We start from the raw sequence: 72,089 nt of genomic DNA, 5'->3' as shown, positions 1-72,089 counted from the left end.
AGTCTGATTATAATCGTGGGTTGTCATAGTCCATAACATGCTGGCTGCTATTATCGTTTTGTATTGGTGAGGCTTTATGTGGCTGTAATGAGCAAAGTTTAACAATGACAGTGCTTTAACAATTAAAACACTGTTTAATTTGTAGTGGCCTTTATGCATGCTCAAAAGCTGTTGTCAAAATACTGAATCTTAATATGAAATATAAAATGTATAGTATGTACTATATTACAAGAATTCAAAATAAGACACCTTGCTTTGACAGGAGATACTCAATGTGACAAATCATAGCGCATCACTCAGTGAGTATTTCTGCATCAAGACCAAAGCTCTCTATATAACCATCTTACTAATTTCCAGTGGCAATTAAGGAGTCTTACATTCCACATGATACCTGCTGAGTGAATATAAGGAGCTTAAACATCAGATGTGTTCATTGGAAAGTGAGAAATAAAGCCTTTGCCTCATCATATTAGTGCCAACCCTTAAAGTGACTGTTTATCATGAGGTAGTGCTCAAGGTTTTAATGAGCTCCCTGCCTGTTCTAGTATAATTCCAATTAGTCCCTTCGTCTCATATAATGGCATGATTACCTTGTGAAGCCTCCATTGTTTTCTGTACAAGCCTTGAAAGGAACCCTGACTATTTTAATCTGTTTCCCAGTGGCAGCACACCTGCCAAGCCAGTTACACCTCCTGCAGAATGATCACAGGTATTGGTTCATTAATACAGAGAATGGCAGTGTATGAATCCCCCTCGGTCACACCTAGTGGATAGATGAGAAAATTAATGTTAAAATCAAATGTTGACTGCGCTCCCCTTTCAAAATTATATTCACCCCATAGCATTTCACAATGCTGTCGAGAGGAAAGAGTAGGAGGAGTTTAGAAATTTAACATGACACAAACAAACATTGTACATGCTTATAATGCCTCTGTTTTAGACTCAAACTGCCTGTGTAACAGCTCCATAACTACGTACAGGAACTTAACATAAAGTCACTTAACATAAAGTGAGACTGATCTCATCCAGAGTGATAACAAACCCGGCTGCTGTGTCAGTCTGCAAAGTAAGGGCCATTACCACAATTTTGGTCACTGCCATTTCAGACGGAGGAAGTCGTGAGCTATTTTTGATCAAAAAACCCAGGCGAGAGAAGAATCAGTCATTAGCAGCAGCCATTTGCACTGTCATCTTGTTTGGACAGCCTGTGGCTTCCACTTGAAGACAGTTCTGGTTCTCATCCCTTCACATCCCCCCCCCCCCCCCCCCCCCCCCCCCCCCAGCAGTCTCATCTCTCTCTCTGTGAAGGCTGATTTACCAAGAAACTCACCGCGCAATCAAAATGACTATTACTGATATCTTTTGTCATTTGGGAATGTTGTGAAAATGTATAATGAGAATAAAAAATGTGCAACACCTTCATCTAAAGTAATAATGGCGCTAATGCTGTTGATTCAATAACTTTTGCAACCACAAGGGCAGCACACTCTAACCGCACCGCATTGTCCCAATCTCCGTAATTGAGTCAGAGCTCTGACGACACTGACTCTTACAATCTTGCACAAGAAATGTTTCATTCAAATCATAATTTAACAGAGTATCAGCGGCAATGAACACAATAGGAGAGGGATGGTAATAGCCAGAACCTAAAACTGAATTTAGATTTACTCTCAGATTTGACACTCGTGCAGCATAAGAGACAGGAGGGAAGAAATGGTAATCTGCAAGAAAGCCCTTAAAAGAATCAATTTGGCAAGGTGTCTGAGAATGTGACTTTATCCGGCACTGTGATTCCGACTGTCTCCTGTAAGAGTGGGATGACTGTCTTTCTTCCCCGCTGACAGGCAGACCCAGGCCAAATTGACAGTTCTTTAAAGCGCCTGACAGAAAGCCGCATTAATTAAGTCATTGCTGGACTTTAATTGTGTTAAGAAGTTGAAAAAAAAATCTAATATGAGAAAAGGTTACCAAGTCCTCTGTGGTGTCAGATTTTCTACTTTCTATGAATATTAATGTGCCTAATGAAGACAATCTTCGCTTCATCTCCCCATTGTTCTGTATTCAGGTGCCAAGCTTTCACAGCCATTGATTTGTTGTTAAAGAACAAATATGTCACGGGAGAAAATGACTGCCACGTCTTTTATCTTAAATTTATCAAGAAAAACGCCTCTCTTTTCAGATGAAGTGTGGATTTTTTTTTTTTGTTATTCTAAAAAGATTTTAGCTGAGTGAGTGTCACGCAAAAGTTGTCAAGGTGTGTTAGGGTGTTAATTAGATCTGGTACGCTAGTTTTGCTGTTCTACTATGAATGGAGAACAAAAGGAAATTTCATAAGCTGCATTGGACAACAAATAAATGGAAAGCCACCAAAGCAAACCAAAGCCATTTGGAAACTCACTCTGCCATTGCCTCTGGCCAGTAGCATGGGATTATTTTGCTTATTTTGCCTTTAGTGTTCCATAACTCTAATTGGATCATATTCACTCAAAAATATCTTTGTTTGTAAAGATAAACCGTGCAGGTCTCCCTTTGTCGACAAAGGCTATTGGGGGAGAAAAAGGTAAATATGTGTGGAGGATCACCAGCTCTCCAAGGTGGAGGGATGCTGAGGTGCGACTGTCTCCCATTGCTGGCAGATAAAGTCATGTGATAAGATGTTTGATGACAAGTTACGTGTTCTTTCCGCGCGGCACGCACCCTCGGGGAGAACAACACTAAGCGCTCCCCAAACTTCAATATTAACCGGGCATCATGATTGCCAGGCTTATTGAAGAGACAGAAATTCAAATGAACCTCTCCTCCCCGTGATAAGACGACCTGAGTCCTTGTGAAAGATGAGCTATGGCTATTTCTGGAGAACGAAGTGCTCGGTCTCGCCACAGGGCAAACCCTGAATAGCCAGGGTTGGAATTACTTGAAAAGAAGGACTGGCTGATGTACTTGGCACTTGTCATTGAAGGAGTGTCTTTTGTTCACATTGCCATAGATCTCCATCTGAGGAAACTGTACAAAAGGACTGGTGTATTTGTGAATCCTTTTGTGAAAAATTAAGGGATGCAAATTACTGAGAGGGAAAAAAAGATACTGTCACAAATATTAATTTTGCAGTATCTCATCTGAATTTACTGTTTCGAATTTTGGGGAACTTGGCCTGCAACACATGCATGGTGCTTTTTTTTTTTTTCAAAATTTCCTTGTCTTGGATGGTTAATAAAAAGAGAATAGTCACCTTGGCTAATTTATGTGGTGGGCTGGGTGTACACAAAGTGTGAAGGATGGGAAGCTGTGGACGTCCCTTTATTGCATCTGACAGAGACGACTTTTTGATGTCATCCCTCTGCACTGTGCATGTGGGAGTTTGTAGTTCACATTCTTTCCCACCAGAGGAGAGATAACACACAGGAGAAATCAGTCAAAGCTGCCATGAGAACAAGTCTCAGACATCATCAATTCAAGGCTTCCTTCAGTTGGATCTGTGGTTTTATGTGTTAAAAGAGTATATGGGGGATTCAGGCCAAGATCATCTTGGTGTGATAAATTTGTGAGTATTCAGATTAAAACTTCTCAACTCAAGGGTTCATAAAATGTGCTTTTTGTCGCTCAAAGCCCCTCCCCTTAACAATTTATGTTACATTCAAGCATATTTCTCAAAGGTAACTAGTTCTTGCACAGATTTGACTTTAGTTCCCATGTGCTGTGAATGATTTTCTCACTCTGGCTTTTAATTAGAGGGAAAGTTTAACTTCTGGCATTGTGCAGCAATGATTGTAGGTTTGACAATGAGGCACTGAACAATAATGCATTCTAGAGTTGGTGTCTCAAAATCTCAAATTATGTGTACCTGGATTGTTTCTGTTGGGTTTGTCTTTTGTTGTTTTTTGTTTTTTCTTTGCTTTTCTCTCATTCTTAAATGTGACCAGACTGACCCAAAAAGACAGAGGAGAACAAATGAAGAGTCGGATCACAGGAAAAGTAATGAAACGTCTTTCAACAACGCTTTGTCTCCCTTCCTTTGGCCAAGTCTGGGATACCTATTAACACTCCCCTTAAATTATTCATTCTGATGGATAAAACACCTCCACAATTAATTGCATGTGAGCCACCCATCCCCCTGAAATCTATTGAAGAGGCTGAAATTCGCAGCATGCACTCGTTAATTGTATAATTTTGTAAAATTGGATTTCTTGAAATTTAAATATGAAGCTCAAACCAGCCACTCGTTGGGCCTGAGCATAAAAATAATCACTTACAGGTAAATACAGTAAAAAAAAATGGATGCTTGTTAATGGGCGTATCGCGGAACATGCTTTCATCAAGCCCCCTTCCATAATAATAAGCCTGGAGGAGAAAGAAAGAAAGAAAGACAGCCTTATGATTTGAAACTTTCCTGTCGTTTGTATATTCTGTTTCATGGACATGACTTCAGAGCAAATGAGCACCACACGTCTGGCACACTCATGTAAATTACATCAGAATCCCAACCTTGCGCCATCCACTGTGCAAACGACATTCAATTTTATATATTAATCATAAACATTCAATGTATGCAGTATTAATTGCCCTACTTCTTTAGGAAACTGCCATTTAATATGATCTGTTAGAGATCTGGGGATCACACTTCACATGCTAGTGTGGTCTTCAAATCACTGCCATTGGGAGGTCTTCTTGCACTTGTATGTACTTTACTGTAATAATGTAATGTGTACATGGCTCATTTATGTGCTATGGGAAACTGATTAATTTGTATATAATGTCTGCAACATGACTTCATTTACTAACCACTCATATATTCACATATTATTTCACATATAGGTGTATAGCCATCATCATCATCATAGTCCTACTTTTCAGTGTTTACTCGCTGCACAATATTATACTGTTGTTCCAGTCTGGAGAGGATTGGGTAATACATTTGTACCATACATTCAAGGATCAAGAGGCTGCACAACATACTACAGTATTGATGCAGGATAAATACATAATGGCAGACTTCTGATGGATACCACTGAATTGATGTCAGTGTCAGCCTTGATGTTTTTGGACAACACCATTTTAAAAATGCAAACAGAAGTAAAAAAAAAAAAAAAAAGAATCATAAAAAAGTCATGCTCTAAGCAAAGATGGAAAATAAGCATTGTGTTTTTGTAAAAGTCTGTTGTGCAGAAGCTCATCCAAGAAGAAGAGTGTGCTGCCCAGCTATTTATTGCTGTGCTGCTGAATGCAACGCCAGCTCAAAAGGCTTCAAATCATTGGGGAGATTGTTAGGCTTCTGTGGAAATTACGGAAATGCAGGGGAAATGGATGAGCAACACTTCATAACAATTAATCAGAGGCCGCTGATTAATAAAGTTCATTTTTTATTCTCGATGATTCAGGGGATTATCAAAAGGACACTGTCCTTGTCATTTTGATTAACAAACCCATCCTCGCTCTGGAAGAGGACGCGCTGAAGGGAGACGCTTTCTCTCGCCCATAAAATAAATATTGAATGAGAATATTAACTCGTTAACCTTGACAAGTATTTGTAATTTTCATAAGGGGGTAAACTAGCAGATTCAGCACAAAAAATGCTGTGGGGGTTTGAGAAAAGGCATGGGAAGAGGGGCGGGGGGACGACAACACACAACAAATTAGAGAGAATGAAGAATGCTACTGCATGAATCCTGTCATTTTTATGGGCTGCAATGATTAATTTGTTTGTTCAAATTCTCAATTAAGCCAGGAGGAACTGGCAGAATTAGAAAACGAGAGCAGTGCAGTGTTGTCTTGGCTTTGCAAGCGCCCTAGGGAGATATAGCCTACCTGATCCAGGCCTCGGGTCATCAGGCTATTCTGCAGACAGCTCACATAGCCTGGAACAGGGGTGTGGTGTAAGATTCATTTGAAACACATTACAGCACAGAAAAATGTAAATCAAAATATTTCCTCGGCCCCCCTGATAAATCACTCTGCCTATTGTATTCATTTGTCCAGGTCGCCTTGTCAAGGGTAATGCCCTTAAAATGTCAATTGTCAGTGTGAGCATGTATTGCATTATATATAAAGTACAGTTCACCACACACAAAACAGCAGTCAGTCGCAGCGTCATACAGAAAAAAATAAAATATGGAGCTTGCACTTCCCTTTTCCCTGGAGGCCCTATGCACTTATTATTTGTCAGAGTGACAGATGTTTTTCAAATGACGGTGTCTCATGTGTGCTGAACTTCTACCAAAGCCCATACCGTGAGAGACTGCGGGATGTTATACACCATCTGATGGTAGAAACCTCCGCGGAACGAGGCGACAGAAGAAGTCCCAGGGCTAGAGGGGCTGTCTGGAGGGAAGTCCGAGAACAGAGGGAAGAGGTTGTCAGGGTGGTCCGCCGAGATGATGGTGAGCTATAGTGAAAAGCAGTCAAATACAGTCCCTGGACTTGACTCACCAGCAGTAGGAAGCATTAGTGCTATGCAGAACCGCCAAACTCGGATCCAAAGTTAGACTTGCTGATCAGAATCAGAATTGAATTTGCCAAGTACCGGGAATTTGTGTTGGTGGTTGCTGGAAATATTACTTGGAGACATAAATATTAATACAGACAGAAAACAAATTTGCAAGTGAGTCTGTGGCTGTTCAGTTCCACAGACTGTGCAGAGAGAAAGAGGTCCATTTTGCCAGCTACATTTTTAGAGCAGTTTCTCTCTCTCTTGCTGTGTGTGGATGGCTTCGTATGGAGCTGATGGTTTGGTGGCAGGGGCCACGGTGTGTGGGAAGAAACGTTCAGGTAGCATGATGGTTTGGTCTTGATAGAGCTAAGAAAGTTTTTTCAGAGGGAGGTTTTCTTAAAATATGCAGTTTACTCCGCGGAGAGGGGCAGTGATAGTTTTCCTCTGCATTCTTCCTCACCTTCAATTCAAGTCTTTGAGGGTCAACAGGATTCAGCTGATTACCCACAATGCAGTGTGGATCTTGTACAGTTTGCCCTTGTCTTAACCAGATAGGCTGAATTTGGACTCATAGATGAACACATAAGGCACTCTATTAGGACTGCTAAGGCATTTTACTACAGACATTTCTGAGATCTTTACTGATTATTCAATGCGACTATACAGTAGAAGTGCTAACATTTATTGCTCACTTTGGTTTGACAATATATTATCCTCAGGGATAGAAAGCACCTTTTACTCAAGCACTGATGTTTTAAGGTAGTTGCGGATATTACAAAGCAAATATACTATTTTTATTTTACTACAACTAGTAAACCAAACATAATTATGGAACGTGTTAAATTAAAAAGGCCTACACTTTTTGACTTTGACCCTGCCAACATAAAGAGGAAGGAACCGCAGCAAGCATAGCTGGATCTCTGACTCTCAGCTGACCTATTGAGGTGAATGCATAGAGAAAATATTGAGCATGTGCTTTTATTTATGATACATAAATACATTTACAATCAAATTCTTCACTGCTTGTATTTTACTTTATTTCTATTTCCACTTTTACTGAGTAAAGGATCTGTTTACTTCTTCCAGCACTATTCTGTAATATTGAAATCTAACAAAACGATATATATCTTATGCATTCAAGTATAACTTGTCAAAAAAAAAAATATCTTGAGAGAGTGTTATTCCTGTTCTACATACGTTGCAAATTCTCCAGGCAAAAGTGCAACTTTGTTATTGTGTTTACGACCATTATATGATTTTTGTAATGAAATCTCACAGTGTGTTTTCCGGACCAGTGGGTGCTTTTAATAGCGTTGGCCACCTTTCTTTTTTCCGAGTGAAGGTGTCCTCTATACAGTATGTATATCCAGAGCAGCAGCATTGACTAGAGCCAGCACTTGTGAAGTGAAAATGCTTATTAGTCAAACAGTCCCCATCGGAATAATGCCACGGTCAGCCAGTGGTGAGGGATAACTCTATGCGGATGACACTCTGGAGCCTATTCTGTAGGGGATCTGCTTTAGTGCAGCACTCACAAACATGATGTATGGACACACATGCAGACCAGCATCATGGGACCACACAATGGAAGAGCTGGGGATGAGTTACTGTAGCCGGAGCACGGCTTGCATCGAACATGCACCTCAAAACAATGACAGTATGTTCTATTTTCTGTTTAACGATCCATTTGCCCCCGCAACCTTGATTAAAACCTGTAGGCAAAAATAAAGCAGTTAAAGCTGAATACGTAATGATGATAGCCGCACCATATGTGACTGCATGTAAAAGCCTACAGCCTCCATTGAATCCTTTAGTTGGCAGTCTTGGTCAAAAAAAAACCATCCAAAGTCATTTTGGCTTAGTCATTATATGTCCAGCTAACTACAGCGTGACTTTCAACAGCAGGCCTATTCATGTTTAATATAAAGAGGTATGTCAAAGCAGCATATATTTATGGGGAACATTTGCTGCATATGGGAAAGGGGGGAATCAATTTCCCGCCTCTCTTGATAATTGATCGCTTTTCTGAGTGTACTCCTGGAGGGAAAGATGAAAAGTCCGGTCTATCATAGTTGGACTGGTAGTAAAGCAGCAAATGTCTAATTTCCTGGAGGCTTTTGACCCCACAGCAACTGTGTTTTTCTAATCTGCCAATAGACAACACATCTATCTATCTATCTACATATCTATATATCTATGTTATGTTAGAGTCAAGCATAAAAATAATAAATTAATGTCTCTGTCTATCTGTCTGTCTGCCTCTATGTCTGTGTCTATCAGTCAATTCGGCTGCCTTTCTGCATCCTGACATGAAAATATGGCAGAGCATAAAACAGTAAGCAGGGACTGAGTTGTATACTTCACTGATTTAATTCCTTAGCTCCACTAAACAGTCTCTAAAACACCTCATCACCAATAACTAAACCTTCTCAAAATAATTCCAATCCCATAAATCTACCTCTGAAGGAATCTGATACTTTTAAAAAGTGACAGCGACTGACCTTGAGATTTATTTTTGTCACACCAGAAACTGTCTCCCTCAGCAACGAGAGATGTGCCTGTCCAGATGGTTTTGTGTGGCATCGTCTTGCTAATTGTCAGTGATGCCATCAAAGGGATGTAGCAGACCTGACAACTTAGCTGATGAGCAATGAGATGAGTATGAGAAGGGAAATTAGAGCCAAAAACATGTGACAGTTATTTTGTGCGCCCTACCTATGCTTTTAAGCGCTTTAAACTGGTCTGCTTCCTTTGTTTCCTGCATTTGTTGCAGAATAGAATAGAGTAGAATAGAAAGCCATTATTGTTAACCTTAGGTTCAAAATAGTCATTACTGTGTAATTATAATGTCTAATTACATTATGCAGGCTATAAATAACTCTGAGCCTATAATATTGCAGTAGGAATAAGTCTTTAATAGCATGTTGTATTGAATAGGCGCTCTGAAATCTATGTCTACTGTAATAATACCGTTGCATGTTTAAAGCGATCACCTGTCTCAGTTCACTTTAAAGTCGAATACGGCACAGCACAAAACCACTGCTGGATGTCCCTGGTGATTGTACAACATGCAAGACAAAACATATGACACAGGGGATGATCCTGACCCAAGACTGACATGTGCTAAAGTACATTATAGTCATTGCCAGGATAAAGGTCACATTGACTCCTGTTATAAATTAGACAGGACAGCTCCGGCATACACGGAGTGTCAAGTGTGAGGAAGTCTGAAAGAAAATCCCTTGGATGTTTTAGGACACACACACAGACAGATAAAAGTGTCTATGTCTCTCTCGCTTTCCTTGTGATTAGCACACTTAATCATCAAATTAAAGGAGAAGTCTGTGCTAAGTTCATCATATAATGGAGATGCAGCGTCTCTGCGAGAAACATGCAGAGTGGCCACTCTTTTGCTTTTGCTGTCTGCACTTGAGGCTTTAATCCAGCCAATGGCCAGCAGAATAATGCAAAAAAGGTGAAAGAACAGCTACAGTTCAGGGTTTATTATTATATTCTAGTTACTGTTTATGCTGTTAATGTGAAAACTCAGAGAGTATCATTTATTCTGTTCAAAAAATATTTGCATGTTCATTCCAGGCATAATAGTCTCTTGACTAAGAATACCCTGCTTGCAGCGATAGTAAGTGCGAGAGCAGACTTTTGCTCTGAGATACAAAGGGAAACGACTTGAAAGGAAATAAGCAAATGAATGCAATGCCTCATTAGGCGGGTTTTATTTGACCGTAGCCAATTAGAGAGCATCTGTAATTTAAAACAGTCAACCTAAAAAAAGACTCAACGAAGAACACATTTCTCTCATGGGACAGAATCCTTTGCCTTGTTTTCATTCAAATGATGTTTTACCAGTGACATTTTCTATTTGAATGAATATAAATAATACGCTGAGGAGGCTGGGGTTCAGAAATATGTAGATAGCCTACAGTATAAGTTTGTAACTGGAGATGAAAGGCGAGGGTCTGAGGAATCTCATGGTGTATGAGGTCAAGGTTATGTGCTGATGTCTGGCCCGGCTCTCGGCTGGCTGTGCTGACTTGTTCTGCCATTGCTCTTTGTGATCAATATCGCTCCCTCTGTCTTAATCAACGGCCCGCTGAGGTATTTGTGGGCTGTTACCTTAACGACACAATGGTGCAGTTTGAAAACAGAGCTGCAGTCGGACAAAGACTGACAGCTAGTTTAGCAATGAATCACACCTCAGTGAAGATTAACGTGGCACACCTCACAGAGACAGTGCTGAAATATTGATAGGGAGAAGTAGAATCTGAGGCATGTGTGAGTGATCCACATCAAAAGATATGACCAAAACAAGATCCCGGACCGCTTACTTTGCAGGGGAGCCATGTGAAAAATAGTAACACCTGTATTGCTTATACTGGTTGTTAAGCATTGGAATAAAATTTTGTGCAATATGCATAACCAAATGCTGGAATAATGAGCCATCTGTATGTGTGGTCCCTTCCTTGGAGATGCCAAGAACGGCACCATCTGTGATGCAGCTACCAGCTGTTTTCCTTCTTATTACATGTTTATTAAAAGCTGAAGTTGTCCTCTTCAAGAAGGGGAAAAGAGAGCATGGGTGGCAATGTTGGTTATCTGATTGCCTCCATCTCCATTAGAACCAGACTTGAGCTCCCTTTCCCGGTCCTATAAAAATAAGCTAACTGTTTCAATAGAACAGAGGGAGTGCTAATTAAATACGCTTCCTTTTTCAACAGTTACTCAGAGGAAATTAAGAGAACAAACACAAGATTGACTGGCAGCAAAGAAACAAACATGAAACGGCGTATGAATGAATATAATCCAGGAGGACTGAAAATAAATAAATAACTGAACGATGTCACTTACCCCACCTTCACTTAGCCCTTTGGGTTTGTATTTCAAAATCTCTCAGCAGGGTTTGCGCATCTTTTCTATTTGCATTGTTTTCAATTTTCAAAACCTATTAGCAAGATATCGATCGACCACAATTGAGCATTTATGCACAGCAGGCAACCTACATCCCTCAAGTCAGAATCAGATCACATCTCCCATAATTGAGGGTGGCAGAACTGCAGACCACCCTCTGCAACTGTCAACAAATTTCAGGAGCTCAAACTAAGATGCGTCAGGGATGCATCCCGCGCCGAGTGATGGACACCGAGAAGGAGAACTGGAAATGTCCATCAGCATCCTCTGCCATGTGCTGAACAAGACAGGTCAGGTCTGAATAGACACTGACAAACCCAGGGTGGACACACTGTCGACACAGACTAAAGCAATACCAAGGGACAAGTGACAGGCTGCTCTTGATGCCTTACCTAACTGCAGTACATGCACGCGGGGACCCGCAAATGTGCACATCGGGCCGGACACCCACATGCAGGCACGTCCATATGGACAGCGAGGCCCCGCGCCCTTAAAAAAACAACAACTAAAGAGGCAATGTTTAGCCTAATTTTATCTAGAACACTCCCAAATCTGTGCAGGACATCAAAATGCTTTTTATACCTGTATGTTAGTGTTTGTGAGGAGAATTGCAAGCACAGTATGTCATCTGAAACACAGTGGATTGATATCTCTGACAATGCATCCATTTCGGAGGTTAGTGTGCTCACTCTGCTCAATGCTCAATAAAACAAACACAATGCCCTCTATTTCTGTATAAACAATTACCTGCCATAGATTGTAACCTTATTGGATCGAGTGAAATGTTTGAAATAAATCATTAAAGGCGCTGACAGGGCATTTATCTTCACTCTTGCTTTAATGCGTTGCGCACAACACAGTGGATGAAGTCAGTCAAGGGTGTGTTTTTTGAGCACGCCGGGTCCCAGTGTGCCTCAGTGTGTGTGCTTGTAAGAGCACCGTTGCGTGTGTCAATCCTCCTGTGGAGCCATGTTCTCAAAGCTCTTCATTTTGAAATCAAGCATGAATAATTAAGCCATTTCGCGAGGCTGCTTTAACGATATATTACATGAGAGGAAATAGGTCAAGCGGCGATGTTAGAAAGATTGTTTGCATGGATATTATTGGGTTACAAAGGCTCCTTTTTAGATGGTGAACAATGCTCCCCTCCCTTCATGCCCCATATACTTACTCTTTAGAATGACTGACAGCCGCAGCTTGAAATTCATTTTCCTAAAGATATGAAAGCCATTTCTGATAAGTCGTGTATTTGCCATGACAGTTAGGGTTATATCTGGGTCATAGTGCCATTCCACCTGAAATAATACATCAACTCTAACCCTACTGCTGCAGATTATGTTCACCAGCACACAATAAGCATTGACAAGTGAAACAGACTAGAATTATTTTTGCACATTTAGAATTATTTTTGCTTGCTACTCAGTACTCGCACAATCAAAATCTGTTTAACGCTTCTAATTTATGACAGATGAAAATATATATGAATTTAGGAGTGCTAAAAGACAACATCAATGATTTTGTCATGTCACCAGGTTCATGGTTTTAAAGCCCTGGATCATTTTACTGTCAGGTCACTAACTGAGCTACACAGCTACAAGAGTTGGATCAGATCTTTATACACATGATGGAAATTTTCCCATCATTTTTTTATGATTACTATGATAGCATGAATAGTCTAATTTTACTATGAACGTCAGTGGGGAAAAGGGGCAGTAAAACATTTTTTTTTTCCTTTGAAATCTCTACAACTGGACTCCAATGAACATTTAGAACACATTTCTTGCAATTTCTCAATATTTTTTCTTCTTTTTTTCGGAGCAGATGAATTTTGTCAAATTAATGATTTAATTCAACATGACTATTGGCCACCATATAATAGAAAAATGCACATGATATCAGTGTTTTAACATCAATACATTGCTGGAATTTTTACAGAATAAATAATTGAAAAAAACTAAATGCAGGAGTAATGCATGAGTAATGCATTAATAATTTTTTTTTTTTCCAATTCTCATTTTTCTTGTTATCAATCAGTTTAAGGGATTGTAAGATATTTAAACTGCATCAAAAATATGTCAAATTTTACTGCATCTTTTAGGAATTTTTGGTTGCGAATGAAGAACTTGGCAGCAAGTGTGTATACGTTTGCCATCAGATTTGTTAGCATGGTCATAGTAACAGATTCACAGCAGCTATTATTCATTGCACATAGTTAAAAAATTCTCTCCCAAAAAGTTTTCTCACCAAACTTGTTGTTTTGTAGTTTGTGCTGACCAGTGACATCACACAGCAAGTGAGCTTTCAATGAGACACTTTAATGGTCAGTTTCAATTAGAAAATGACCATGCTAGTAGTGATGAATTCAAGCGGCCTCACCACAACAAATCAAGATAACAGATTGAAGGCATTGTTTTACAGAGCTCTTTGCATAAGGAGATGGATTATGTGACAGCCAAATGTGAGTAGTTAATGTTGAAGCTATGAAAGGTTTATGTATTTAAACAAGGGAAGTACAGGTATGCCAGTGTATTTTGAGTAAAGATGAGACCTAAGAGATAAGAAAAGATTATTTTTCATCTGCAAGTTCTATCTTTCAAGAATCTAGCTTTTAATATCCATAACTATGACACTAATAAAATTACAGTCAAAATATATCCTTGGTTTAATAAGCAGATTAACTTTTATTTGTGTTTTCTTATTGGATCTTTTACCCTGGAGAACCCTCACCAAACACTCTTTTCAAAAATGTCTTCTTCAAATGCAAAAAGCAGAACCATAACACCAACTAATAACTATTTCAGAGCCTTTATTTTTGGTGTGTACATTTTCTGATACACTAAAAGCCTATGGCAGTGCTGAATCAGCAGAAACTGGTTACCAAAATAATAGAAAAATGGAAGAAGTCTGAGGTATTAACACCTATCAAGCCAAGAATGACAAGTACCCGCTTGTCAACGACCAATATTAGGAACAAACAGCACAACAATATCACAATGGTGTATATGTCTCTATAGTACACTATAAAATTGTGAAAAGGAGTAAGTACTGACTGATCCAAAAAAAGCTCCAATGATCTCTGTCATCTGTTACATTCAGCCCTGAGGGCAAACAAGCTGAGTCCCAGAAAGCTCCTTTAACTGTACTTTCAACAAAAACATACACATCAGCTTGTTCAACTTCACCTACTTTCAACTAAAATGCGTTTTACTTACATATAGGGACCACAAGCTATTGTGTGTATAAATGACATTCGGTTGGATAGGTTTCTTTCAAAATGTAATCCGTCACACGAGTACCTGTTTAAAAACTGAATCAGTAATCTAAAAGACTTAAAGTAAAATATAAAATTTTTACAGTAAAATTTAACCTTTGTTGTGCCAGCATTGACAATCTACAACCATTATCAAAGATTTCAAGATGTGGTAAATGATGTTTGTATCGTTTAGATGATCTCATGACCATAATCCTGTTGCATGTAATTCATTATTCCCCATCCTAAGCCTAAACTAAGGCTAGTTGTGATATAAAGTTTCATATTAGGCCTATCTCATTATATTTATTTAGAATCACTTGTCACTTGTCACTCATGTAAATGGAATCTTGTACTTATTGAGTTCCTCTGAATTTGTAATAGCTTGTTGCTTTTAGCTGTTGTGAGTTTTCACACGCGTTACATGTATTACATTCTGAAATCAAGCATCTGCTCTTGACTGTATGCATATGTTGTTATTCTGCTTTGAAAATCATGAAACTAGACTTCAATCACAGGCTGTCCATTTTACATGAAATTTCAGCTCTGAATCAAAAACAGGTTTGGATTTCCTGGGCTGTCCTCCTTTCATCATGGCGAGTGCATTATAATTAGACTCCCTATTGTAGAAAGACAGTGTAACTAAATAGTTGAACCACAAAATGTAAATGAGGCCAGCGTAATGATATTGGAAACAGTCTTAGGTTGAGTCCAGAGGATCTCACTGGCTTGGCAGTCTTGTTTTGAGAACTGTAGTTTATTGACTAGTGTGGATCCACAGAAAGGTTGTGAGGTTTTTGTGTGTTGCGGATTCATAGAGAACTTGTAAATCTGATAATATGAGCAGTTTTATATGAGATGGCATGGCAAAAGTAGGTATTACAGTTTAATGCATTCACTCAAAATCAAGTTTTACCCTTATAATGAGAACAATTCCTATTAGTAATTTACTGCAATTTCATGACATTACAATACACATTTGTGCATTTTATGGTTTGGTGAAAGTCAAGACAATTTTTCATGAGATTTGGGGACCCTTGGCAGAGACGACCCACCCTCTCACACACACACACACGCACACACACCCACACACCCTACAATGTTCCTGAGATAGGCTAACACAGAGATCACCTCATTGCACTATAAAGGGTACACATGTCCATTTTAAAAACTTTGTGAAGTAGAAGAGGATTAAGTCAATTAAACTTCAATATTCACAAAAAAGATATCACTTCACAGTTGTTTGGTTATTCCTAAAGCTAGACTTAAGACTAAAGGAGCCTTTTCTGTCAGGGCAGGTCTTTTAAATCACTTCTTACTTAGACCTACAGTACTTCTACAGACAGACTATGTAATGATCTTTCTCTTTCTGCTACTTTTCTTTGTTTTTGCCGCTGTCCTCCTTGTGTAACCTTGTTTTGTTTTTCTTGTCTTGAGTGTCTGTGAAGCACTTGTTAATTTTGTTTTAGACAAGTGCCATACAAATAAAGTTATGGTTATTATTAGTTTGTTTCCTTGCCCTGCAGTTTAAGCTTTGCTTTACTGTTAGCCAAGGACAGTCTTACACTTTTAGCCAAGCATCCCAGACAGCTCAGCCCCCTGTTTGGCCACATTATCCTTTTAAACATCCATAACATCATTAGTGAGGTTTTTTTTTTCATCTTGAATGAAAAACATCTCCCCCCAGCAACATAAGTTCCATCTATTGCCTGGTCAGAAACTTTGAATTGAAATTAAAAGATTAACATTTTTGCCTGCCTAAGGGATTTATTTGTGTGGCAAAGCTACTTTTGTATAGAATACTTCCTTGTTACTTGACATTGTTTCCAGAATTACAACTCTGACATGGGCAAAAGTGCCTTTAAATCCTGGTATAGAGGTAAGTCAAAACACTGCACTACCATGAGCAATCAGGCTATACTGCAATTGTAAATTTTGAGTATTCTTGCAAACATAAATGGAAAACTCTCAAAGGTATTTCAGGTGCACTTTCTGGAACAGTTTTAAACAGTTAGCATGAACTGTGAAGTCAGCACCGTCCAATTAAATACTTAGATGTGTGAAATGTTAGACTATATGAGAAGACAGACCCAAATGTCAGAGATGAGGAAAGACTTAATGGCGGTGTTGTCCTTTCATGTCATGTCACCATCTCATCTCACTGCACGAGCTGAAACCCAAGAGCCTGTAACACAGAAGTTTGGAGGAACTCCTTCACTCCCTTCTGTTTCTGAATACACACTGTGTCCATAATAGGAAAACATTTCCAAAATGGAGCAATCAGTATCTTATTAGTTATTATGCTACTCAGTAAAGATCCTATCATGAATTTATTTGACCATATAAATGTTAGGTATACTCACACTACTGGAGTTTGACTTCATAAATGGGAAATAAACCTGTTGCAACATTTACGACCCATTATAACTCAAAATACAGGTCTGTTTGTTACATAAAGCTCATGCTTAGCTGTTACTGACTGCTACTCCTTGGACCAGAAGTTAATTCAATCAGGTTGAGAATCAAAAAAATGTCTCCAGTCCAATAAATCAAAACATAAACAAAGCCAATGTTTGGGCAACAGTGGCTCAACAGAGGGTGTCATACTTAAACTTGGCCTCTAATAATATCTCAGCCATATCAGTGAGTAAGATGAATGTGTCATGGTGAGTGGGCACACCAGTTTGTTCTTAGTCTTTAGCATTGCAGACATATTGTAGTTTTAACTGGTGGTGCTTTCTACTGATCTGCTTTAAGCTTCTATTGCGATCGCACATGTTGATTCAAGCAGAATGTAAATTGTTACTGGGCTCCTTTCTGCCTGGTAAACAGCAGGCTTTTAAGTTACTAAGACAAAAAGACAATAATTCGTTATGATGTTATTGTCTTGACAAATATAGGCCCATAGCTGCACACATGACTCACTTATTATGTGCATTTTGTGTTTGTACACTGACTTCACACAGTCGAGGCCCCAGTAGTTTCATCCCAGGTCTCAACACTGACTGCATGTGAGAAATGACATTTAAGGTAAACCTGAAAATCTACTTCAGAAACTGTATTCCAGTGTTTTCCCTCAGACTCTGAGCAGTCCAGTATAGTCTGTGAACATGAATCGAACTCTCTCGAAGCTAAAATGAAGAGGGGTCAAAGCTCCGACTGCCATCAGAAGACGTTTTCTGGAGCTGCTTGGTTGACAATAAATAAAAGGCTGATTTAGAAGTGCCATGGGTGATTTCCCAAGAATGTGGGCACATTTTCCGGTTCGGAGCTGTTAGTTCGCAGGAAATAAAACTTATATGGGTGTAAAAGCTCCAGCAAAACATTCAAAGAATCCACAAACTCTTCCACCCATTCATTGTCAAAGAAGCAGCCACAACTCCTGATGAGATCTCAGATTAAAGTATTACTTAACCGGTTTCTAGCCTTGGGAAACATCTGCTCATGTTAATTGGCATGACATATTCAAATTCTGTTCAAGGGTGGATTTTTTTTTTCTATTTTTACCAAATATATGATTTGGATTTCATTATGTCTTATCTTTATAGGCCTGTCATCAAACACAGTTCAAAGTGCACAGACATTAATGAAGTTTTGTTTTGTTTGTCTGCTCTCTCAGCATGTGTGCCGCACATTTGCTTCTTTATTGAAAAGAAAGCCACAAGTGGCCTTAGCGAGCGAGAAGAAAACACACACACACACACACACACACACACACAGACACACAAAAACTAGCAAGACATATGTTTGTCACATTTCGTTGCAGTGGTGGATCACACTTAAGTGAAATCTGTTGAAGTTATATGCTGGAAAATCCTCCGGCAGCCAGGTAAGAGAAGTGCAACCATGTGAGGGAGGAAAAGCTCATCAAGACTTAGGGGATGACGGATTCTACCATCTGCATGTGGATCTCCCATTGACACCGACGCATGAATGTACATGTGAGTTTGAAACAGGCACACTGATCAAAAACTTTTTTCAGGAGGGACTTGGTGAAAAGACACACGCACACACGCACACACTCTCCTAGAGCTGTGGGCGAAGTTGGCAGTGGGATGCAGATGAAGTCAGGCTAGGTGTCAGCATGAGGCGAGCAGCAGCAGTGGAGCGAGGCCATACTGGTGGAGATAAGGTGAGGCGAGGGTTGCTGGAGGTAGCGGTGGGCGCCGCGGTAACGCCTGTCACTACACACACACACACACTTGTGTACACATGGGGTGTTAAAAGCTGTCAGGCGGGTATGGCCCGGGCCTGGATCTAAGCTGTGATTGATCGCACCGGTTCAGGTGGAGTTCAGGGGAGGTCTTCGGTATCGTTGGCGAAATGACTGACAGACACAAAATAGGGTGATGGAATATTATCAGGAAGCCATTTGTAATGCGGGGCGAGCCTGGATCTCTAAGGGGTGTTGTCTCTCTGAAATGAAGTCATCCATCACCTCAACTTCGGATTTGATTAGGTCATGAGTAGCTTTTAAAGAGGGAGTAACATAGGCTTTACTAATGTTGGCTCACACACTATGACAACCAGGGATAAGGAATAAGATCACATAAAAATAGATTGCAGTATCTTTACAAATGGAGCGGTGGCTGTAATCTGTTATAGTTACTGAACAAGTAATCAGATCAAAGATAGTTCTGAAAAAAAGGTGATTACATGTTGAACCACTGATACAAGACAAAGAAAAGGAAAGGAAACATCTTGTAATGATGCTTGGTACCTTAGATTGTAATTATATATTAAAATTACATTTTGTGAAGTGCAATAAACCCCATGTAGTACAGATTTTATGGGCAAAATAATTCAAAAGTTACAAAAAGTAATCAGATTACACTACTGAGATGCTGTGTTACTGGTTAGGCCTACAATTTCAAGCAAGTAATCAGTAATCTGTAACGAATTACATTTTTTTCAGAGTAACTTTATCAACCCTTATGAGGCTTATCACGCCTCTCAATCGCATTCAGTTTTGACAAAATAAAAATATGTTCCTTGTTGAATGGGACATACTCCTGGAAACAGGTTCGAGTATAAACAGCAGGTTGATAACGATGCTGCTAATACAGACTATTTCCCCTAAAAACAGCACGTTCACTTCACAAGCCTCCTCTTATATTCAGTTATTTGTAAGCCGTGGTAGCTGCAGTATCATTATGGCAGCGATCGGATTGTGTGTAGTGCAGCGGTTAATTCATATCGGCTCGAAATTTGAGAAACTTTTATTTGCTATATTCAATGCACTAAACTCGGGAATATAATAGGCTACAAAAGCAAATAGCCGCATTAAATACCACCCAGCGTAGGCTGTGACTGTGATTCCTGATTGAAAACAACAAGCCAACACAGCCTCTGCTCCTGTCTGTTTTCCCTGGCCTCTGTTCCTTTAATAAACTCATGGTTATCTAGTGTAACAAATGTCTCGCTGCCATCATCAAGTCCAGGCGAGGAGGGAGGAGTTTTTAATGTTCAGTTTGTTCTATGGATCGATGTCTGCTGGCATCGCCTCTCCCCTCGCCTGCACCGTGCGTAATATACTGTACCATTACCAACCGCTTTACGCGCTTCCCTCCGCATATTCTACACCGAAAACTGACTGACGGACTGACTGACACGCGTCGATCAGTCTATGTGGCACTGATGGACAAAAACGGATGGTGAAAGGAGACGATTCGCCCCCCGCTGGAGGAGGAAGAAGAAGAAGAAGAAGAAGGAGAAGAAGAAGGTGAAAGAACAAGCCCCGCGTTAACATCTGTTTCCCCCTCCTGACAACGATTCCTGTATAACTGGATTTTTAGTGAGAGAGACGCTGAACTACTCTGAGACCCAAAATAAAGACTCTCTCTCTCTATGCATGGACTATCTTAGACCGCATACAGATTTCACCTGGGCACAGTAGTGAACTGCGACTCCAAAAAATGCCACGGAGGAAACAGCAGGCGCCCAAACGGGCTGCGGGTAAGGGATTTTTTTTAAAACAATATCCTTTAATATGTGCGTAACATTTGTAGGGTGTATATTTGTATTGTTATTCTACCGGCGTCTAGCATATAACACCGGGTTTCCCCCAAACTTTTTCATGTCAAGGACCTCCGAATAGATACGCATTAGACCACGGACCCCCCATTTAGTGCGATTTTTGTCCCGAGGAACCCCGTCTGAGAAGGTTTTTGTAGTTGGTGATGATTTAGTACGGAGTTATATAACTATATACTGTAGGTGGGGAGGCAGTGGGGAGAGTGAAACCTACAGCGTGATGAAAACAGTCTCCCTTATGCGTTTTCTCGTTGTGTTAACGTCTAGTGAATGAAATAATAGTGGGATTCAACTATTCCTCATTTCACCCGGGACCCTCTGAAAACCCCCTCAAGGACCCCACGAGGGGCCCCGGACCGCACTTTGGGGACCCGCTGCTATAAGAAAGTCAAATGTTAAAACAATGGGGGTGGAAGGAAGTTGCAGCATCACAAGCTGCTTCTCCAAAGCAAAGCTTGTTTTGCGGGTAAATTAAAGTAAATGTGACTTATAATAGGCAAGTCACAGAAGGGAAAACTTTTCATCTAAATCTGGTTTGTAAAAATAATTTTTAAAAAAAGGAACAAACAAGAAAAATAATACCAGATAGAAAAATCTAGTTTAGGGGGTGCAGGTTTGCTTCAATAATCCTAACATTTCACGAGCCATTTATTCATTCATTGATCAAAAAAGTTGAGTTTCCTTTCACAGCAAGCCGAGTTAAAAAAATCCCCCTCGGTGTGTTGGACCCGCATGGAGTAGTGAAGGCTGAAAGATGTGGATCCAGTATCCGAAACAGATGAACTCTGCATGAACTCTTAATATCTTATGGACAAATGGAGAATGGGTTACACTCACACACATGCACTCCATCCATGCTGGCAAGGGTAGTGAGACGCACTCTCTCACGCACACACACACACACACACACACACATTCCCACTCGGATTTAACTTTTTGTGTAGTAGGCTACAGTAGTATAAGCCTCCACAGCATAAAACCCTGTGTAATTCTTCCAGAAAATAGCTGCCTTATGTCCAGTCTACTGTTTGCATGTTAAATACGCATGAAATACAGTTTATTGAGGTAGGGAATATCAATAATATCATCTTCAAGGAGGCCCTCATAAAGTTACAGGCCGACATGACATCTGGAGTAAGTTGTAAACTGGCTGGGCTATTGTATCAGTGTGTGTGTGTGTGTGTGTGTGTGTGTGTGTGTGTGTGTGTACATGTGTGATCATGTAACAGATTTTGCCCTTTTGGAACACTGAGTCTCAGCATTGCCCCACCTCCAACAGATAGCCTTAAGAGCAACAAAATACCCCCCCTAGCCTTATTTTCTGTTTATATTCTCTCCCAGCAACGCTCATCTTCTCCTTAAGAAAATCCCCAAATTCCCAAGGTCACAAAAGCATTACCCCTGACCTTATTTTCGACGGTGTCAGCCACTCGGTTATTTCACATTAATTATACCGCTCCCAAAACAGCGTCTCATTATGATGAAGTTGCTAGATTAAAACTAGATTGATCAAGGGTATTTTAGCGTCTGAGGATGCAATTACTTGGTTGTGGTGTGTTGAGAAGTTATCAGTCTTTATTATGGTTGCGGATGTAGCAACCAGATGGTGATTGTTCTCTGCCAATAATGGCGTCTCTTTATACCCGCTTAAGATACTGAGACCCTTATCTGCCCGACACACTCTCAGTTTACACATACACACGTACGCGCACGTATCCAAGCACAGACACACACACACTCATCGCCATACAGTCGCACACAAAATATTTTTCCCACATTTCAGTCTCCAAAAGCCCCTTTTTCTTAAAAACAATGTCCCCACTATTATTCAGAGAACTTTTGAGAAGATGCCTAAGTGATCCCTTTACACGCTCTCAGCTGCCTCGCCTGTACTCTGGTAAATGTGTCAGCCCTATAGAGAAATAAGCCTTCCAGAAGAGTTTCTTCATTGTTGAGGTAATTGTCTCCTCTTTGACAGGCACATTCATCAGTGGCTTAATGGTCAATCAAAAGTTGGCAGGCAGAGTGTTTTCATTCTTTCCTATCCACTACATTAGGAATACTTAATCAAAATGTCTCCCGGTAATGGCTGTGAAGAGTTCATGACTGACTGATCCGTTGTCTGTGCCGATAGAAAATTAACAGCTCGGCACTGGAGAGATGTGGGCCTGCAGATAAACAAATTGTGCATTAATATTTCATCTTCAAGACCTGGGATGTGCTATCAAGCGGTGGAATATTCCTGGGCTGTGTTGTCATTTTTCTCGCGTTCTTTTTTTTTTCTTCTGTATTCTTGAAGGCTCTTTGCAGCTGTAACTCATTTCACTTGATGACTTTACTGGGGTTACAGAGAGTGACGACAAATTGATTACCTGGCAGAGCAAGAATGGAGCGAAGAGAGACGCAGGCTGACAGTCATGTTATAATAATATGTTTAATGATGTGTGGAGGGGGAACAAGGAGAGAGGAGTATTGAAATAAGACCATGGAAGATGCAAAGGAATAGGTTTCATTTTTTTTTTTTTTGTGGGGCTCTTAAAGATGCAGTATCCTTCTCAGTGGAAATACTGTTTTGCAAGGCATTGTAGAAAAAAAAAAAGAAACGAACATTCCCAGCTCAAGCATTAATTCAGAGGACATTTGGTATCCAGGGTGCTTCTATTCTCCTGTGGGAATTGTATTATTAATAGGCATATTTGTAAACTTGAGACCATAGACACGCAAGTAAAGGCCAGTTATATTTGATTTACTTCCTCTGCATACATTGAGTGTATGGTAATTTAAAATGCCAATTACTCTATGGTACACGATAGGATGCACTAAACCTTCGGGTTTATCACTGAGAAAGCATCACTAAGATAGGGGGATATGAGGCTAGGAATTCCAGTCTGAAACACATGTATCAGGTTTATATATGGTGTAAACGTAAAGCCCTATAAGTGCACGAAATGCATTTTTGAGTGAAGGGGCCCATATGTTATTTTGCGGCTGTGGAAGTATTTCTCTTACCGTTTTTTACAATAGCTCTGTGCCTCAAACCGTTAGCCCAATTTGCTGTTAACAAGATAAATTGGAGAACAGACAAAGGCATTAAGTGTTGCAGTGCCAGCTAGTGACTGACAGCAGCTTGTGGGAATTGGCTAGCTGAAATTCCTCCTAAGTGGTTTGTTCTGGAAACATCCTACGATCAAGGCAGATGTTGTTTATCCAGTTTAGGTAAAAAAGGAAGTCCATTTTGAATGACAAAAGCTTGAAGGAAAATGGCACCAAATACAAGGGTGTCCTATTTTTCATAGCAGATTACCACCCTCTTGTATTATTTTCGATTACCTCACTATCCTTTTGTCTTTACCCTTTTATAACACTTCATTATTTTTTTTCTCGGATTTGCTTCGAGCTGCTTTAACCGTCGTTTTAAATTGAAAACCAACACTCACTGTACCAATTTAAAGAATTTAGGGAGGAATTTGGGATTCGGTGGATGGTAACTTTGAGGCGGTAATGATCATAATTTTTACATTCATGGACCCATTGATTCCAGTGTTTATTATTATCAAAATGACAGATGAAACGCTATTGTAACAGCACAAGTACAATTTATAAACTCCAGTTGTTTTAACTGCTTTTCTGGCTTGGAAATTTGGCTTTTGTAAATGAGTGGTATGCCCATAATCTTGCAGTCAGTCCAAAGCAAAGAAACAATAAATGAAAACAACAAGGCAAAAATCACTCTTGGCGTTGGTTATCACGCGATTGTAGGAGTAAAAATAGTTTCCGCCTGTCATTTTGATGATTTTGATACTTGAATTGTAATACTTTGAATTAAGTTTCCAGCATGTCCGAACATGGGCGTCAATGAAGCACTCTGATGTACTTTCAAGGCTGCAACTGAACACCCATACTGCGCACAGAATACTCACCAGCACCTACTGCATGACAGCTATACGCCTTACATTTCAATTCCTACACACTTATACAAATGTATTAATCATATTCGTTTTTGAGAAATGTTTGCATACGCCACAACTCTCAAAATCCACACAGTGAGAACAGCAGTGTCAAGTTTGTATGAGCACTCGGCCACTGCCTCAGCTCGTCTAACCCAACCTCATTTTTCCAGTTCAAAATTCTGCCCAGAATAAAGTCTATTAGGTTACCAAGTGATGTCATCATCAGTGGGCATTAAATCTCTGTATTTTCCTCTGTATCTCTCTGGGTTGATGTCAACAACGCAAATGTTGCGTTTTGATCATATCCAGCCTTGAAATTTTTGTTGGCTTATGAGCACACCACACCAAATACTTACACTTTGTTGCAATGCTTGCAATTTTCTAACTTGGAAGCGCTCCCCATAGAGATACCCCTTAATAACTTTCTCCTCATCAGCTAGTTTTCACGCTGTATACTCTTACAACAGTGAGAAAGAAAAAAAAGAAAGAAAAAGAAAAAAGTAATATCAGGTGATTTTAGTGTGATCTCATTGCATTTTCCTCTGCATGCCAGTTAGGTGACAGGTGTAGATAGCTAATAGTTTGGGAAGGCTTTTGTTTGTGTGAGAGGCAGACAGGGTGGTGCACTGTCTAGGTGATAAGAACCAAGACTCCTGTGCCCTCCAGCACAGTGATCTCTCTCCTCCGCTCTTCGCTCTCCTGTGTGGAAAAAAAAAAGGCTGTTATGATTGGTCTCAAGGCAAGTGCCTGTGCGGTGTTGCACCTCTCTACAGCAACTGCTCATTCACCTTGCCTTCCCTCTGAGACCTGCACTAGTTTCCAGGCAAATGACACAATTTGATATGCCGTTGGGGTGATTCATGTGGATAATGTTTCCATGTGATCATCACTGCAGAAAAGGGACTATTTCTTGTTATGATTTTTTTTCCTCATTAAGTCTGACAATAACTAGAATATTGGGAGAGTTTATTGCAAGCAGGCTAAAACTCATTATTTCTGCAAGACATCCCAAGTACAAAAGAAATTATGTTACGGTATTTTGTCCAGGTCCCTACAGATATAATGATTTACAGAGCAAAATGGGGAGGAGACTTTATAGCTTGGGTAGTTCATTTATATGGACTTAGAGGATGAAAATGCGAGAGAAGCTTATAGTAATACAGTAACAGTGTGGGCCTGGTATTGATTACATGGAGGAGGCATGGTATATGGAATATGGTTTATGGTAAAATACACTGCACCTCATGTGCGATGCATTTATGTAAGAACATGATAAACATTCCTAGCTTACAACATCTTCTCCAGCTTTTGTCAAGAACGCGTCTTCTCTTTTTCCATCAAGAAGATATAAGTGAGGACATCCATCTTGCAGTTGTTGATCTAAATGTATCGTCAGACAGAGGGTCTACATGTGGGCCATATGGTCAGGAGGTCTTTCAAAACAATCACCGCCGGATCAGGTTACTGCTCGCATGCTTATGAAAGACGTTGCCATATCAGCGAAGCCTAAGTTTAAAAATCATTGTACTCTCTGATTTCAGAGGCGCAGAGCGGCCAAGGGTCACGAGCTGCCTGTATTCAAGAGCACCTTGGATGCTTATTCAAAGCAGTATTTATATAAACCATAAAGGGAGTCATCACAATATAGATTTTTTTTTGGTTCAGCATGTTAAAATTTTATTAAATTTGATTTAACTCGAGTTAAATTCATATCATGTATAGGAGAATGATGCAAAATGTATAGTTAGTTCTTTTAAACCTTGACAGAAACCAAGGAATGAATGTGAAATTTCCCCTGAATATGAGCGCGCCAAAAAATAGAGAAAACATTAATCTTAAGTTATCCGCGGTGTACCTGATTTGCTTCTTATCAAATCCTTAATGAGCTTCAATTAAGATTTATTATGCAAATTAACCCTCAGCAGCTACTGACTGTAGGAGCAGGAGCTATGACAATATTGTGCTAATGGTGTGATCTGTAACAATTACAAAGGTAAACTGCCTTCACACTGCATGCTCCACGAGTCTCAGAGAGGTCAGTCTGCTAAATATGCATTCAGATGTTATGCAGATTTGAAAGATTGTTCATTAAGTCTCTGTTTTTAAATATTTTTTTGTGCTGAGGTATATTTTAGACAGCAGCTTGTGCTACTATAAATACAACTGGGATAGTATCATTGGTTTGGAGAATGTTCATGAGCATGGTTACTGTTTGTAGCTGCAATTTTTTGACTAATAATAATAACAACACACTAATAATTATGACCACTCTAATATGCACCTTCACTCTGAAGCGGATTAGTCAAAGCTGAAGAAAAACGATTAGTAACCTCTAAGAATCACATTTGTTGAGGAAAGAAATACAATTACTGTTATTTTTCTTTAATACAAGACCCAACAAATATTCCTCAAAATATTACTGAAACAAAGGGAGCTAACCAAAGCGAGTCACTCGATCCACCAACTAAACCAAAAGGGGGTTAGAAAGGGGCTCTAAAAACCACTGAGAATTCCCACTGAGAATAGCAGTGCAGCTATAGCAAACAAACCTCAAAATCTAGAATTAGGACTATTCAGTGTGTTGCTGCTTCAGGGACTCAGTGGGCGAACACAGTGAGGTTGTGGCCAGAGGAAGTGCTTTTGGACACCTTACTCTAGCACTGTATGAAGTTGTGAACCTTGCACCTTTTGTAACTTCATTTAGCATGAGGCTGATGGCTTCCCGACAGCTTTATAGCCTACATGTTTTATGAGTCGTCATGCGGTGCAATTACATAGGACCTAATTTGATGAATCAAGTCAATGTTCCACCGGCTCAGTTGACCTTGCTGGCCTACGCTCTCCTTCCTCTCTTCGTAGGTCAAACGGAGGCTTTCACACTTTGTACAATTCAATCACACTGCAGTAGGATAATGCTCGGGCATGCACCTCTCACTGCAACCAATCAAGAATGTGCTGATTTGTAATGAGCAATTTTCAATTTGTTTTAAGCTTAAATGTATCTGGCAAATAATCAGTCAAATTAATCAGTTAATCAACCAGTCAAAGCAAAATGAAACATTTCCAAATTCTCTCATATTGTAGTGCGAGATTTCCTCAACAACTTTTTTCTGACATTTTATAAATCACCAAAGTTTCAAAGGAGCCAACGTGAAGTCCTTTGCAAATTAGCCGAACAGTGTTTTTTGAGATATTGCAGAGGTGTTTAGCAGAAAGTTGGTAACCTGCATTACATTGTAAATGAAATGATTAGCCAGTTAGCATCAGATGGTTTAGCAAATTAAAATTAAACATTCCCTGTAAGAGCTACAGAGAGCATCATTAACAAATGAAACACATGGATGGTTAACAATTGAAATACATAGATTTGGAACGGATATTTACTGTGAATGAATGGGAATTGAATGGGAAGCCAACCAGTGTAGCTAGCTGGCTAATTGTTCCATGTATAGTTAATGCTTTGGCTGTTGTTTGCTGAAACACTGATTTAGGTGGTTTCAACTCCAGATTTCTAATTAGCTCATTAGTAGAGCTTTTAAATAGTGTACGGCTCATTTGATAATTTTGGTGATTTATTTCACAGCAAACGGTAGTTTTAATGTAAAATTGAATGGAAAGTGACAAGAATATAAAGTTAGTTTTTCCAGTGGATCATGCACCGTAAACACATTACTAGGCGCCTGCCACCCTGGGTGGCAGTTCAGCTGTTTTCACTTTACTTAAAGCAAAATGCAGACAGGAATGGTATATGCAGCAAGCCATGATGGACAAATACTGTAGGAGCAGGTTACTATATAATTTAGATTTCATTTTTCATTTACTGTGAAAATATTTGGAATTAATGCTTATTATTATTATTTATAAAAATAACGTTCACATATAGAAACCTGAATATATGGTAGTGGGTTTATTTTTGTAATGATTTATCTATATTTGTTATATAATTACAGTAACAACAAGCATTAACAGAGATGATGAAATGCTTTATTTGAAATTTCCCAGATATTTTTTTTTTTTACAATATATTGAACAACTAGAAATGAACTTCTGTCACAAATGGCTTATAGTATGCATTACCCCCGCATGACTACATGCTGAACAGCAATATTCTTGTTGCTGACTTTATTAGAGAGAAAAAAAATAAGGATGAATGAATGCTCCCTTGAAAAAGATGATTGTAGGTTTAAACCATATAGATAAAACATAAAGATAAAGTTGACAGTTGACATGGAAATAGCAGAAAGAAATAAGTTTGAGAAATTAAGAAATGTTTAAACACAGCAAATAAGCATGTTTAGGTAATGATGAGCATACGGAAATGTTTAAAAAGCCTTACAGACAAGTGTACTGTGTACTTATATTCTGAACCTCAGCATACTGGGGCTCTTTCACTGTAGTCTTACTAAAAAATGCACAGCAGTTGCTTTGTTACAACCCAAATCCTGTACCCAGGCACCTAAGACAGCTATTCTTGTTTTAAAGCCTATTCATTATTGGTGTGCTTTTTATGCCTTGCCTGTTTGCGTCTACAGTATGTGCTGAGCTAGTCTGTTGAAACAGCTTAATTGATACTCATTAAACAGCAGTGACAGCCTAGGTGTCCGTGATGAATGTAGAATAATTCTGTTGTACTTACAACTTGATTAAGGAGAAGCACAAAACATGTCAGTGTTGTAGCCTATGGCTTGGTCTGTAAATACTTACTAGCTACTTAAAATGATTAGCCTGATTGGCCGTGTTACCTACATGTTCTCCAATGCGTTCTTTATTGCAGTTTCGCGTGGCTGTGTTATCTGAAATAAACAACTTCTTAAAGTACAAATGTGGAAAATATTGCAAATTCAAATGAGGATAAACGACAGCATACAGTTTGTTTGGCTTTGATTTTGATAACTTAGAGACTGTAACACCTAACTGCAAACTTTATCTAAAAATGTGAATTATGTTGACTTTCCTCTGTATTTGTTCATCTAGAGCCAGGCATTTCCATACAATAATAAAGTCAATGGATGTCAGCGAGATGAAAAATGTGCATCCTGTATCATTTCAGTTAGAAATTAGAGGCAATTGGAATTGGTTCAAAATTGACTGTCTTTGTAATGAGTGTATGACGAATGGTATAATTTAGGGAAAGAAAATGAATGCCGGGAAACCAAAAATATTATTCTGCAGCATTTTATATGCCATGATATTCCATGAAGATGAACTAATTTCACTAAATACCCCAGAAAATCCACTCATAATATTTTTCTACATCGTCATACAGACGCGTTTCACAAAGTGGAGAGAGGTCATCGGGGCACGCGGCAGTGACTGGAGTTATCATATGTGATCTTATTTAGTCTTTTCTGCGATGGCCTCAGAGAAAACACTACATCAAGTCCTTATCGCTGGCAGATTTCAAGGCCCCGTGTTGCTTCTCACATTGCTGACATCTGATTAAACTAATGCTCCGCGCCATAACTGAAAGCCCTTTTCTCCGTTTTGAGAATACATAAAAGAGGGGAATTTCCAAAGAGGATGGATTTACAACTTTATCCTCACATGATTAATATTACACAGGGAGGTCTTTGTACAGGAAGCGGCATGTCTAATTATGGTCCAACTGTATCTGACTGAAAGCAAACATGATGCCAAAGGATGCCAGTAGGAGCTGCGTTGACGCGTCGTGAATGGCTCATGTGGGTGTAGGGTGATGTCATCGTCACCCAGATTTCAGTGATGCTAAAAAAGCTCACAACCGATCGGGCCACGGCAGAATCCAAGCTTTCCACGCGGCTCCAACTGGCAGCTGGCCTCGCAGAAATGGGATTTAGGTTTAATCGACACCAATACGTCCGCGCATCCCCTTCCATTTTTATGTTTTCAAGGTTACACATGTCGGCGAAACACCTAATGGTCCCGATGACCTCAGTAACGATAACGATGTCCATTTACAGTACTGTAAGAGCAGATGCAGATTCATCACCCTCCCCCCCTGTAGAAGAATTTCAGGGACTGCGTGTCCTCCCACATTTCCCTGTTCATCATATATCTCAGCCCAGACATTCAAGAGGTCGCTCGCCAGGCCGGCCATAAGTCATCCTGTCTATCAAGAGCAGCCTGTGTTTCTCTTCTTGATTTTCAGCTGTTACTTGTAAACCAGAACAGCATTCTTAAGATTAACTGAGTGACAGGGAGGCCTCTAAAAGCAAACTTTAATAGTACAATATGTTACAGTCATATTTTATGGCCTTTAGTGTGCGAGGCCAAGTGTGTGTCTGTGTCTGTGTGTGTGTGTGCGCGGGGATCAACTAAAGGATCTAATAGGCTCGCATTGCACCTCAGGGAGTGTAGAAAATAATGATGTTGTGTTGCACTTTGCTGTTGAATGAATGCTGTTTTTCATTAGGCTGATGATAATACAGGTGCTCAGTGGAAACCAGGCTGGACCTGGACCTGGACCGGGTCCCTCTCACAGTCAAAGTACACATCAAACACGACAAAGCTATTCTTTTCATCCTTCTTTTGTTTTTTTTCCAAAGGTAAATGTTTGCATTATTTTTGATGCATTGAGTAGGTGTTGTTCTTTTAATCACAGGGTCCATTTTAGTGTGTGTGTGTGTGTGTGTGTGTGTGTGCATGCATGCGTGTGTGTCTGTCTTCCTGTCTGCCTGTCTATCTGTCTGTGTGCAGTGAAAAGTCATTGATATAGAACTAACTGTCAAAATAAGTCGTGTTCAATCCAAAACCGTTTAAGTTGTCAAGGACACATTTTCCTCCCTCCCATATCCTGACAAACATTGAGTCAGCAATTGTCTGTTGTATTTTCAGTACCGGTATCTCGTGCTCCCCCCCAGGCCATTTTAAAGTTGTAGAAAGTGGTCATTTTCTCTGTGTCAGTAGGAGGTCAGTGTTGTGGCAGTCAGCAAAGCTATTCAGTCTGGTGAAACAGAGAATATTGGGAACCCTAAAGACATTTTGTCCACTGTCGTCCTCTCTTCCTGTCTGCCCGCCCGTCTGCCTGTCTGTATTCACAGCGTTTCTTCAAATGTCTGGAAAGTCTAGAAACGCATGGAAAATTAATGAGATCATTTCCAGATCTCAAAACTTTTGTTCAGACCCGACTACACATTTTAAGTAGCTGTCAGCCCAGAGTTGGTTAACATGCCGGCCTTGTTGACAGTCATACTGTCCTGCCATTGTAAACACACGATATATTCATCACTGGCTAAAATTTAAAATGCAGTCAAGACATTAAGGTATAAGAACTCTGTGTAATATATGCGTTTGCATGGCTGTCTCTCTCTGTTTGGCCGTTTGTCCTTTTGTCAAAGCTACTTCTTGTTCTCTCCAGCTCTCATTCTGTCTAAACATCTACCTGTCTGTCTGTCTGCATATCTGTGTGTGAGCCCGTCTGTGTGTGAGTGACATGTCCTCCCTGTGCTGTATAGTGTCTCCCTGGTAACTGTCGCCCGTGGCCCATTCATCCCTAAAATGTAACAGAGGTCACACACAGATCATCGCTATTGCCAAGGGCCCTGACATCAACACTGAGTGACCCGTGCAGGACGGCGGTGCAGCGGCCGGTCAGTGATGGATCTGGAAACAGCACGAGTCTAATCCGCTCCGTCATCACTATCATAGAGAGCCTGATTGTTTTCAGTAGTATTCCTGTAGCAACGTTCAGCGAGGCCACAGGCGTTTGATGCAACTATCCCGTCTGCTATTGTGGGTGAGCGCCTATGTAGGAGGAACCTGGTTGGGATGTTAGGGGAAAGGGTGAGAGTGGGGATTATGAAGTGGGCCCACTGCACCTTCATAAGGTTCAACAGTAAGTTCTGCCAGAACCGCCCCCCCCTCCACACCCTGTATCCACACTTAGGCTTACACTTCACAACATCACACACAATCATTTCTAATCTCACTGTCGGTCTCAGCAACAATAGGCTAATGGGGCAGCTGACCTTGCTGGCTGAAACCGAATTGTATCAGCTTACTGACAAAAGACAATTATACCCATTGTATGACTTCCCACTTCTGCTGCCTTGGTTTTGCCATCATATCAAGGCTGAAAGATACTGACAAAAAGTCTAATTGTGATTATTTGACAGAAGATTGCAATTGCGATTTAAACTGCGATTCATGTCATCAAGTTTTTCTTGTCAAATTTTTTTAGAACTTTTAAATTGTTTAAAAAAAAGTGAATTTGTTTAAAAAAAAAATAGATGTCAGATTGAGTATGATGAAAGGTTTTCACCAATACTGTACTTGATTCAAGGACTAAAGTCCTCTATAACCTCTCTATAAGTCCTCTCTTTTTTAGAAATTCATTTTGGATGCAACTCTCTCTTAAGCAGTTTATTGCAGCCTCTGCAATTTGGTAATTCTAGAGGTTCATATTGCGATTTTGTTTTTTTTTCGATGAATTGTTCAGCTCTACATCATATGTTACAACTCCGGTCTTAGCCATGAGATACATTTCCATACTTTGTAGAGCGGTGTCCTTTCCTTTCAGCCAGAGCCACCACTCTTTTCAACTACTTGAAAAGCCGCCTTTGAGGCCCGCCGTAATCCCCAACCATGAATCCCCAACTCCCTGAGTAAACCAGTCGTGGATGTGGTAAATCCGTTGCACCCAGCTTCCAGAGGGCGTATACCCTGGCTTCCCAGCCGCACTGCTCAGCCAAGGCTGCTAGCTCAGTGTATCTAACCTTCTTCCTTTCATATGACTCATGTGCCACATCTTCCTATGCCACAGTGAGGCAAACTGCACCCCGTCGCTGCCGCACTACTACTGGTAGAGAGTGATAACAGCATGTATCCCTTTACTCCCAGACCTCTTAAGTCAAACAGAGGGTGGCTTAGTAACAAGGATTGGTTCAGTTTCTACAAGGGGACTTTTTGACTGTCCTGTTGAAACATGAGCCTCGATGCCAGGTGGCACATGGACGACATGGACACATTCATCTCTCTCTTACTTAGAGCTTATCCACCTGGTTTAGGAATATATTTTATTTGCTTCACCAATGTGAATTTCATTATAAAATGCAATTTCATTCATTCATTTCATTCATTTTTCTGTCACCTCTTCACCTGTTTTCCCCATTTCTGTTTGTTACAACAGAAAAGAGAGGGTTTCTGTGTGCACATGCATGTCTGTGTATGTGTGTGTGCCCATGCAAATGTTTGTGGTTTCTGTGTGGACATTCAGTGTGTGTGTGTGTGTGTGTGTGTGTGTGTGTGTGTGTTTGTATATGTGTCAGTGCCTTTATGTTTGCATGTGTTTCCTACATGCTCCATGGCAGCCCTCCCACCCTGGCAGCGACCCAACTGAAAAGTTCCGGTACTGTCCAGACGCATCCTTTAGGGACCTCATCAGCCCCTGAATTTCCTTCCCCTCACGCCTGAGGGCATCCATATTCATTTCCTCCTCTGATTTGGGGAAAATGATGAAAGGCTGGCTTTTTTCCCATCTCTTATTTCCTGCCAAGGTTGCCTGCATTTCAATGCAACGTAAATCTGCAAAGACCTGCAAACGCGTTCCCATTTGGACATGACCAGTTCCACATTATTAGTATCATGCCATGTCAGAAAAGAGAGGCCCAGGGTCATTATTATAATAATACAGCAGGTTAGCGACAGAAACCTTGTATGGGTCACTGCGCAGTATGTTAAACCTTTAGTCATAAAATTGACTTATTTTGAAGTGACTCAAGGTTCTCTATTCTGTTTTGTTTACCTTAGTCTTGTCTCTTCAGAGAAGTCTGCTTCTCATCATAAACTGAAAAAAAAAAAAAAATCTCATCCACTCTGAAGTTATGAGGGCTTGATGATATCATGGAGATAACTGCATTGGTTTGAAATAAGCCTGTGATTAAACTGGTGGGTGGGTATTTACTCTTACCGGAGACGGGAAATGAATGTTAATGAAAATAACAGTCACATACAGTAATAACCCAACTCTGTAATTATTGGCATACTTTGATGATGCCATATATACTTAATGCACATGCACCTACTTAACTAAACCTCAGGTAGACTATTAGCTCCGTTAGCAGAATCCTACCCCCCTCTACGCACAACACCACACAGGGCGGGGCGGGCCGGCCCAATGAAGCAGCAGGCTTTCAGTTGCCGAGACAACCCTAAACACACATGTACACAAAGGGAGGGCCCCGCTGCGAGAGAGGATCATCTCCACCTCTGGTTGGATAAGGAGCGGTCTCGCTCCAGTCACTGGAATGCACTCCTGCCCTACAGGCGTATTGAGCAGAGTGTGTATGCGGTTTGCAAGCATCCCACATTGATCATTATTCATGACGCACAATTTGTATGGAGGTTTATGCTCACCCTACCTAGAACTTATTGTTTGGGGCTTTATTCAGTGTAACAGATTTATTTCTTTTTTCTTTTTTTCTTGGTGTTTAGCATGGAAGCGCAAAAGCAGTTACTGCAAATCTGACTACTTTTTCCTTGAAATAAGCAGCGTGATTCATTGTTACCAATCACAGATTGCAGTAACAAAGGCGAGATTCATAGCAAGCATGGAAATTCAGTCGATTGCAAAATAGTAATGACTCAAGGTTACTGATCCCTCTGGATTGGAATGATAAAACAGTCCGGATGTCCTGATGTGGACAGAATAATCTCTATTGACGGTTTGGACTTCTTTACATCAGATAAACTTTCTTCCCTATTTGTCTTTTCGAGTGCTGTTTGCAAGTCTATGTGACAGCTCGCTCTCAAATATACAATATGACACTTGATAGTTTTTGCCAATGGATTTATGGAGCTTAGAAGTTAGGCTATATTGTTGGGCTCCGAATCTGGGCCACATATGATAACATAATTATCCTTCTGTACAATAAGTGTGTAACTGCTCATGCAACTGTCTGCCATCCAAGGCCTGCAAGATGCAAAATAGCTTGTGGCTGTGGGTGTCTGATAGGCCATAGTTTCTTTTGTAGTGCAGCTTTAACTCTACGCAGAGAGTGTGTGGGCATGTATCACTCTGACCCATACACTCTTTCCCTGCTAACCTGCCTCACCGGAGCAAAGCAGTGTGTGTGTGTGCAGCAGCCTATGTGTCTCTCATCCACAGGGGCAGGATATATTTTGGCAGCAATGATGTCATCTCTGCATTTAAATAATGCAATATTCTTCATAGTCATAGTCCAAAAATTAATATAATTACCTGTAGAGACTTGGCTTTCTTCAGAATTTCCCACAATTATCCAGTGCTGTTGCTAAACTATTACCCCACAATTTAGCTTGAAAATTTTTGATAGACAATTTCAAGTCACTCAAGTAACTCCTGATGTTGCTATTTCTGCTGTACTACGCATTATGATTCACATGCACAGTTCATAAAATTCTAATTCTGGCCACACAGGTTGAGTCATATTGGTCTCATATGTGTAGGAGCCTCAGTATTAGGCCATTGGTACATCTGGAAAATACAGATTTTTAAGAGGGTGAGTAAAACTTAAGCATATAGCTTACGGGACACAATTCAGCTAATTGTAAACAGCTGCAAGTGATATCACCCTTTGCACCATAGACATACAATGGGGAAAAAAAATCCACTGAAAAGCCTGGTATCAAGATTTAAAGGAACACTTAAAAATCCAACCTGACCTATTTGAGGAGAAATATTAGGTTCTGCTTCTTTTCTTTTTTTTTGTTGATATACAATTTGCACTTGTTACTCTGTCTCCAGGTAACAAATGCTATTCTGAACAGTCATGTATTTTTACTGCAACATCCTGCAGGCAAAACCCCCACTGAAAAGCCCATTAGAAGTAAATGAATGTCAAATTCTGCTAATTGTTTGCATATGACAAAAATCTAACATGGTTAATTGCAGATAAGAGGCAGGGTGAAATGTTTTTGAACCAAAGATGGTGCAAAATGATGCTAAAAAAAAATCCTTAGAATTGTATTAAGGGTACAATAGAGATAAAGCTCCAATTTCTAGCTAATCCATTAACATATTGCAAGTTTGCATTTAAAAACTATAAAAGGTTTGTCTGTATGTGTGATGTTTGTCAGCACTGGATCAGAATAGTTAGATTTAGGTGGGTTAAGAAAGCACAAAGTTATTCCTTCCTCAAGCCAAAGTCTAAATGTCTATTACATCAAGAATCTACATATATATACTGAAAATTCATACAGACAAATAAAAATCAAAGTTTATAATTGGCAATAGTGTTGTCTTGGAATCCTTAAGCACTCAATATGTCATGAATGTAACACCAAGGCATGCAATTGTGTATGTTCAAAGTTTGTTTTTGCACCTAATATAGTGTATTAGGTTGGTGTTTGTGGTGACACGTAGTTGTACAGCGTCCAGTATTAGCCAGTAGTGAGACTGGGCACCATCTTGTGTCCTGAGCTATAGCAGCAGGCTGTTCCATGGCAGCAGCCTGGCTGCCTGTAGTAGAGGCAGGCGCTGGGCCAGGCTATCTCAGATTTGGGTCTGTGAGTTATTGACCCTCTTTGATAAACCCCTCTGAATGACACTGGCATAATTCAGCCTAAAAGTTTGCACTGTCACCGGGATGAGCTAACTGTCTTCGGTGAATATATGGGTGCAATTTTCGAAATAGGTTTATAGCAATTCTTGGGAGAGGAGGGCGAGATAGTGATATTACTGACTTTATCACTGCAGCTGAACACCATCTAGCACCTCTCCCCTCTGTATCTCTCTATTCCTCCACTGTAGAGTGCAGTGAAGGATCACACAGCCCATACATTCTAGGTATCGTTAAAGAGAAAAGCATCCAGCTCCTAATGTGGGACAGGAAAATGATATGTCATCATTACTGTATTATCCATTCTTATCTTAGGCGTAAATGTTGGAATGCTGTCACAAATTGTCTCACAGTTTCTCCTTTCTCTCAGTAGGACAACATTTTGTGATAGTTGTCATCACTAACTATCTGCTGGTTTGTCTCCTGGCAAATAGATTTTTTTGTATATAGACTATCTGGTAAAGTATTTAGGATGTTTTCATGCCAGATAGGTAATTTTCTCTGAATTAGTATTTGGTGGCAGTTTCCTATTATATTGCTATGGGGCTTTCCCAATTCTTGTTTTGCCTTCAGAAAGAGATAATCTGTGGTCTAATGTGTAATCTAAGGACTTTATCAAAAATCTACCAAAAATTTATTTTCACTCTGATATTTGATTATCTATCTCTATTCATCGCAACAATTAAAGGACTTGCAACAAGTTAAAACAGAATCACAGTGAATGTAATTTAATAATGCATGACTTGTTGAGCAAAAGTATAATTTAAAATAATGTGCCTATCTATAAAATGCACCTTTAATCCTGTTTTTTTCCCCGATTCAAATGCATTTTTAATGTCTTTTCAGCGATGTAGCATGAACAGCTCATTGTTGAAACTCTTATTGAATCTTTTTTTTTTTCTTTTCCCCTTCATGTGCCAAGACAGAATCTGAACTCATAAGAATCTAATATACAGAACCCGGTATAGTGCATCCTATAAATTGATTTTGACCCAGCCTTTGAACAAAAGGAACACTGTTGCATTGCCATCCACGGCTGATGCCACTCCCTCTTTGGCTCACAGTGAATACTCCCCTTTAATAGTGTGATGGGTGGTAGCTGGCTGAAAAAGTGCCTTATTTAGTGGGTTGAGGAGAGGTAGGCAGAGCGAGGATGGGGTTTCTGTGACTGGCACCAATCAATCACTCTGTGAGGGGAAGCTAATGAAGCAGGCTGTGGTTTATTAAAGGGTTAGCAGAGAAAAGATTACTGCAGGGCCCCAGCTTCCCAGAAGCCAAGGGAAGGAGGATACAGTGCACCTCTGATGGTTAGGGGCAAGCCATAAAGCAATCAAGGTGTTTACTCTACACTGGCTTCCATTATGTGACCTGGGTGTGAATACAGCTATTTTTAAAGTCAGTCTTTTGGCAAAAGTGAAGGAGAAAATAAACACAGCGCAGCGCAAGAATGTTGATGTGCAGTAAGTTTGAACGCAAAATTACACAGTTTGATGGTGAAGTTAAATTGTGTTGAAAATGTGCTCAGGATAATGGTGCTAACAAGTACACAAAGTCTGCACCGTCAATACAATGTGTAACTAAGTTGACTTTTAGTTTGGCATTTGCAAATTATACAGTGTGCAGCAACACTGGTGTGTGGCAAGCGCCGTACATGGATACATTCCTATTTCCAGGCTAATATTCCTAGGCTGAAGTTTGTAAAATAACCTTATTCTGAAAAAAATATGAGCACATTGAAACCAGGGCACTCTCTCAGATACTTTGAAAGACAAATGAGTAGCAAGGGAGTGAAAAATGCAAAGCAGATGTTTTTCTCACCGTTTTTAATGGCAGCAAGACATTACTGATGCCATTACAGAGACCTTTTATGGCTTCTTTTAATCCCCTGGCCTGCCTGAGGAAAGAAACCCCTTGTGGTGCAAAGTAGCCTCTTTACTTCACAACGACAATTTGAACCCATTTCCAATTCACTTCCCTAATCTGCCACAGGGTTTTACATGGCTTCCTCTGTAATTATCCTGCTCTGAAATCAAAGGTAAAGAGGCATTAAAATACACCTCTTAGGTAAACATATGCTAGTCATCATCTAGAGCTTGACTGAAAGTGTCTTTTGTAATAAATAGCACCAAAATACTGTGGCTCGTGCGTAGTGGATCCGCTGCAACTTTTCTCATTTTTTTCTCATTTTCAGGAAAAAAAACAAGCCATCGTTGATAATGAGATCCAATAACTACCATCTAACTCCAGTTACCGTTCCAGATCCATATTTCGACCGCTAGATTTACATGTGGCACAGCGTTCAGTGTCTGCTTCCCACATCAGATCCAACCTGTAAAGCTCAGAGGAGCACTTACAGGGGTCTGGTTAGGGGCTAAAAATGAGGAGGAGATGAACTATATGGCTCCATCCCCACAGTCCGGCCGACAGTATATCAGCGGAATCGCAGCCGCATGGGCGTGTGTGTGAACGCTCTGCTCATAAATATCCCCCACCCTCCCCCCACCCACCCACCCCTCCACCCATAGGGGCCTCTCTGATGGTGATGGCGAAAGGATGTCGCTGTCTGGGTGATTGAGTGCTGCTGGTCCTGGCCCTGGGCACATCCCCGCGCTCTGAGCCCAAGTGGGAGGCCTACCGCTGAGCGCTGGCCTGGAGGGGCGAGCCTGAAGGCGAGCAGCCACACAGCAGCGAGCAGCAGGATGGGCCTCTCTCTCTCTCTCTCTCTCTCTCTCTCTCTGTCTCTCTGTCTCTCTGTCTCTCTGAGCCTCGCACAAGAGCAAGAACTCAGTGCTACCAGCTTCTTTTACGAACATAACCAAATTCATCACCAGATTATAAAGAGAATTAAATTAGTGTTTCTTCTTTTTTTCTCTAAACAGTGTTAATATATATATATTTTTTTAAAAGAATACAATATATTTATGTCCAAAAGAAAGATGACTACTCTCCTACATACTGTCTATATGTTTTGCCCTATCTGAACTTCCATCCCCCCCTTAAGTCTCTCTGTCACTCTCACTCACTCACAGCAAAATCTGAGATAATCAAGGCCCAGTAATTAGCCTTACTTGCTGCATTGTAATTGGGGGCAGACGGAGGTTGCTCATTCTGTATTTTTTTTTTCCCTGTTTGATAATTGCAGACTTGAGCTTGCCCCCTGTTTAATTTTTTTGATCCTCCTAAGCTTGTTCCCATAGATGCCGCTGTTATTTTAATGCAATGGCTCTTGTGTCTTTCATCAGTCATCGGCAGCTCCGGCTTTTGAGAGAGGGGAGAGTTCATGCTGGAAACCCACTGTCTATTCCCTTTTTGGGTTTCAGCGCCGTCAGCCTTCCCACTGCCTCTACCATGAGAGCCTTGACACTGTCCAGGTCCGTCCTACTTGGCAAGAGGGAGAGCTACAGAGAAAGGCAGAGTTTATTTCCTGTTCTTGTGAATCATATATCAGTACAATTCCCCTCTGTGCTGTTTGGCAACGGCGGAATGACGGGTGTCATTTATCATACGGACTGAAAGAGGCTGTGGGAAAAGGGATTTGAATTCTTCTGGAAGTGTGTGGACTCTCCTTAGTGGTGGATCATTAAACGGAGGAGTTTTTCAACAGGGATATGAGTAACTCCTTGCGCTGGTACTTTGTTCCCCCATTGCACTGGCTGGCTCAATCATTAAATGTCTCAAAAATAAGATTTACTCGTTTCATATGAATTGTGGAGGGACATGGCATTTAACTTGTAATTGGGGATTTTGTCCTGCTGAATCCATTAAGCCACTCTTCAGTCTTTGGTTTGATGCTGGCTCCCTGGTCATGTTTCCTCAGAATTATATTCAAACTAATTTGAATTTACAAATTTGATTAGCAGTGTATATGTCAGCTTCTTGTTGTCCTGCTAAGTGGCGGCATTTTCATCTTCACTATATGGATATTTTCTGCACTTGGCTGTGTTGACTGGTATTTAAGATTGTGCTTTATAAACATTTTGTGCTCCTTTGGATTTTTCTTTTCACTTGTCAGGAATGGTTACTGTTTCTCACATTTTGAGCAGGGTGATCAAAGAAAATGACTTTTGATAGGCTGTCACCAACTCTTCAGCTGCACTAGCAGAAATAAACGTGTCAAGCTTTAACTTATCCTCAGAAAAACATACTCCTAACCCCTGCTGCTCTAATTGAGTGTAAATCCCAGAAACCTGTGAACACACATGCAAAACTGAGTACATCATAAATCAGGCTTCTATAGACAGCCCCTGCCCCCACCGCTCCCACTGCCTCCCCAAAGGAACGACTGGTTTCCATGAGTTGGCTGGAAAGCAACCTTTTTTTTTCTCATGATATTTTCGTACATACCATCCCGACTTAGTATTTTTCATCAGAAACTTAGTTGAAGTCCTCATCAAACGCAAAGTGTCAATAAGGTATTGTATAGGGAAATGGGGCTCAGTGTGTTTCAACTGTCAGCAACTGTTAGCTGTCTCTCATGTGAAGATCACAAAGTTAAATGTGCTGTCAGCAAGTCCTCAGCTAGAAATAGATGTGTTGAGGTTAGCCTGAGAAGCATCGCCACCCCCTGCTGCCCAGTAGGATATAGATCCATCAAACGTTGTGAACACATATCAAATCTGAGCATAAAGGTGTAATGAAGTACATTTTCAGGTTTCGTGGTGTTGGAATGTGCGATGCAACAAAACCAGCCACAGCTACCTTTGGCGTGTCTTTATCTGCAAGTCTGAATTAATGCCACGTCTTATGCGCCGATGTTTATCACTTTTTGAGACTTCACCGCAACAGGGACGGGCTGCCTCACCTACGCAGCCTTCATTCTCGCACGGTTATATCTTGATGTTTTGTGAACCGGAGCTCCGAGTGCGTGACCTCTCCCAGAGGCCCAGAGTCCCGGGCCGGTATCTTGACATGTTAGGCTGCCACCGCCTGCTAAAGAAGAGTGTAGATGCCCCTGAGGTAAATGAAAACATTTGGTTCTTGCCAGACCTGTTCACATCTCAGCTGGGCCACATGAGCTGGCAGGTGACGCGTGTACTGAGGAGAATCGGAGACCGCAGTGGTGGCCTACTTCTTTTCTTCCACACAGGCCATGCAGGCCACAACCCAGAAACACAGATGAATATGTTCTTGGCTCAGTAAACACCCCGGTGAAGCTGACAAAGAATGACCTGCATTGAGGTGAAATTCAGGCTCTATCTTAGCCTGTTTTTATGCTTGTTTGGGGAGCCACAGACTCCACTGTGATCTGTTTCACTCACTAATAGTGATAGCATTGTTTTGAATTAGTCTTCTGGGTTAGTAGCTCTTTCCTAGCAGTGTCTCATGTTTCATCATTACTGAAGCAAAGACAATAGAATCCCCATGTCTCAGAGTTTAAGGGTTATTCATTGGATGTGCATAGCTGATCATCCTGCCACCTCCTTTTTTGCTCAGTAAATGCAGCATTGGGCTTGACACTCTGTCACCATCTCATATCAACATCTGCAATTACCAGACAATCCGCGTTCAGGTCTCATGGGGAAATATGATTGCAATTAAAAGCACGGGGCAAATGTTAATTAAGTAAACTACTTGAAACTGGAAACAATGAGTGTTCGAAAGGTTTTTACTTTTAACCTTGCACTTCAGTTTAACTTCCGTTTATATCCTCAGCCTGTTGCAAATTAGAATGTAATTTTAGAGATGCAATCAAGGTGGGATTTTTTTTAATTATTATTCTTCTTTGGTCACGCTCGGAAATATTTTGGAACATATACAACAGATTAAATCTAATATATTGTAGAATTCAAAATTATTGAAAAAGATAATTGTGTTAGTATGAGGAAGCATTATTCAAACACTCAAAGTTCCTCTCCCACATTGGTGCTTTTGGTTAATGTTGGGATGTTCTCCAGTTGACTTGAAGCCTTGTGGTGGATAACACTGCAGTTCATTGGGTTATTAAATCAGAGGGAATAACAGGCCAACTTCTGGCCATTCCCGTGATTGATGAGCCAAGCCTTATTTGCTGAGGCGGTGTGTTTGTTCCTGTGTAATTGTCTACCAGATGGCTAAGCTAACTGTTCTTAAATGCCTTCAGACCTGCAGGGGTCCCGGGTCTTAACATTTTCCCTGCTAATGACATTGTGCCTCCAAACATCTCATAGTTTTTTTTTGTTTTTTTTTACTTTTTGAAGTCTAATGTTCAAGATCAAAATGACTTTGCTAGGCATTTAGTGCAAATGATTTCCTCTGCTGAAATTCTGCTTTTATTTGTTCAAAGTAGGTGTTCCTAAGTCACTCTATTTGTAAACTACTATGCTAAAATAAGACCACTTGAATGTGAAAGGAGATGAGAGAGAGAGAGAGAGAGAGGGAGAGGAAAACAGGACTCCACTCTACCTGTGAGGAGTCAGATTGGAGGAGAAAATGGATCTAGGTGGCAGTGCGAGTCATCAATCACAGCCCCTCAAGGGGAGCTGCAGCTAAAGCTGCTCTGAAGTGCTATCTGTCAGCTGCTCCGATCCAGCCGGGGGACCAGAGAGGGGCCCTATCGCCACCCATCAGCTCATACCCAGCACACAACTGCCATGTAAACATGTGCAGGTGCTGCTGTCAAAATAACCCCTGTCCCAGTTCACGAGGTCGCGCATATTTTCACATTTGGCCACTCGCCCTTATTCAAGTGTGAGGATGTTGCCTCCTTCTTCACATCGCATTAGATGTTGTTGGGTTTTTTTTTAAAGAAAAAAATCTCTCCAGACACTGCAGTTACCATAATAGGTTTTTGATTGTTAACAATGCCGGGTGGTTCCTTGTAATTTATAAGTGAGTGTACTGTTTCTCCTGGCTTGCTCCCTCCCTCCCATCCCAATCTTGAATAAAGCCACCAAGTGCTTCTCCGCCGATGTCGAGCCACGCCTGTCGATACCTCTCAAGATGGATAGTTGTTCTGCATGCTTATTGATTCGGCACAGGCCAGAGATATAAGTATCATTTGTCATTTCTGGAATTATTTGGAGTCCTAGTTAAAACCCAGAGTGTGTGTGTGTGTGTGTGTGTGTGTTGGGGGGGATGGCCGTGCCTTGGGGGGGTTGGTAGTTGGTGGGGGAGTAGCGAGTTGTCTAGGCTTTGATGAATGACTGCACGGGTTTTTGGTTTTTACTGCGAGCGCCGGGGCCCTTTAGCTGCTATTTGCTTTCACCATGGTCCAAGAAAAACAATGCGATGGGTCCAAGGACTGAGCAGCATCGTCCTGTCATGTAGTGTAACGCGGCGAGCAGGGTGGTCCAGGCGGAGGAGGCTGAAAGAGGGTGGGCCTTGGACATTACACGCCGCTCTTCCACAGAGCCAGTCCCGCTGGTTCGCGGGCCCAGCTGACGGCCCTTTAGCGCATGCTATGAATTTGAATATTTCGTCGTCTGAATGCACCGCGTATTGACAAAACAATTTAATTTTACAATAGGGAAGCGGAGGGCTGCTGTTCGGTCGCAGTAATATCCCGAGCGACTTTGATTATGTCCCGGTTTGGGCGGCAGGCCAATAGCAGAGCTGGCTTCATTACTGTATGGATCATCTTTTAAGACCATTTAAGATCATCGGGAACTACAGTTCACTAATGAATGACTGAGACTCCGAGAAGTTCATTACGCTCGAAGCCCTTTGATTCATTCAGCCGAACAGCCAGTTATCAGGAATACGGTTCCGCTTTTATCGCAATAACAGAGTAAACAGAAAATTGTTTTTGAATTGAATTATATTGTTTCTTTTTTTTCTTTTCTTTTTTTATTAAAGCGAATATATTTCCTGTGACTTGAAAGTTGTGTCGGAGCTTTTTTGGGGGGTTTGGTGAGGAAAAAGTGTTAAGAGGAACATGTTTAACAACAACAAAAGAGGAGAGAAGAGAAAACTCAGACAGATGAATGACAAGTAATTATTTCCCTTGTCCGTCAAACTGTGTTTTGATGCGAGGATGCGATCAAACATGATATGAACAACTTCAAGCCTTCAAATGAAAATGATTTTCAAATCGTGCGAAGCCCGAGTGTGAGCTTTTGTGTTGTGCTGCAGCATGAATCATTCATACACACACACACACACACACACACACACACACTGGGCAGGACAGTCTTTTGCCTGACCAATATTATTGCCACAGCTTTTCAATGCTAGATGACCATTGTGTATTCATTTCCATTTTAGCTTGCCAAAATGTCTTCTCACAGCAGGAGAGGGAGAGAGCGGGAGAGAGACAGCTTTGTGTGTCTTTCAGTTCCATCGGTGAATATCCCCATACCCAATAGGCTGACCGACTGCCCCCAGTCTCCCTCCATAGCCGTCAAATAGGACAGTGCACCGGGCCTGCTACATTTTCATCACTTAGACCCGTCCTTCCTCACATGGGCAGAACAGCCTGAGGCCCTGAGGCACACTGCATCCTGTCCCCGAATCCAAAGAATGGCCTTATCATTAGCACTTTCTTACACGAGATTGCGTTGAGATTTGCTGTGATTTAGTACTTTTTTTTTTTTTTTTTCTAAATAAGCTGCATAAACTGGGTTACGAAACAAAAAAAAAAAAGCATCTCAAGTCTGAATAATTAAAAGCAATCAGGTTAAAATTCATAGTGTTATAGTTATTCATTTTTAACACACGCTTGCTATGTCATGAAAGAGGGTATTTGCATTAGTAGGGCAGTCATCTCCATTTTGTTTGCCAGAGCAGCGAGAGGACAGACAACAGAGACCCTGCTTAATCCCTTTGGAGAACTAGTGCATGAATTGATATATCCGTCTCTCTCTCTCTCTCTCTCTCTCTCTCTCTCTCTCTCTCTCTCTCTCCCTCTCTCTCTCTCTCTTCCTCTTCGCTCCCCTCTTGCTAATGTCTTTCCTAGAACTTGAACAAACAGCCTGTGCGTGTAGGACACATAAGACAGATGTTTAGGATTACTTTCACCTCATTGCTCTATTGTGTGCACTTTAAGAGAGCTCAGCTGATGTGGAATGCCACTCATTCAGGCTCTCTGCTCCTACAGGGCTTCTCCTGTTTATCAAAGTGCCATCTGCACTCAAGACAGAACAACACAATTCTTAAGAGTCGGATGTTGCAGAGATATATTCAATGGCGTTTTCTTTTTATTTTTGTTTCTTTTTTTTTCATGTGAGGAAAAATCAAATTTTCTTCACAAATTTGATTTTTAATTCTGCGCTCTAGGTTAAAACCAACACACTAACCTATGTCACTGAAGACTATCAATATTTATCTTTATTTTTTTTCCAAGCATGTGTACATGCCCCCCATGCATTCCTATTTGCTTTGGATAGCATTCCATGAAGAAAATAAAGCTAGTCTCTTTCTCTCTCTGTCTCTCTCCGTTTGTGTGTGTGTGTGTGTGTGTGTGTGTGTGTGTGTGTGTGTGTTTACAGATGTAGAAACAAATGGGCCAGGCCCACATTGATATTGTTGAGGGGTGACATTATCTTTTAGCAGAGCACTTATCTAATCTGGCTGCTGTGGGAAGCTGGAGGAAGTGGCTATGGGACAGGGGCCGGGGATACTGCATCTTTAATTACCATTGATATCGCAATAGAGAAGAGAGGGGTAGAGGAGCGTAGCGGGGGGGGTGGGGTGGGGGGGAGCCAGGGAGGCGGGGGTGGGGGGGAGGAGGGTGAGAGAGGGAGAAGACCCGTGTTCACTTTTTAATTAAGGCTCCGTAGTGTAACTCGTCAATGTACATTATTGGAAGAATGAACGTCAATGCCATTGCTTTTTCTCCCCCTCCTTTATCTCTGTCAATGATTCAAAGACATGATTTATGGTTCGTCTCCGTCTTTCAGGATCATCCATCAAGTGCTGGCTCTGCCGCAGCGCCACCCGTTGTAAATCATTCTGAAAGCCTGTCACTCATTTCCATTAACCGTTCCTCTGTCGCTCTGGTCTCCGCCTCCCTCAACCTCCTTTTTTTTCTCCCCCCACCCCCCCCTTCCCACCCCTCTTCCCTCCCCCTCGGTGCACAACCTACAGCCACGCAGGGTATCAGTTCCATTCCGCTGCTCCGTCCGCCTACCTTCTTTTCAATAAATTAACCACTTTCTCCCATGCAATGAATAAAAAGGCTCTGCACTCGTCTTGCAGTCGGCACCTACTCCTCCTCCATTACAGTTGAACACCGTAGAAATGTCACGGCGCTGACTCGTAGGCTAAATGAGGATATAGCGCAGAGAAAATGTTTTTGTTGCACTGACTTTCCAGGGGAAATATTTGAACGGCTGTGATGTGTTTGCAGTAAGGTATTAATGAACATACGTCATCCTCCTCGCACCGTGCTGCTTTGGGCTTTATTACGTTTGACTTATTGCAGATGACCTTAGGATAATTCACCCAAAGTTGCACTTACAACAAAAGCCCATGTAACTAGGTTAGACTATCTGCACATTATGTCTTTTCTGAATTCATTCTGAGAAGAATTCAACTATAACCAGCTAAAAGAAATAATATGATAATCTTTAGAATTATTCCATGTAGTAAATCCAAGACTAAGTGGGCAGCTCCTGCCGCTAAATGGTATTGGTTTTCTGTAAATTCTACTAGTAATTTAATTCACACAGTCTAACAATGACTGTAGTCTTTAACCAGTCTTTATAGGAATAGGTTTTATGAACAGAAATAATTGACTCAATGGAGAGACTGTCAATCTCTTACAATGGTTGATGTGCTTACTCTGGGGAGCCCAATTCACTGGCTTCTTTTTTCATTCTAATCAACATCTAGATATCAACACAGCAGAATACCCACAAACAGCAGAAAGCCTGTTTTGAGGGGAAACTTTCAACTATTGGGTGCCAACACATTTCACTATTTGGGCAGCCATTGTTCTCAGAATGGGCTGTCAAAGTGACAATGCGCACCAGGCAAATCCAGAAGTTTGCACTTTTCAGAAAACAGCGGGCCCTAATCATTTTGCAGAGGACACTTGACAACAAATTTGCCATTAAAATGAATCTGAATAGGAGGGAGCTGGGTGTTTTGAAGCATTTCTGCCTTTCTTACTGTTGCTCGTCTTGTCCCACAGAGCTCCAGGTTTGGCGGGCTTGCTTCTCTCCCTTTATGCTTGCCATGAAGCAGCCTTTGGTCCCACTAGAAACTGACAGTACCACGCTTCAGCTGCAAATTTACTCTGTAGCCTCATTGTATTTAATGAAGGGAAAAAGTGGCAATCTACTATTAATGAACTTGGAATGTAAAAAAAAAAATGCCTCCCTTTGCTGAAAACTGCATAAAACTGCTTGTACAAGGAAAGCTTTGGCTGGAGCCCATCCAGAATCTAATGAAAGATCCATACAGGGACAGAGCGGGAGGGAAGAGTTAGTGAAATGCAGATTGTTTTAATAGAATACACACAGTCTTTTCCAGCTGCGCTATCAGATTCATCAAGGCCTGACCTTGATGGAGGGCTGTTGTTGTTTGGGAGGGCCAGCGTTTAGGGTTCATGCAAAGTTTATGATGCAGGGACTGTATGTACTGTATATACGTCCGCTAATCTCCAGGGAAGACAAAGTGGAACAAGCAGCCCGTGGAGCGAGGAGTGAAGGAGACTCACTGCCGGCTGCTTGTTTTGATACTCTGATGGTTTTAAATCATATCAAGAAATAACATTACATATATTAACGCAATGCTATCGCGAGGAAATGCAGCTCCAATTTAATACTGAAAAACAATTTAATCCTGCATAATTCAGTCAAATGCAAAACAAAACAAAATCATATGATGAAGCAAACATTTACAGTCAAAATAAGAGGCAATGATTGAATTAGAATTGAAATGCTATTTATTTAGTTGGACTAGTGGGGGCGTGAAAAGCAAACAGCACGTTAGACAAGTGTAGGTCATCATACCCTCCGCTCAGCGTCTCATAAAGCTAGAACAAAGGCCTTATGTGTGCAAGGCAGTGGTCCTTTAAACGATGGCCCACTTTCCTCCCTGCTGCCACGCAAACATTCCTGACTGACATTCAATCAGGGAAATTTGAACCGAAGCAAGATGGTCTTTTATTAGTACCGCCCTGTTTGCTTGACTGGTCAGCTCCAATATGCGAGGCGGTTTGAGTGGCGTACTGTAAGATGATGGGTTCACTCTCTGATAAGGGTGAATGAGGGGTAAACTGCTATTCTGCAGAAAGGAACCATCAGACCTCATCATGTCGCTCCTGGAGAGCCATGTCACGGGCTCTTCAGAAACCAAGTGACAGAGCAGCGCAAGGCTGCTCCCCTCCTGCTAGTGGAAAATACACTGGAGCCGAATCCACCCTGCTTCTGCTCCACCAACTGTAACTCTGTAGCAGTCAGGGCAGAAAAGATTATCTGTAATCTGACAAATATACACTGTGGCTTTTTAGCCTCTTCAGTTGTAAGGTTATCCTACACATGCTTACCAAATACAGTTTATTTACTTTTGTTTGTTAGCTGTAAATGCTGAATAGTCATACTGTGTACGGTATATTTAGCACTTAATACACTGGTAATATGAGAACAAAACATTTCAAAACAGCTTATTTAGTATCCACTAATTTTATAATTCCTTACCTTTACAAGACAGGTTTATTTGTTGCTATTCATGTCTAATATAGCAACCAAACAGTAATATATGTAGTAAATATCCACCTGGTTCTGTGTGATCGGGGGCCGGAGAGGATGGGAATGTTGTGTGTAAAATTGTCTCTGCTGGTCCTGATAGGAGGGCCCTTTGGTGAGATGCAACGCCAGGCAACTGCATGTGATGCGGCGGCTGTGGCACGCTCAAAGTGATGACTTAGGTGCTGGAGTGCAGATTGCAATGCTCTCCCACCGCTCACTTCCAATTAGGCAGCGGGCCGAGTGATGCGTCTCGGAGCAGAAGCTTCTAGTAGGCATCAAAAAGAGCAGCGTCGCTCGGTGACATCATGGAGGGAAGGGATTCCTGGAGCTAGGCAGGCCAACATGATGTGGCTCAGTAAAAATTATGATTAGTGTTCATATAACATGCAGGGACAGACTTTCAGAAATTCCCACATTTGTCTTATGATATAAAAAATAATCCTGTATCTCAAAGTAAATACACTAAAAGGCTGTAGCAAAGTGAACTGCCTTTGGATAATTTTTTTGTGTTTTGTGTTGGATTTTGATTGTGCATTCCAAAGTTCTCTGTGTTTTTAGTTAACAGAATGTTGGTTGTGAAAACATTTTTGATTAATTGCCATAATTATTGTGATCATTTTTGCCCAAATGAACAGCCAGATGGCAGGATATGGTGTCATATTTGTGATCCTATCATATTAATCTGGCTCTGGGTCCATCTGAGCACATTGTGCCATTTGCTCTGTTCACAATCTGTCTTCAAGTTGTCCATGTCTTCCTTGGGATGTGAATTTCTATTTGATTATATTAGACTATTAAATATTTAAGTTGAGGGTGTATGAAAGCAAGGCATTTATCTGCATGAATAGCTTGTGTTTAGTGAAGTAAGTAATGCGCTTTAAGTAACATCTCCTTCATGCATACAAAAATTAACACTAATCTTTCCGTCTCATGGTTTTGTAGTAGAACCCTCAGAAAGAGCCAGTAAAACCACTTTGTGGAGGTATGGGGCTGCTTTTAACCCTGCTTCACAGTATTTCATCTATGGATTGTCTTGTTTTTGGCATAACATATACCACAATATTGATAGAAATAAAAAAATCCATACTAAATATAGCATATTTTGGAGTCAGTTACTGTGCTGTGTATCTGCATAGTTGCGAGGTCTGCGAAGTAATTTATCTCATAAGACCAAAGTGTTGAAATACAATAATGGGTCATATGGGAGTTAATGCACTCTACACACATTCCTATTTAAAAACGCAGTCAAAAACTATTTCATTCTGTGATATCAATTAACCCCGAGACACATTTTGTCAAAGGCAGCAGCTTGAATCTGATAGTTCTCTCTTTATTCTGCAGTGTCCTTGGGCTTGGGGAGACTGTGTTTCCTGACAAGGAACAATGAAGAGAGAGGTGTTTACAGATCTTTACAGATCGCTCCAGGGCCCAGAATTAGTGCTTCACCATTTCTCATGTGATCCAGTCAAGAATTAACTGCAGATATGTCATCAGACTATCATCTGGATGTCTGACAGTGTATCTATTTGATCTTGACGTACAGTGCTCACCTGACTTAGTCAGATATCACTGTCAAAAATTAAACCTTGTGGCATATGTGTCTCATTCTAATGATAGCACACTGAAGCTATCACATTATGGTGACTTGTGTAAACACCACCCTCTATTTGCAAAAAAGAAGGCACAAAAGAACTTCACTCCTTTGTTTGAAATTATGATTTGCACACCCACCACAACCACTTTTTGATTGGCGTTTCACACCTATTTATAACTTTACAGATGAGCATAGTGACTAACTATTGTAAAATCTACAGTGACAACTAATTGGCTACATTGCTTACATGTGTGTGAAAACAGGAAGGGGAAACCGGTGACAGTTGCTGAGACAGTCTGGAGATTGTTCAGTGGGCCTGACCTGCGTTGTTAACGTGTGCTCTGTCTATACAGCAGGCCTCCTTTTTTTCCCTTTTTTTTTTCTTTACATGGCATAAATCCGGGAGATGAAAATGTCATGGAGCAGGTTCATTTTGCAAAGAGGTTTTGATTGCCATGCGCGTGTAATTGATTGTTCCAAGGACAGGGGGAAATCTAGAAATGTCATAACAGTCCTGCTTAGGTTGGTCCCACCGCTAGGCAATCAATGAGAAGTAAAAAGAGATATTGATTTGCGAGCAGCAAAAACTGTAGCTTGAGACAACCAGAGAGCACTGGGGAAAGTGGCACAGACGTGCAGACCTGTCACTGGCACCTATGAATTACCCAATCTTCTCTGAAGATAGTGTTACCTCGGATACTCACAAAGTCCTGCACTGGGTATTGCAGCTGTCCATTAGCTAAGCCCCTCAGGCTGCTAACTCTCTGTGGCTTGTCAGATTAATGAAGGAAATGTTGACCTTCCAAGGGATAAATGTTGATGTTCTCACCATTACAAAAGTTTCTACTGGCATGTTAATATTGGAAACAGAATGCCCTTTTACAACCGGCACACAAATTTCTAAAATGATTGACACATTTTGAATAGACTCACTTACATAAGGGAAAGGGGATTGTACTCTATGAAGATACAAATGCTTTAAGTTGACATGTAAGTCCACTTGTGAATATATTGTCATGTAAGCCTTTAGGATGAATCCAATTGGACAGCACACTGCTGTTGATGTAGCAGTAAATGTAATCTACTATTGCCTATGCGGTTAGCTGGGCTCTCAAGATGTAGGAAAAAAGCATTTGGCTCAGAAATGGACTGCTGCTTCTGTAAATCCAGGCCTTGCTATGCCAAGAGTCTGTTCTAACGGATAAATGTTATAAACACTTCAAGTGCCTGATTTATGATGGACACCTCAGGTTTTTTGACCTTTGCATATCTCTGTCTGAAGATATAAATTTGTAGTGACACAGATTGGAGGCTTTACAGCAGTTTATGACATGCTAAATCTCAGGCGTGGCGTGCCAGCCTCTTGTTTTGTAAGGCTAGTTAGGCTGGATGTTGCCTTCCCTGGACTTCAAGACAAAATTTCCATAGCAGGCACTTTCCCATTTTTATAACTCATGAAAAAAGTGTCCACGATCAACTAAGTGCTGTGCCTTTTGGAGTACACTATGAGGCACAAGTTCTTGTACTTTCACCACTCCTGCTCCACATAACGTATTGACAGCTTACTTGACTGCAGTGTTCACAATCTTGTTTTCATCATGATGCAATGATCTTGTGTAGGCGTTGTCTGTTGGGTTATACCATCCTGCATAAGTGGCTGTGCCCTTGAAGTTGATCTTGTATTAAAGAGCGATGCTGCTTGGCATAGATACAGTGCTGTGGTAGACCAAGGGCTGGCAAAGCACAGTTACAAATGGTGTGAGAAGTGGAGTTCGACATGCGGGTATCTTGGAGTGATCCCTGCCAGAAGGTTAATTGGTGCCTCTGGATGTCTGTTACTCAGGGCATCTGATAGAAAGGCATAGAACAGCAGGAAAGGCAGCTGTTAATCTCAATTCCATCCTCTAATACTGAGATAAGACACAAATATACACATGAATATTGATAGAACTACTTTTAAGTGGTTATTTCTTGGAAAATGCCCATGTCTTCTTTAGGGAATGCAGTTTTTTTTTACTATAAGGGTAGGTGAAACTGAATTACATACATTGGTGAATTTTAAATAACATAAAATATGTAGGAAATAGACTTTTTTATGTTGTATACTAGGAATGAGTCATTTCCATTTAACCATCACTGGACTGGAAAAATGCTCATCTTCCCACTTTTGTGTCCACGCTTACCGATCTTTCAGTCTGCGAAGACTTTGAAAAGAGAAGACATCAACTGGAAGCTTGTCATGGCCAATGGTGTTCTCCTTTCACTGTGAATACTATATATAAGACTATAAATAAAACATACCTCTGTACTCTGACAACTCTCCCCCTCAGCATCAAGGGTGTTTTGGAGGCCATCACTGATCTCGGTTGGCCAATCAAAACATCTCTCTTGCGGTAGATCAAGGTCACAGCACATTGGGGATCTTGGGTGTGTGCGCAGCCTCTTGTTCACGGGGCCCCATTCTCCATGTTTGTTTTGAAAGTCCGAATCCCATCTCCATCTCCGTCCATTAACTGGCAAGCAATTCACCTCCAGGGTTTCTCTTGAGGCACTTGTGAAATATTGATAAAAAAAAAAAAAGTCTTATTTTCAGAAGGCGAAGAAGGAAGACATTCTATGGGCCGCCCAGTGTGGAACTCTTGAGTGCTCAGCTCCAGCCATCCCCTCATGGAGTGCCCTCTATTCAAAAGAGAAATATTAACCACATGAAATGCATAAGTGCCTGGACAGGGCTGTTATGTCCTATTCATATTTAACTCAGAGCACATCTGCCACGTCGCTCCCAAAATGCACATTTTCCAACATGACTGCGAGGCGTAAAATATCTCAGATATGTGACAACACTGACAAACTGCATTTATTGCAGGATGTCTTCACAAGATAGGCTAACATTGTTGTGATATTGTTGATGTGGTGGTTAGATTGAAAATTATTTGAAACAGTTATTGGTAGAAAGAACAATTTATTTTTACATAGCTGTGCTGATATTATGTCGAGCAGATCTTCCAGCCCCATGAAAAAACCTAATATGCTGAATCAGAGTTTCCACTAATTGGATGATGGGAAATGTGTCAATTAGAAATACTGTTGTTTAATTATCTGTTAATTGAAGCAATAATGTTTGTGCTCTATGAGTTGGGAGAATGAACAGGTGAATAATGAAAGAAGTAATTGCTGTTTATGAGACTGTCAAGGAAAATATAATGACGTGACAGATTGCCAGTAATCTCTTGAAATTTTGTATAATTGTGTAGCTTTAATACTGATAATTAAATCAGTTTTTCCACCAGCATGATCAACATCTTCATCACCACCACCATTCGCATTTTCAACATCTTTTTTATTTTGCTGTCAACAAAATCAGTTTTCCTATGTTGAATTACTAAATATTGAGACCTTTTAATAAGTGGCTAAATGTCTGCTTCATTTTACTGCTGATGTCTTGCAAAGTAATGCCCCCTCATCTTCTGTAGTCAGGCTTTTTAATTTATTGATAAAGCACTTGTGGGATATTAGAATATCTCAGTTTGTGGGTAAGCTATTGCTCAAATGTGCAAAATAGAGTGGCTTCAAGGAAGTTGAGATATGACCCAAAAGAGAAGGCTTACATTTTCATTGCAGTTTTGAGACACCCATAATCACTGTGGAATAGGTCATTTGCAATAACACTTAGCAAGTCCCAGAAGAATCAATTGCCTTTTGTCACTCAGTGGCCAATGATTGTTGTAAACATCTCAACATGAGGCCAGAGAAACCTTGGACACAGCACTAAGTCAATGGCCTGTCGTGAATCACATGGTGCCGTTACACCAGCAGCAGTCTGTTAGTAAAGACATTATGTCCAGCCATACTGTTGCACCTCTCAAGGCACAAAAGAGCCTCCATTATATTGTCTTGAGTGGCCTCTGTGACTTCTCCAAAAATAAATGCTTTATGTAGTATGTAATTTGCCTGAATATTATACCTTGGAAATTAATATTGCAACTTGTATATAAAAGAGAAACACACCAAATATTATATATTATGTGTGTATTATACATGACAAATTATAAACATAATGCTAAATTGTTTAAATTGCATTACTCTAAAAGTATTCTATTGTCATAAATTTCCATCTCTCTTTCTTTTCTAGTGTACATGCCCGATGATGACACTGTTCTTCATGAGTCCATCACTGAGGAAGATGGAGAGAATGACACTCAGACTGAAGAGGAATGCTCCGAGAAGACCAGCCCCAAGGTGTCTGAGGACAAAGAGACAGACAACAAGAGCACTAACACTTATAGCAACCAGAACTCTCCCATTAGTGTCCTTTCCAATCAAGAGGCAGAGTTGGAGTCACGCCTTAGCGACAGCAGTGACAGACTCTCAGACTTCAAAACCTCCTCACCACCTGAGAGCCAGAAGGATGACGAAAGTCGCAACTCCAAACATAAAGAGGAGATGAACAGCAGCTTGGAGAAAATGAGGGCAGCCTATGCAAACTTTCTCTCTGATTCCTACTGGACAGGGATTGGAATGGACTTGAAAATAGGCAAAAACACCAGCAAAGCCAACTGTGACAGCACCAACGGAAGCGCCAAGACTGAATTTGATTGGCACCAGGATGCGCTCTCTAAGACCTTGCAGCAGACTCTCTCTCCAAAGCCTATGTCCAAACCCAACCTCTTCAGCTCTGTCCACCTGTACAGGCAAAGCAGCAAGGCCTGTGGGTCGGTGTTCACGGGAGCCAGTCGGTTTCGCTGTAAGGACTGTAGCGCTGCCTATGACACTCTAGTGGAGCTGACAGTCCACATGAACAAGAGCGGACATTATCAGGACAACAACCACAGCAAACAGAGTAATTCCTCTGCCTCATCCTCTAAATCAAGGAAACGAAATTTGCAAGACATGGAAGGGAAAGAGGACGCACAGAAAGTTTTGAAGTGTATGTTCTGTGGCCATTCTTTTGACTCACTTCAGGATTTGAGTGTCCATATGATTAAAACTAAGCATTACCAAAAAGTGCCTTTAAAAGAGCCTATCCCAGTAATCACACCCAAATTGTTGCCACCAGCAAAGAAACGGGCCTTTGAAGCTGCAAGACCCTGCTCCCCTGACTCCACTACTGGTGTATCTGGCTACACTGAGGCACAACGGGCTGCCATTTCAAATGCTAACAACAATCGATATGGCTATCAGAATGGGGCAAGTTATACTTGGCAGTTTGAGACGTGCAAGTCTCAGATTCTGAAATGCATGGAGTGTGGGAGCTCACATGATACCCTTCAGCAACTCACCACGCATATGATGGTTACTGGACACTTCATCAAAGTCACAAACTCAGCCTCTAAGAAGGGTAAACAGTTAGCTCTTGACCCCTTGGCCATAGAGAAGATGCAGGTTTTAGCTGAGCCTGCTGCCGGTGAAACTGAGGGAGAAAAGGTGTCTCCAAAAAATCCTTCCCCCGGGAACAGTGAGAAGGATAGCCAGGGGGAAGGTACATCAGACAAAATGGAAGAAACTGAAGTTAAAGATGACAAGCAGGAGAGCGAGGATCAAAAGGCAGGCAATGGAGCTTTTAAGTACCCTTATCTCCGTGAGGAGGATCTTGAACAGGGCTCAGGTGGAGGAGGGGACATCCTTAAATCTTTAGCCAACACAGTGGCCTCTGCCATCAACAAAGCTCAAACAGGGACACCGAGCTGGAGTGCCTACCCCAGCATCCACGCTGCCTATCAACTCTCTGGGATCATCAAAAGCGCCCCTCTCTCTGCATCTCCCCCTATTCAGCTAAAGCAGACATTTAACCACAAGCTGAGACCAATTGCCCCAAAGGGGAAGTTTTACCATGGTGCTGTGGGAGTTGAGGCTCCCCAGGGACAGCATCAAAATGTGGACATCAAAAAAGAAAAGGTTGGCATTAGCGATGGTAAAGAAAGTCAGAATATTAAGTTTGATCTGGTGGAGAATGATGACAGCGATTGTCAGGATGATTCCTCTTCCTCTTCAAAGCTTGATGCAGACTGTGTGAATGAAGGGAGTGAAGCGATCAAAGGAAAGTTGAGCCCAGATTTCTCTGACAGAGGCAAGACACCAAGCCCTTCTGCCAGCAATGGACGCAGCACTACTTCAGAGCTTCTCAATGACACTCCGGATATACTTGGCATAAACCCTCTTAGTGCACTGCAGTCAGTTCTGAACAATCATCTGGGCAAAGCAAATAAGCCCAACAATTCAAGAGCAGATAAATTATCTGCACGCACCCAGTCTATTTTTGCTGAAATTAACCGTAGCAATGAGAAACCAGCTGTAATGCTGGGAAACCCTATTAGAAATAGGCCTGATAATACCTTCCTCTTTGTTAATGATGACCAGCCGATAGACTTGACAAAATCTAAACACAGCAAGCCGGGTTCCTCGCTACTACAGCCCTCCACCCCAATGCCACAGAAATACGCTCTGTCTGACATTGCCGATATGGTCAAAGTTCTTCCGAAAGCCACCACGCCGAAACCCTCCATACCATCAAGGATCCCCACTATGAAACTGGAATCGGATGTCAGGCGTTTTGAGGATGTGTCCGCTGAGGTGTACTCTGTCCACAAGCGTAAAGGTAGACAGTCCAACTGGAACCCCCGCCATCTTCTCATCCTGCAGGCTCAGTTCGCCTCCAGCCTCTTCCAGACCTCTGAGGGAAAGTACTTACTCTCAGACCTCGGCCCTCAGGAACGTATGCACATCTCCAAGTTCACTGGATTGTCCATGACCACCATAAGCCATTGGTTAGCAAATGTAAAATACCAACTGCGGAAAACTGGTGGGACCAAATTTCTGAAGAACATGGACACCGGCCACCCAGTCTTCTACTGTAATGACTGTGCGTCCCAGTTCAGGTCACCGCCCGCGTTCATTTCCCACCTGGAATCCCATCTTGGGTTCCAAATCAAAGACATGTGCAAAATGCCAGTGGAGCACCAGACGAAGGTAGAGGAGCCAGAACTGTCGAAGGCCCTCAGTGTCAGAGCCACAGAGGCACTAGTCACAGACGAGGACATTGACTCTAAGTTCAAATGTAAGCTCTGCTGTAGGACATTTGCCAGTAATCATGCAGTCAAACTCCATTTGAGTAAAACTCACAGCAAATCCCCTGATAACCATTCACAATATGTGGAAATGGACAAGGAGTAGAGTTTTTCATATTATTGTCACTTTTTTTTTTTTTTTTTTTTTAATACACGGGTCAGATATTTCAACCATTTTTCAATTAGCGTTGTGTAGTGTGCATTATTATGACATTTAAAACATTTCATGGAGTACAACAAAGACACACTGGTTAGAAATCGTATAAGGAAACACTAAAAGATACTTTTGCACCCTGCTCAAATGCATCACCAGTAATGAAATGTATTACTGCTTGAAGAAACATAATTGCTGATGTTTGCATGCAATAGCTCTGGCTATGACTACTATTTATTTGTATGATATGTCAAGTTTCAATTGTATTTCAAAGACAAAGTAATGAATTAATTGTACTTTACAACTTCTGTGATACTGTACACCTGCATAAATGTGCAGCTGTTAAAACAGGTAGCCAGCCACATGATAACACACATACAGAACTGTACAGTGTATTGCTATGTAAAGATGTTTTGTGTTGCAATGATAGAACAGAAAAAAAGCACTTTAATAAATGTTTAATCACCAGTTTAGACTCGGATTCTGTACATGACTCAAAAAAAAAAATTAGACAGTTTGAAAACAAGGATATCTCACTTGTAAATATATTTTAGAGGGAAAAAAAGTGTGTTTCATGCTACAATGATAACAGCAAGACAAATGATACCTGCACCTTTTTTACTTATTCAAATAAAGAGTTAACATTTGATAACAGCTTGTATTCATTTTATTTTGCAAGTCGTCTCTGCTTTTTTTTTCTCCAAATTAAGAACTTGAGTGTATGGTTCTAAATTATTGAGAAACAGATTTTCCCGTTTAAAATATTTAGTTATACAAACTTGACTCATTTGACTGAAGAAACAGACCTTTTGGATATCTTATGTTATATTAAGACACTAAGAACAATAATTTAAGTTTATACATTATACTAACATAAATCATACCCCATATTTAATTTTTTTGCACCATCTATTTTACATGCAAATTTGCAAGTCTTATCCATTAAAAAATGTTTTGCACCCACAGATTTTTTTGTTTTTTAAATAAAGGCAGAACGCTTATGAGACAAAGGACAACATCCTGATAATACCATACACCACATTCTCTTTCTAACCTTATGAATTTTAGATACACCTCAAAGATATATTTTCTTGTCAGATTTTATTGCTTTCCTGTGAATGCTGCTGCTGTTGCTGCATGATGGTATCATAACAATTAAACATATTTCCTCCAGCTCTATTATTTCTAAGCTATTAAAAATAATTGCCTTCTAAATTCATAAACATTTTACGCAATTCATCTCTTTTCAAGCAATCAAGTCCTCAATTACCTCCACCCATCAAATCTCTATTTTATAACAGGCAACTGACATTTGATGGTAAATGGGAAAAAGCACATGGGCACTGTGGTGATTTGAATACTGTGACACCAACTTGCCCCCTATTGTTGGAAATGAGCAGGCAATCACGTTGTTCATCAGATGACTCCTAATGCAGTTAAAGTATTCAGCTATAATTTCTCCCTGCATTTATAATTACTGTCAAAGACCACACACCTCAGTGAGCAGATTAAAGCTATAAATTATTTAGTGCCTTTCTTCACCGATGGATCTCTGATTTGTCTGTAGAGCCATTATGCTTCAGAACAGCAACTTATTCTAAACCGAAGCAAGCATTGTTCTTAAGATATGGCAGCGTGTTATGAAAAAAAGAGTAGAATATTCTTGATTGTTTGCGTTTTGAAATTAAAAGTGATATTCATTGTGTTGTATTAATGAAGGGGGATATTATTGCTGTATACGCTGCAGCGCTGCATTTCTCCATTTCTCCAGCTTTTCTGTCTTTAGACTTAAAAATATTCTCCACAATGATGCCCTATATGTGGATAAATCATTATTCCAAGCATAGGCTTGCAAGTACATTTTGAGGATTCAGCACAACATGCTAGAGATTCACACAAGGCTAACCAAAGAAAAATGCTATCATCAGTGCAATCAGCAGAAGGAAATTAGTTGTCTCTGACCATAATTTGGTCTAATAAGTCAAAGTCGCTTTGGGATTTATTGTTGCTACACACAAATGGCTATATGACTGTAATCTTAATTTAAAGCAACAGTTTGTAAGGTTAATACGATTCTTATCATGCAATCACCAATCATTTAAAGGTGCACAAACTGCAGTGGGTGGAAATCAGAATAAATATCAGTTGTTTGCAGTTTTCAAATATACAGTATGTAAGACCAAATACATCTGTTATTTAGCGTTCATATACCTAAGCTAATGCATTGCAGGTAATTAAGTGAAATAAACCCATAATTCTTTTGATGCTCTATATTAATTCATTTTGGATGTTTGCATATTAACACAGTTAATCGTACCGTATATCTAACATGTCATGGCTAATTACAGAACACAGCGAGCTCTCTGTAATTACACATATGCACACAGACACACACGCATGCACACACACACACACCATCTTGGCTATACAAAATTGATTGATTGATTTTGATTGATTTTATGCACACACACACACGCTCACTCACGCATGCTTGCACTCATGCACATGTGACACACAATCTTGATATGAAAAAAGCAGTTTATGTTCCAGTGCTCTACATTAGTGAATGAAGCTTACAATCAAGCAGACATCAAGCATTACAGTTCCTCTTAATAATAACAAGTTGAGACAATGATTCAGAAATAAACACAATGTTGGCTATAGATAGTAAAATCCAAATCCAATGTCTTGGTTGTTTTGTGTTGAAGGAATCACTCTTAAATGTACTATGACTAATGAATAGTAACTGCCCTCCTATGCCATTCACTATTGTTGCTATTACCAAAATCAAGCCTGAAAATGCTGTGAAATGTTTTAAACGAAGGTTCATAAATGTCATTCATTATCTGATACAAAACATCAGAAGTGCTTACAGTTTGCACACATTTTCCCAGGCCCAGCTTGGAGTTTCTTTCTAAAACTGTTCTAATAGCTTAGTTGAAAAATCAAATTATGCACATAAGTACACTTGCATTGCAGACGCAGTGAAACCCGACCTTAGCAAAATTGATGCCAGCTCGCATTTGCAAATCCTTTGTCAATCTGTCATTAAACATGCTATCAAATAATGATAAGTGTACGCTCCTTGCTTGCACTAGCGTGCATCTCCCTGATGTTGATGTGCTGTAATAGGGCAAATGTGCATCAGAATTTGCCTGCTTGGATACACACAAAACATTTACAATGTGCCTGACTTTGCTTCGTCCTGTGGTAGACAAGCATGGATTCTCCGCATCATCTGGCCTGTAAACCAGAGGGGGAATGAGGGTTCAAAATGTTCATCACACAGCAGCAGGGTAATGACTAGCTCATGTGTTTAATGAAGGGCTTTAGAACTTATAGCTATAATGACCCACATCCTAACTCCTTTTTTCCATTTATTCTCCCCAAAGTCCTCAGATTATTATGTCCCTTTGAGAAATAGCCCAGAAAGAGCATTACATCTCCCTGCTCCTTTTGTCAGATATCACAGCACTTCATTGTCCCAATACCTTCAGTTTACTATTACAGATACAGTGAGCTGATACTGTTTTCAAAAATGGGAAGCAGATACTTGGATAAGCCTGGAGAATAGTATTTAGTAGGAATGATGCACTCTATGGTACAGCACCTCTGCTGTGTGGTAAATAATTAGCAGGGGGAAAAAAGTGCTTTTCTTTCACGCCTCTACAATGAATTATAGCAAAAGTGCTCAGAATATGTGCTTTACAAGACAAAGAGGAATGCAAGTATGTCTTATCTCTTAGATACATCTCATCTTCCAAATAGCCTGTGGTCCATAAATGTTAGATAATGGTGTTGCTTCAAATATGCTAATTAAGCAAAACAAGTGATGAATGGAATACATTTGATCAATCAAGTAGGCCTAAGCCCCTGGTGCTGCATATTCATTGTACATCATGAATATGAAACCAAAGTCATTTATCAAATATCACTTGCACATTTGTATCTTATTAATCATACATGCTGAAACTTCTGTCTTGTCAAAAAAAGCTGAAGGTTGATGAAGCACTTGCAAACAGGATTAAACTCAGGGAACTCTGGGTAGCGGCTTGGTTAGAACACACAAGGTGTTTTCAAACTCCCAGGATCTTAAGCAGACAGTCCATACTGGCTTCTGTTCACACAGGTTACTGACCCTTTGCAGTTTTAGCCTTTTACGTAATAATTTCTTCTCCCTTCCGTGTCTGTCTCTCAAAGTTTAAATCATAATGATTGCTCTTAATTATTGATATATACTATTGCTTTGCTTTCAAAATGGCAAATGACTCAGTCATGTCCAAGCTAGTCTCATAACATTTTGTGAAATGAGCATGAAGTCTGAAACGCAGTGTGAAGATGTGAAGATTACGTTCCTCCACCGCCACCTGGATTATGTGACAATAGCATGAATTGGACACGTCATTTTCATGTGAAAAGGTTAGCTAATGGTTACAGTTGGAGTTGAAGGCAAATCTTTATGCCCATCCACCACCCGACCTCCACACCCTCACTCTCCACTGTGCTATTTTACGTCAGAATACTTCCTGTTTCTAGTCTTCACGTAATCCCTTCATGGTGGGGAAACATGTTTCTCTCACATTTCGTGCACAGAGCACGTTTTTGAATGTTAAGACATTGTGCTCATTTTACGAAATTTCAGGAGATCAGGCTGGTCATGTCATAACTTGCATTTGAAGAACAGCTCAGTAATGAGCCAACTAGGATTCCGTTGGGTTTTTGAAGGCCGCTATTCCTGATTTCAGCAAATCAAATTTGACCATTTCTTTGCCATAAAATTACAAGTATTCAGTGTTTCCCACAGAATCTTGTCAGGGTGGAAAAGCCTCTGAAGCAACATTTAGACCATTATGTGACACTAAAACGCAGACTAATGAAATGTTTTTGGGTGGATCCACAGCTCTTTAAGGCAGCGTGTCTCACGACACCTGAAACTCTGGGATACATTAGGCCTTTAAATGAGGAATTAATTTAGAACAAAACACAATTGAACATCAGATGAATAAAAAAAATATGCGAAGAAAGTTTTCTTCTGTTTTTATGTAGGTAGCTGATATCAGATATTTAATAAAAGGTCAATATTGGCTTGAAATATTGGCAACTATATATTGGTCCGATATATCGGTCTAACAATAGTGTCAGCTCATTTAAATCATGAAGTATGTGTAAGTCTGGCACCTTTATTTTCATTTGGCAAAACCCTAAAAGTAAGGCTAAAATATAAACCTCACTATTATTATTCAGAATCAGAATCAGAAATACTTTATTGATCCCCGAGGGGAAATTGGGTTACATTGCAGTTGCTCAGTTGCTTATTATTATTATTATTATTATTATTAATAATACTACTACTACTACTACTACTAACAATAATAATAATAATAATATTATTAATATTATATCCAATCTAATATCAAAATCAAGCTGATTACTTCAACAGAAGTAAGAATGCATGGAGGTTTTCATTGCCATCATATACTGGATGAGAGAACTAACACTTGATTGCCAGCAGTTCATCAGTGCATCCTTCAAATGTGTCACCCAGCCTGCCTCAAGGCAGCGTGCTAGCTCAAATTGAAGCTGACATCTCCCAAATATGAAAGCAACAAATCACACATTTTTATTGGGCTTAATCTCCAGCCTAGCCCCTTGCAGACGTCAGCACAATCACGGACGCTGCTCTAATTCTTGCCGACTGGCTGCTTGTGCCTCCCAAGCATCTCTGGACTCACAGACCAAACGCAAATGGCCGAGCGCCAGAGACGGGGGTGACACCTACGCTTATTAGAAGGCTTTAATATGGTGGTAAGAACATGTGCATCTCATGTAACAGGATTCTGCCTTGAGTAATCCATGGATGAGTTGTACACAGAGATGATATCTGAAACCGTGTTCATACTCAATCATATTGGGTTTTGTGACAGATACAAAGGTTGGTAGTGCACATTGGATGAGCAGATCTGACTCATTGGATTACTCAGTAGTTTGACCTTTATATTCATATTTCATGTCTTTTAGTTATAATTTTTGCTAACCTTCACTTTTGTAAGAGTTTCTCAAAACACAATGATTATGTTTGAAAACTGAGAAAAGCAATGAGCTAAGAAGTGGTGTTTAGAAAGGTTTGTTAATACACTTAATGTCAACAGTACTAAAATTCCCTGAGAAGAAAAAGTTTGTCCAGTTCGGTATTTGGAAAGCGATTTTCTACATTTGTTTTTTTGTTTTTTGGTGCACCTAACAAACCACATCAAAATTATTCCATAAAGTCGGATTAGCAGGCCTCCATAAACCCCAATTTTCTAATTGAATCTGTTCTCAAATATAACTTGTAGTTCATGCAATGCTGTAACATATCTCTCTCCAATGTGAAAACTAAATCAATAATAGTAAAAGATGTGGTCTCTCATGCTTTAAATGGATCCTAATGCCTCTATTTACTCCAGTGTAAACACATACCATGTTAACTATTTATGGTGTCAAGAATCTGTGAATTCAGTTCTCATCCAGGTCAAAACTTGGCACTCAACAATATAAATATTGTTCTAATTCCCATGGATAAGTGGTCAAACATAGACAATGTGACATCACATCAAGATACTTCCAGCACAGCGACAATGGAGTTTAATAGGAAAACAATTTACAACTGTCTAAAACATCAAAGGTAAACGTCAGGTTTTGGTGTTTGTGCCTCAGAATTAAAGAGTGAGGGCTTCTTTCTAGACTCACCATTTTGCACCAATGTCCAGCAATCATACAGAGAGAAATATATCACAGAAGAGGCAGAGATACTAATTTCTTTACCAACAGTAGCCTAGCAATGTATGCATTGGGGGGGCGAATTCTCTTTTGTCTTCGGTGTCATTTTCAGATTGAAACACTGAGATAGAGTTTTTAAAGGGGCATTGCTAACCCTGATCACCTGAGGAGCTATAAGCTAAAAGGGGCTTATAACCACTCTAAGGGCATTCATACTGCAGTATGTCCATTATATGTAGGCTTTTTCAAACCTGGCACACATGCCTTACCTCTCTTCAACAGCTTACATTGGTCAGCAGTGAGCATTTAAGGCCACATTATTGTTTGCATCCTTGGCAGCTCCTTTGGACGAAAGAAAACTGTCAAAATTCGGAGAGATACCACACTGCACTGGAGCAACTATTATGTCTAGCCTGTATAACTTATAGGCCTACATCTATTTCACTGTCTATATAAGGGTATACATACCACTGTACAAAACTCACTGTACAAAACTCACCAAAAAGAAAAGGAAGATGCCCCCAGACCCCCCTGGCATTTCTGGGACGTATGATTATATTTAGGCCATTTGCTTTATTAGACAGATCATTGGAGAGAGAGACAAGAATGATGGGAGACAACATGCAACAAAGGTCCCAGGATTTGAATGGATTTGAACATATAGGATGCTGGAGTTATGCACCATATCCAGCTAAGCTAACAGGATGACCCAGAAGTGCCCTTTTAGAGATTCTTATTATTTCTTACCACATTTCTGTGTTATTAGACAGTTCACTGTGAAAAGGGACAGAGACGACAGGAGAGAGGGGATGTAACAAGCAAGAAAGGATACAGGTGGGTTTTGAAACCAAGGCACAATGAATTTACATGGTAGGTGCCTTAACCAACAGAGCCACCAGGAGAGTACAAAAGTTGCCCTTTTAGAAAATTTTGCCCCTGCTCAATAGTCCATAATGCAATGCCACAAGACATGTTGCGTTTTATATAAGGGGCACAACTCTCACTCTTTCTTGATTGGCAACAACAGCAAACGCTAGTGCTATTGCTCTCTCCACCTACATGTAAAAACCAGAGTAAAGTTAGCTTGATTGTTTTTCCCACCTTCAATAACTTGTAAAGCAAACAAGTAAAAGACCATTCCTGAATATATATATGTATATATATATATATATATATATATATAAGAGGAATATATAAGAGGAAGAACAATTTTCAATATTTGAGAAAATACGTTCATAACACAAAACACATTCAAATTGCAATAGCTCATTTCCCATATGAAATGAAGGTCACATAAGAAAAATATTTTCTCAAATATTGAAAAAAAGTGGTTGTAAATTGTTCCTCCTCTTCTTGTAATCACAAATATATTCATTAATGTACTTTTGTTTGTTTTACAAGTTACTGAATGTGGAAAAACAAATATTCAACATCAGGCTAACTTTACTCCAACCCGCTTGTTGTCAAAAGGCATTCTGGGAAACACAGGAAATCGCTAACTGAAGTGGAAGTAGATAAGAGAGGTTCGGGGAAAGTCGTCACATCATCACAACACACCTTTAAGGAAAAATCCAACCTCAAACAATTTAATACTGTTTTATGACGGCTTGCATCATAAAAGTTTTGATTCCTTTCAGTTTGTGGCAATTCAGTTGCCAACAATTTTGGTGTTTCAAAACACTTTTTAACAGCATAGCACAGGGAAGTATAGCAATTATAAAAGCCAAGGAAAAGGTCTGGAAAGAATTCATCTGTCAGTATGGCGCAAGGTCTTCTTTGCTGTAAACTAATGACCAGAATTGGATGGGAATGGATTTGGACCCTCAGATATCGTCAGGAGAATTCAGGGTTTGCTGGCTCTGTTGCAGCCAGCAGTCAACAAGGGCACATGAATGCTTTCTGTTTGCCACTATAAATTGTAGCTGAAGAATTTCTCTTTTCTGTTTTTTTTTCACTTTTTCATGAGGAGCATACTGTTCACACCTTCCTATTATTAGATCTCTTTCTGGCTTGTAGCCTTGTTGGCCCTCAAGCCAGAAACACTTATTCCTCGCTTGTATTAAGCTACAATGTAATTACTGTTGCTACTACCGTGTAAGAAGCAATGAACTTTTTGATTGCGACAAGTAATTTTACATTTTGCTGTTTTGTACATGTACAGTAGCAATATCGCTTGACCTAATTTTGATCCCAACCCCTAACCAGGTGCAACATAACCACAGTAGCAGTGTACTTCAGTATAGTGAAGATATAGGCCAGTTATACTGAAACTGGAACATGTGACCAGAAAGCCTGATGGAATTGTATTATTTTAACAACAGAATGCTCTCATTTTCCCCTGTCTATCAGTCTGCCTGAGTAGATAGTGGCCAAGAGGGGGATGGGTTGATGGATGGATGGAGAGATGGGGGGGTTGAGTGCAGGGCTCCGCACCTCTTGCCCTCCTCCGCTGTCATCTGTTGCCCCACAGCAGGCCAGAGGTTGTTGGCGTTTTGCTCACTTGTAATCCGTCTCACTGTCTGGCTGCCGGCTCTCGGGTCACCCGTCACTCAAAGTGACATGAATCAGCATTGACGCCAGCAGATTTAAGCCATTTCTCTCACTCTGTAAACAGAGCCTGGGTCCATGGGCCTCTAGCGGAAAATATAAAAAAAACACCTCCCCCTCCACCCACCCTAAAACTACTGGCTGCTGTCAAGTGACCCATAAGAGCATGAATACTGTTAGACAACATGTTTTTGTGATATAACTTCAATTAAACGTGGACTGACAATCAAGTTGTGTTGATGTGACATGACATGCTGCAACTCTCTTTTCCAGGCCCAGATTAAGACACACATGAACATAGAGATGAAACGCTGGGTTGTGGAAGTAAATTTCCCATTCATTTTTCCCATAAGGAATTTGATTATTAGCCATAACATTTTAACAATGTAGGTAAGGCAGATTTACTATGAGCCTTCAGATTGAGAAACGGCCATGTTCCTGTAGAAGCCATGCATCAGTCAAACTGATTTCAACTTTGTTGGTCAGAAATTATGTTTTGTTCTTGAGTTCCTTGTGAAATACTACATTACCCACCAGCTTTAGTGAGTTCCCACCAATCAGAGGGGTCACTGAGTGAGTAGTTCATTCCCTCTTAAAAAACATTATGTACACAGCCTTTTTTTCATTTTGAATCTATTGTTATAAGCTTATAATTCAGCTCATAGCTGGTTGGTTTGGTTTAAAACTTAAAACTCTTTATATCAGGAATTTCTGAAATGTTTATGGAGAAAATGAATAGTTATAGTGTTGCCTACACATAGACATTCAATACAAAAATATTGTATCTGATAACTATATTGCATGTTGTTATAAACATTTCTAGAGTAATGGATGCTGTTCATTGTTGAGCTTATTTACTATCATGCACTTTCATTTATTTCAGGATTTAATTTATTTCTGTGTCATGTAGACATGAATGACCAAAAACTGTAACATTTCAAGTGTCAGAATGATCAAATAAGACATTAAAAGATCCTTAGACAATATTCAGCCATTTAGCACTACATTTCTGCAAGGAAAACAGTGAAAGGACCCCCCTCTAAGTTGTTTTCATCGCCTTTAAAGCCATGAAAGACTTGTTGATACATGGCAACATTATATCATCTATATATTAACAACCATTGTAAGAATCTCTTGACTGTGACATTTTCAGAGGCCACTGAAAGCTAAGAAAGTATTTAAGTAAAAAGAGGCAGAGTTCCATGGACTGCTATGTTCATCTCAAGAAAAAACAGGAGAAAATGGGCTTAAATTTGTATGGTAACAGCTTCATCTATGTCTATGCATATTTAATTATTATTAATTTACAGTATCATATCTAACTGTGCTTATGCAGCCTCTGTGTGAAGCAAAGCTGCAGGAGGATGTGTTAATGCACACTCATGCAGACTGGAAGGTGGTTCAGCTTTTTTTTTCTTTTCTTTTTTTTACTATTGAGTGATTTATTTTCTAAAACCTTTACCATCTCCTAAACTACGTTGTCTTTATAGATCCAGGGGCAGCGACTGGTGCATGACCTCTGAATGCAGAGCCCCAGCTGCTGTGTGTCTTTGCTGCGATTCTCCCCAAAAAGATGTTTTTCTCTTTCATTCCTGTGGGGAAATGGTCATTTCCTCCCACCAGGTTTAATGCCTATGACATATACATATTCTAAATATTCTGTAGCTACTTATGAAACAGGGCTCTAACTTTTCAAAAACAAATTACCCATTTGGAGAAGATTCTATGATTTAGTAGATGCCTCCTCTTTTATTCAACCTCATGTGAACTATACTGCCACAAATTCATAAACCGTTACTCCGACCTCTCCAAGCGTGGATAGCAGCTACTGCAGCAGCTCCATGATCACAGAAAAATAAAATGACATTAGTGAAAGTGGACAAATTTTATGCATACTGAGCATAATGTATAGGAAGCTATGCAACTGTCTCTGGATAGATAGTTCTGTTATAGAGAGTAATATTTCATTAGAAAACTGTGTGTTATAGAAGCGGTTAAACATTTATTTTTTTTATATGATAATACATGAAAAGTTGAAATTGATGATCTGATGAGGTAAATGTAAGCAACAGTTACAGTTGCCATTGTGGTCAAGATTCAGACATGGACATGTGCAATCTTAAAAACCCAGCCACTGTGCAGACAGGGAAATCAATACAGCATTTTGTTATCTATCTCTATCTTACAACTTAAAAGAGAAGGATTATATGTCATAGAATGAGCCCAGGCAGACTAAGGTGGAGATCTATCATTGTAGAGAGTCACTGGCCTTTTCCTGTGTAAATCATGTGTCACATGGGCAGCAAGTTCATTCTCCGGCCATGGAATACATTTAGGCCTTGGACACCGGCTTCCATTTTTCACTTTTGATCGAGTGCTTCCCCGCAGTGCCGGACCTGTAAGTAGATTATTTTCTAACGCACAGCTTTCATTGCTCGTTTTGTTATTGCTGTCCATATCAAATCAAACAAGGGGGAAAAAATAGCTCCATGTACTAAAACAAGTGATTGATACATTTTAATTATTATGCTTCTCCTAGGAATGTAACTGTCAGGGCGGCTGAGGTTTTAATGTGACAAACGTTTGACAACGAGACAAGAGAGGCAAATGACACACCTGTGGCAAAGTTTTGAAGGTGCTGCGTTTCTCCCATCTGGGCGCTCAGTCCTGCACACGTCAAAGACTCGAGTGCCGTACCGCAGGATCCTCATAAACCAAAACCTCAAGTGGAGCGGAGACAGTGAATGATCCGACTTCATCGTTTGCAGGAGCCTCATCCTTGTGTTTGAGCGAGAACCATCTCTCATGTGGAACATAATGCTGACCAAGCGAGGTGGATCAAATGAAAAGTAGCCACACAAAATATGAACTGAACAAAAAAGAAAAAAATACATCCTTTCAGCTGAAGATAAGCTGAGTTAGGAGATATTGTATGTATTAATTGATGGAAGATATCTGATTTTTTAAATTATATGGGGTAAGCAGTGATTTAACATGTACAGTAATGATCAATATACAGCAAATGACTACAAAATGTATATAAATTGCTCTGAAATAAACCATATGAACTGACAAAAATGAAGAAATACATCCTTTCAGCTGAAGATAAGCTGATTTAGAAGACATTGTATGTACTAATTGATGGAAAATATCAGATTTTTGCAATTCTACATGTAAGCAGTGATTTAACATTGTACAATAATGATCCTTATACAGCAAAAGACCACAAAATGTATATAAATTGTTCTTCCGTTCCAGTCACACCTGCTTAACACTCTTGTGGTTTGTATAAGAAAGCCATACTGCAGTGGGTGCTATACTCTACAGGTACTGTATATTCTCTATCTCAATTATGGGTACATAGCCAGACCAGCAGGTAGTCACTCATTCAAGACATCTATATTACATCTGTGAGATGGGGTCTTCCAGAGACAATCATTTCTACGATTCACTTTCAGCACGCAAGAATCATCTTATGTCATGAAAGTATGTGAGCACTGAAATTGTCAGACAGCTCCCACTTCTAGCTTTCATCATCCCTTTCCAAAGCATTTCTATTTAATTTAAGTGTGCCGGGAAGTACTTTCATTTTGTTTTAATGAAGTTTTAAAAGTTGGCTGATCTGTAATGTAAGGTGCTCCAGTCCAAGTTTTTACTCACCTATCATCTATTCTCTATATGACTGCCACAGAGCACAATATGATGACCTGTCAGCCATCACACTGGGTTGGATATTCCCTAGTTCACTCAAAAGTTAATCATGGGTGCGAAGAAATAAGTCTGTCCTGCATTTTTCTTGCTTTTTTTTGGGTGACAAACAGCTATACGCATATCTAGTTGTAAGCACCCACCTGAAGGTGAAACACCAATGAAAGATTATCTATCTATCTATCTATCTATCTATCTATCTATCTATCTATCTATCTATCTATCTATCTATCTATCTATCTATCTATCTATTTATCGATCTATCTATCTAGATTTAAAAGATCAGAGATCAAATTCACATCAAACCTTTTTGTCATTTGAATCCACCTTGAATTGTTTTCATCATAGGTGGATCAAAATGGCAACATTAATGTCACAAAGCTCCACCTTGAATGAAAATGGCAGTAGCAAATTGCAACTATCCAAGGTTTATGTGCCCCAACTAAAAGGCACCCTGGATATCCTGGGTATCAGCACACAGTATGGGAATTCGTTGTGCCATGGTATGACATAGAGTCTTGTATTGCTGAAAGTGACCCAAGATTATGTGAAAC

The 72,089-nt window shown here is 40.3% G+C and overlaps 1 protein-coding gene across 1 annotated transcript; it reads left to right on the top strand.

Annotated features, from left to right (window-relative positions):
* Window positions 1-20,093: 20,093 nt before the first annotated feature.
* On the top strand, window positions 20,094-59,154 carry tshz2 (teashirt zinc finger homeobox 2). Its single transcript, XM_071915209.2, has 2 exons — window positions 20,094-20,555; window positions 55,436-59,154. Exons 1-2 carry the CDS (start codon window positions 20,516-20,518, stop codon window positions 58,471-58,473), a joined length of 3,078 nt encoding a protein of 1,025 aa, XP_071771310.1. The 5' UTR covers window positions 20,094-20,515; the 3' UTR covers window positions 58,474-59,154.
* Window positions 59,155-72,089: the final 12,935 nt, after the last annotated feature.

This window comes from Centroberyx gerrardi, chromosome 14 (genome assembly GCF_048128805.1).
Source record: "Centroberyx gerrardi isolate f3 chromosome 14, fCenGer3.hap1.cur.20231027, whole genome shotgun sequence".
NCBI classification, from domain to species: Eukaryota; Metazoa; Chordata; class Actinopteri; order Beryciformes; family Berycidae; genus Centroberyx; species Centroberyx gerrardi.
Note: the sequence above shows the minus strand (reverse complement) of the source record. Positions and strands in the feature narration are given on the sequence as shown.

Coding starts and splice junctions, on each gene's coding strand:
- tshz2 (XM_071915209.2), top strand. CDS start 20,516: ATGCCACGGAGGAAACAGCAGGCGCCCAAACGGGCTGCGG. Junction 20,556..55,435: donor GGCGCCCAAACGGGCTGCGG/GTAAGGGATTTT, acceptor TTTCTTTTCTAG/TGTACATGCCCGATGATGAC.